Source organism: Euphorbia lathyris, chromosome 10 (genome assembly GCF_963576675.1).
Source record: "Euphorbia lathyris chromosome 10, ddEupLath1.1, whole genome shotgun sequence".
In the NCBI taxonomy this organism is placed as follows: Eukaryota; Viridiplantae; Streptophyta; class Magnoliopsida; order Malpighiales; family Euphorbiaceae; genus Euphorbia; species Euphorbia lathyris.
In genome coordinates, this window is record NC_088919.1 from 5,188,526 (window position 1) to 5,260,182 (window position 71,657).

The 71,657-nt window shown below is 37.6% G+C and overlaps 4 protein-coding genes across 9 annotated transcripts; 3 read left to right on the top strand and 1 right to left on the bottom strand.

Annotated features, from left to right (window-relative positions):
* Positions 1–13,423: 13,423 nt before the first annotated feature.
* Positions 13,424–19,274, top strand: LOC136208497 (phospholipase D delta). The gene is made up of 10 exons (XM_065999407.1): positions 13,424–14,742; positions 14,854–14,970; positions 15,350–15,544; positions 15,679–15,972; positions 16,057–16,125; positions 16,243–16,390; positions 17,190–17,338; positions 17,702–17,851; positions 18,156–18,356; positions 18,445–19,274. The coding sequence occupies exons 1-10, from the start codon at positions 13,783–13,785 to the stop codon at positions 18,742–18,744; spliced, it is 2,583 nt and encodes an 860-aa protein (XP_065855479.1). The 5' UTR covers positions 13,424–13,782; the 3' UTR covers positions 18,745–19,274.
* A 1,737-nt stretch (positions 19,275–21,011) lies between these two features.
* LOC136208499 (serine/arginine-rich splicing factor SR45a) lies at positions 21,012–24,575 on the top strand. The gene is made up of 8 exons (XM_065999410.1): positions 21,012–21,149; positions 21,259–21,278; positions 22,564–22,695; positions 22,812–22,835; positions 22,963–23,065; positions 23,187–23,336; positions 23,970–24,039; positions 24,127–24,575. The coding sequence occupies exons 1-8, from the start codon at positions 21,147–21,149 to the stop codon at positions 24,378–24,380; spliced, it is 756 nt and encodes a 251-aa protein (XP_065855482.1). The 5' UTR covers positions 21,012–21,146; the 3' UTR covers positions 24,381–24,575.
* A 7,263-nt stretch (positions 24,576–31,838) lies between these two features.
* On the top strand, positions 31,839–36,577 carry LOC136208498 (ankyrin repeat domain-containing protein, chloroplastic). Its single transcript, XM_065999408.1, has 7 exons — positions 31,839–32,712; positions 33,963–34,039; positions 35,110–35,208; positions 35,369–35,467; positions 35,667–35,765; positions 35,854–35,952; positions 36,051–36,577. The coding sequence occupies exons 1-7, from the start codon at positions 31,896–31,898 to the stop codon at positions 36,180–36,182; spliced, it is 1,422 nt and encodes a 473-aa protein (XP_065855480.1). The 5' UTR covers positions 31,839–31,895; the 3' UTR covers positions 36,183–36,577.
* Positions 36,578–66,655: 30,078 nt separating this feature from the next.
* Positions 66,656–70,980, bottom strand: LOC136209808 (uncharacterized). 6 transcript variants are annotated; one of them, XM_066001398.1, is made up of 9 exons: positions 70,624–70,980; positions 70,302–70,513; positions 69,882–70,183; positions 69,453–69,743; positions 69,243–69,348; positions 68,489–68,598; positions 68,286–68,337; positions 68,073–68,123; positions 66,656–66,914 (listed from the first exon to the last, which is right to left on the bottom strand). In XM_066001398.1, the coding sequence occupies exons 4-9, from the start codon at positions 69,513–69,515 to the stop codon at positions 66,838–66,840; spliced, it is 459 nt and encodes a 152-aa protein (XP_065857470.1). In that variant the 5' UTR covers positions 69,516–69,743; positions 69,882–70,183; positions 70,302–70,513; positions 70,624–70,980; the 3' UTR covers positions 66,656–66,837. The 6 variants fall into 6 exon arrangements, 4 of the variants coding, with proteins under 4 accessions (XP_065857470.1, XP_065857471.1, XP_065857472.1 ...); XM_066001399.1 differs by having other exon boundaries at positions 69,453–69,597; positions 69,673–69,743; positions 70,302–70,980; XM_066001400.1 differs by having other exon boundaries at positions 69,243–69,342; positions 70,302–70,980.
* Positions 70,981–71,657: the final 677 nt, after the last annotated feature.

Consider the following 71,657-nt stretch of genomic DNA (forward strand, 5'->3'; position numbering starts at 1 on the left):
GAAGAGATGATGAAGAAGGAGGAAGAAGAAGAAGGAGGAGGAGGAGAGAGAAGAGGGGAAAAAAATAAAAAAAATTCAATTTTCCCGTTTTACCCCTGTGCCACGTCATCACTTTAACGGTGTTAAGCCATTTTTCGTTTTTTGGGTAACGGCGCAAAATACAGTCCTTTTTTTTGTAATAACAAACCACAAGGGTTTTTTTGGAACAACATCAAACCACATGGGTTTTTTTTGGAATTTACCCTATAATTTACTAAAAACTATGAAACAATGTTTTTAAGGCCTTAAGTAATATAATTTACTAAAAACTATGAAACAATGTTTGTAAGGCCTTAAACTATATCATGAAAACAAGTAGATGACATGATTAAACAAAAGTGTCCAAAAATAATAAACACAATTCACTAACAATCCTTAAACTATATCATGAAAACAAGTAGATGACATGATTAAACAAAAGTGTCCAAAAATAATAAACACAATTCACTAACAATCGTGCAACCTCAAAAGTGACTTATATATAAAGCAATAATAATAATAATAATAATAATAATAATAAAAAAGCAAAGGAAAAACCACTATGTTTTTACTTTTTGTTAAACTGGTATCTGAAAAAAGAAAGTTTTTAAACGGAACTGAGGTTCTCTTTTGTGACTAGGAGATGATGGAGGTTTCTCATCTTACTAAAAACAAGAACCTAAAATTAAAATGAGCATTGACGATCTTAAAATTGAAAAATTCAAAGGTTTGATGATATTTTAAGCAAGTTTAATTCTTTAACTTTTTATTTTTGAGGTCATATAGGATTTGTTTCGTAAGTAGAGGGGAAATAAATGTTTTAGAGAGAGAAAGTTCTAAAAACGACGATTTTGAAAAATAACAAATTTGCATCTATAGTAAATGTGGTACTAAACAACTTTAATTTTTGAAAATTTCCATTTTGAGGTCGTTCACAGTCATTTTCATAGTGTCAAACTAAACGATCCTCGTTTTTAGCAAAATGAAAACCTCGGTCCCTATTTGGACAAAAAAAATCAGTTACCACTTTGACAAAAAGTGAAAGCACATGCATTTTTTTTTTGGACTTTACCATAATAATAATAATAATGGTAAATAATTTATTAGTCTCTGTGTTTGTACATATTACACTAGTTAGTTCATCTGTTATTTCAAAATACACTATAACATCCCTGAGTTTTGACAAAACTAACTACTTAGTCCCTCCATTCATAAATTTTATAGAAAATAACAAATTTTCCCTTCTACCACTAATTAACTTTCTTATATGTTTAATTAAGTTTTATCTAATTTTGTTTATTATATTAATTCAAGAATAAAAGGTAATATTAGTAATAAAATTATATTATAGTGTATTTTTAATTGAAAATACATAATTAATTTTATAATAATTTAGTATTATAATTTAAATATATTGTTTATATAATATCTATTTTATGTGGTAATTGTTATACATGCATTATTGAGTTTCTAATTTATTAAATAATAATTGGTTAAATGAAATATAAGTTAAATAGTTATTAATGTTTTTTAACCTAATGAGTAAAATTAAAATTTATGAAAAATTTCTTTTTAATTTTATTACGCCACTATTTTAGTACAAAAATATTTTTTATATAATTTATCTGATTGCTCGGTTCAAGATTCGTTAGAAACCCTTTAGGAGGATTCTCTTGCAATTAATTTTTTTCACGTATACTAAGACTCGAACTCAAGATCTTTAGGGACTTGAGGTCTTTTACAAATCAACTCAATATTAATTGGTTTAGAAAAAAATAGTTAAATACTACATTGATTTTTTAATATATTGATTTATCAAATATTATGAAACACTAAACTAATTTATGGTAGATTGGTAAATTTATCATTTTATTTATAATTATTTATTAAAATAATTTTAATTATTGATATAAATAAGATTTGATACAATTTAATTTTTTTTGAATCATAGTTGGGACGCGAAGGCAGGCCGGACATCCCAGCTAGGCTGGCACCCCCGGCACAACCAACCGATACAACTTAATTAAATATAGATGAAAGTTAATTAGTGTTAGAAGGGCAAACTTGTCATTTTTTTATATAATTTATGAATGAAGGACTAAGTAGTTAGTTTCGTCTAAACTTAGGGATGTTATAGTGTGTTTTTAAAAACAAAATGACTAACTAGTATAATATGCACAAACTCAGAGACTAATAAATTTTTACCCTAATAATAATAACATTTTATGTTCCAATCACTGCTTAGGCGCTGCCTAATCGCGGTCGAGACGGCCAAAAACGTTTAAGATGCCAAAAAAAAAAAACGCTTGAAGTATCAAAAGAAAAAAAAGTTGGAACGGATTGTCGAGTTTGAATGGATAGAAATTGAAGTGACTGTTTTCTTGAACACGGTTAAAAACTCTATACGAAATTACCCTAACACTAATGCTATCCTTGTCTTCTTCTTCTTCCAAAGTGTACTTTTCTGAGCTATACTAAACTTCATAAAACGTTATCCATGTTTTGATTGCTTGCAGTAACAAACTTTTTTTATCGGACTCCATCCATGTGCTCTTTGCTAAACAAGTGTAGTGACAAAATGAGCCATTTACTGGTATCTCATCAGATAGCATAGCAGTAACATGTTGTAAGCTTATTAAATCCAAGTAGTCCCACCACCATTAATCCACGTGAAACACAAACAGTACCTTCCTCTATAATTTACATGAAATCAGCCCCACTTAATAATGAAACTCTTGCACCAATAATTCCACTCTTGCAACCACTAAAATGCATAAAATGAACACATATAGAATCAATCCATCATGTGAAACACATAAAATACATGGTTACTCGTGCTCACACATACAAATTGAAATAGGAGCCTGCGTCCGACGAGCTCGTTCCGATACTTAAATTAACAAAGGTTGAAAAAAGGTTAAAGACAATAAGAATATCGGTGACCGTTACATATTTTTTGTGGATTACTCACCTTATCTATGTATAGTAGCTACTAGAGGCAACTATCGTAATCGTGAGAATGTAATCTAATGACTTACTAGACACGTGTTGGTCACTAGACATGTGATGTAGGGTGAAATCGACTGAGGATTTTAATCTTAAATCCACAAAGAATGCAATCTTCTCAAGCTATACTTGAAGGTTGAGTTAACCCAAAGGATAGAAATCCAAGCTCTCAAGGAGGCTATAAGTTTTAATTCTTCAAAGTTGAGAACATTACAAAATATGGGAGTTTAAATACTCTCCCTCAAATCAAAGAGAAAGACCCAAAAGCCTATGAATAGGGTTTTGGTTAACACTTGGCTAGGAGGGTAAAATAGGGAAAATGGTAGTTTAGTAAATAAGTCACAATGGCAATACAGTAAATAGGGTGTCACAGAAATGGTCCCCCCAAGGTGAGAGCTTGGAGGAGAAGTAGTCTCCAGGTCATGATACGCCCCGCGTGAAAATGCTCCTGGACCTTCGGAGGTCTCTCCAGGCCACGACACGCCCCGCGTCTCTGAGTTTACGCCCTGCGTGAAAATGCTCCTGGACTTGATGAGGTTGGCTCGAGTTCAGTACGCGAGGCGTCCTGCGGAATACGCCCCGCGTTATGTAGCTCCGGACCTGGTGGATCGACGTCACGCGAGACGTCCTGTGGACCACGTCCCGCGTCTTGAGGCTCCTGGAAGTGGAAGATCTGCGGAGTGGAATCTACGCGGGGCGCCCAAAGGTTGCGCCCTGCGTGTTTACTCTCCTGGAAGTTTTCTTGCTTGATGTGACCAATCACGCCCCGCGTGGTAAGGGATGCGCCCCGCGTCACCAACTGACATGGCTTTTCATCCAAGACCACCATTCCCACGCCTTGCGTTAGGTTGGGCACGCCCCGCGTGTTCTCTGCTTTGGGTCGTTCCTTGCTCTCTTTGAGTGGGTTCTCCCGGGTGGCTACTCGTAGTTCCGGACTCGGGCTTAGGGATAAGATGCCCTCATCATTCTCCCCTTCTTCGAAAGAGTCGGGCCCCGCCTCGGTGACCTTGGTCGGCAACGTTCCCTCCGGCTTCCACAAGCTGAGGTCCTGCACATTAAAAGAAGAAGACATCTTCCCAAGCCAGTTGGGAAGGGTTAGTTGGTAGGCATTGGCACTCATCCTCTTGGTGATTCGGAACGGACCGTACTTCCTCGGTCTCAATTTACTACTAGGGGCGTGCATGAGTCGCTCCTTACCCAAATACACCATTACTTCATCCCCCACTTTAAATTGCACATCCCTTCGGTGCTCGTCAACTTTGGCCTTGTTCTTACTATTCTTCTTCTCGATACTATTCCGCACTTCTTGGTGCATTAGGTGGTAGTCATTGGCCAAATTCCGGGCTGCCACACTCTTCTCTTCTACCTTCGGAATCTCCCCCAAATCAAGCGAATGGTTAGGGGCCTTAGTGTACACCACTTCGAAGGGTGACTTCCCGGTGGTTGAACTTACGGCTGAGTTATAGGCGAACTCGGCTTGGGCGATCATATAATCCCACATCTTGGGCCTATCTCGGCACTTGCTCCGCAATAGATTTCCCAAAGTCCGATTCACCACTTCGGTTTGTCCATCCGTTTGGGGTGAGCTGTGGTGCTAAACTTCAGGGTAGTTCCTAAAATAGCCCAAAGAGTTCGCCAAAAGTGGCTAACAAACTTCGTGTCCCGATCCGACACTATACTCTTTGGAACCCCATGTAATCTCACTACCTCACGGAAGAAGAGCTTAGCAATGGCGGTGGCGTCATTAGTCTTTCGACATGGGATGAAATGAGCCATCTTTGAAAACCTATCCACCACCACGAAGATCGAATCCATCCCCCGTTGGGTCCTTGGCAGTCCTAACACGAAATCCATCGAGAGATCCTCCTAAATAGTTTCCGGAATTGGCAAGTGTATACGTAATCCGGCATTGGTGGCATGCCCCTTGGATCCTTGACAATTCTCACATCGCTCAACGATATATGCCACATCTTTCCTCATCTTGGGCCAAAAGTACCGGGAACTAACCGCTTCCAAGGTTTTGTCCCTACCAAAATGACCGCCCAACACTCCACTATGTAGCTCTCGGATTACCCTTTCTCGTATAGACGTGTGTGGGAGGCACAGCTGGCTACCCTTCATGAGAAATCTGTCCACAAGCTGATATCCACCCTCTTCGGTGCCCCTTCTACACTTCTCCCATTCAATACTAAAATCGGTGTCATCCTCGTATTCTCCCTTGATGTGCTCAAAATCTGTCAACTCCAATGCCACTTTTTTCATAAGCGCAACCCTCCGGCTCAAAGCATCCGCCACCTTATTCTGTTGACCCGATTTGTGCAGAAGTCGATAAGGAAACTTATCCACAAATGCGGACCACCTAGCATGCATGGAGCTTCGGATTTGCTTTTGACTCCCCAAGTACTTAAGGGCTTGGTGATCGGTGTACAGCATGAATTCTTTCCCAATAAGGTAGTGCTCCCACGTTTTGAGAGCCCTCACTACCGCATAGAACTCCTTATCATAAGTGGCCCATTTCTGCCTTGAGTCACACAATTTCTCGCTGAAATACGCTATGGGCCTCTTCTCTTGCATTAACACTCCCCCAACTCCAACGCCACTAGCGTCACATTCCACCTCAAAGAGTTTCTCGAAGTCCGGAAAAGCTAACACCGGAGCGGTGCTTAACTTCTCCTTAATCAAGGTAAAACTATTCTCTTGCTCATCTTCCCACTTGAAACCTCTACCCTTCTTCAAGCATTCGGTCATAGGGGCCACGATAGCGCTGAAATTTCGGATGAACCGCCTATAGAACGTAGCCAACCCGTGGAAACTCCTAATATCCCCAACTGTCTTCGGAGTCGGCCATTCCCGGATAGCTCTCACTTTCTCTTCATCCACTCGAATCCCACTCCCACTGACCACATACCCAAGGAACACCAAACTTTCCATCACAAAGTCACACTTCTTAGTGTTGGCAAATAGTTGGTTTTCCCGGAGCAAGGTTAAGACAGTCCTCAAGTGCTCAACATGCTCTTCTAGGGTCTTACTATGGATGAGGATATCATCAAAGTAGACCACCACAAACTTCCCAATCACCGGATGCAACACTTGGTTCATCAATCTCATGAAAGTACTCGGTGCATTGGTCAACCCGAATGGCATCACTAGCCACTCATATAGCCCATCCCGTGTCTTAAACGCTGTCTTCCATTCATCTCCCGCCTTGATTCGGATTTGATGATACCCACTCCTCAAGTCGATCTTCGAAAAGACCTTGGACTCACTCAACTGATCGAGCATATCATCAAGTCGGGGAATCGGGAACTTGTACCGAATTGTAATCTTGTTGATGGCTCGGCTATCCACACACATCCTCCACGATCCATCCTTTTTGGGTGTCAACAAAGTCGGCACTGCACATGGGCTCATACTTTCCCTCACATACCCCATTTTAATCAACTCATCCACCTTCTCCTTCATTATCTCACTCTCCTTGGGACTCATCCGGTAGTGGGGAAGACTAGGCAAGCTAGCTCCCAGCACTAGATCAATGTGGTGTTGGATGTCCCGTAGGGGTGGTAATCCATCCGGTAGTTCTTCCGGGAAGACATCTCGGAATTTATTGAGTAATCTCCCCACTTCCTCCGGAACCTCTTCAGTTTCACTCCCCACACTTCCCGTCGGTGTGCTCGCCTTCACCATCACTACATAAACCGTTTGACTTTCCTCACACTCGTTAATAAACGCCTTGTGAGTTGGGCAAATGATCAATGTAGATTTCCCTTTGTCTTTGGACTCCCCCGATAAAGGGGTTAGAACATATCTGATACCGTCCTTCATAAAACGATAAGTGTTCTTTCTTCCGGCATGGGTGGCGTCTCTATCAAATTGCCACGGACGTCCCAACAGTAAATGACAAGCATCCATCTCCACCACATCACAATAAACCTCATCCTGGTACTCTCCTATCTCAAGAGGGACCTTACATCTTTGAGTGACCTTCATTGCTCCGACATCCTTGATCCACCCCACACTATACGGACTAGGGTGCGCCTCAAACTCCAACCCAAACCTCTTGGCAGCGGTATCACTAATAATGTTCTCTTGGCTCCCACTATCAATGATCACATTGCACTTCACCCCTTGCACTAGACATCGGGTTCGGAACAATTGGTGTCGTTGATCTGAAGCTATTTGACTTGAGACTAGGAGCCTCCTCACTACGTGTATGGCGTGGTCCCCATCATACTCTTCCCCATACTCATCCTCAACGGGATCACAACAAACATCCTCCTCGTCATCATAGTCCTCGTCATCCTCATACCGCTCAATCACATTGGCACTTCTTCTCTTGGGACACTCGTTGGAACGGTGGCCCGGCTCGTTACATCGGAAACACTTGAATGGAGCCGGTTTAGCATAAGGGTTGTTGCCCCTAGGGGGTTGTGTCGCCTTAAAAGGCCTCACATCTCCGCTAGATGCCTTTCCCGTATTTGGCGCCTTGGAATCACTTGAACTGGCGACTCCCTTACCCTTATCGATCCCCTTGGGAGCTCCTCTCCCTCCATAGGTACTCTCGGCCCCAGCCCTTCTATAACCTTCTCGACCCCTCAAACTCAGTTGTGCTTCGGCCTTCAATGCCAAGTTACGAGCATCTTGTACCCGAATGACCATTTGCGTCCCAATCCGATCTTGGATGTTGTACCTCAATCCTTCAAGATACCTTGAAGTCTTTTGGCTTTCGGTTTCCGACAGGTTAGCCCTTGTCGAATGCCGCAAGAACTCCGAGGTGTACTCGTGCACACTTCTAGCGCCTTGAGAACAATTCCGATAGGAACTGTAGATGTATTGTTCATAATCGGGTGGTAGAAACCGTTCCCGCAACATCGACTTCATCCTCAACCAAGACCTAATCGGTTCCCTTCCTCCTCTTCTTCTCCCTTCCTTAACATTATCCCACCAAACTGACGCTCCTCCTTTCAATCGGTAAGCAACTAGACGAACCTTCCTATCTTCCGGTATTCCCGAATAATCAAAGAACCGCTCTACTTCTAGCAGCCAATCAAGGAAGCCCTCTATATCAAGTTCTCCCCCAAATGAAGGTAAGTCCACTTTCAGTTTAAAAGCGTCATCCCGCTCAAAGTTACCACCATACTCCCTTCTCATATTCGGCTCTCTAACATATCCGCCTCTCTCATTACCTCGGCCTTCATACGGATCATTCAAACCTACATTTCCCCTCTCGTAACCACCTACAACATCATTATGCACATTATCCATATTCCCGGCACGCACATGCGCGGGACCAACAACATCATTCACATGCACATCATGTCTAGGCCTACCATTCATGGCATTATCATCAATTCTAATCCCCATATTCCTAGCAATCCTAGGCATGTCATAATCATCAAAGAATTCCCCATCACTATCACTATCCACATTTCTAATGGTTATGGGATTAGTCTGCCTTACCTCTTGAACCCGAGGGTCCATTGCTTGGGGTGCATAGGTTATCCGTGGTGGTGGTGTTGGTTGCCTTTCAAGTAGACGGTGGGTTTGCTCCTCTTGTCTCCGGTGAGGTTCTCCGGCGGGTTGGATGTGACTATTCCGAAACTCAAGAATAAGTCTCTCCATATCAAGACGCCTTTCTCTTCGTTCCGTTTCTTGCCTCTCTTCCAACTCACTCATCTTGTCATTTATGGCTTTCAAGCTTGATTCTAGAGCTTCAAGCCTTTGTTCTTGAGTTCAAATGGTGTCGGTGATGATACGTGGTTGAACCATCTCCGAGAAGAAGTCTCCGATCAAGGAAAACGACTCGGCTCTGATACCAACTGATGTAGGGTGAAATCGACTGAGGATTTTAATCTTAAATCCACAAAGAATGCAATCTTCTCAAGCTATACTTGAAGGTTGAGTTAACCCAAAGGATAGAAATTCAAGCTCTCAAGGAGGCTATAAGTTTTAATTCTTCAAAGTTGAGAACATTACAAAATATGGGAGTTTAAATACTCTCCCTCAAATCAAAGAGAAAGACCCAAAAGCCTATGAATAGGGTTTTGGTTAACACTTGGCTAGGAGGGTAAAATAGGGAAAATGGTAGTTTAGTAAATAAGTCACAATGGCAATACAGTAAATAGGGTGTCACAGAAATGGTCCCCCCAAGGTGAGAGCTTGGAGGAGAAGTAGTCTCCAGGTCATGATACGCCCCGCGTCTCGGATTTTACGCCCCGCGTGAAAATGCTCCTGGACCTTCGGAGGTCTTTCCAGGCCACGACACGCCCCGCGTCTCTGAGTTTACGCCCTGCGTGAAAATGCTCCTGGACTTGATGAGGTTGGCTCGAGTTCAGTACGCGAGGCGTCCTGCGGAATACGCCCTACGTTATGTAGCTCCGGACCTGGTGGATCGACGTCACGCGAGACGTCCTATGGACCACGTCCCGCGTCTTGAGGCTCCTGGAAGTGAAAGATCTGCGGAGTGGAATCTACGTGGGGCGCCCAAAGGTTGCGCCCTGCGTGTTTACTCTCCTGGAAGTTTTCTTGCTTGATGTGACCAATCACGCCCCGCGTGGTAAGGGATGCACCCCGCGTCACCAACTGACATGGCTTTTCATCCAAGACCACCATTCCCACGCCTTGCGTTAGGTTGGGCACGCCCCGCGTGTTCTCTGCTTTGGGTCGTTCCTTGCTCTCTTTGAGTGGGTTCTCCCGGGTGGCTACTCGTAGTTCCGGACTCGGGCTTAGGGATAAGATGCCCTCATCAACATGTGAGGGGGTGGCCGCCATGGAGGTGTCGTCGGATTAGGAGGGTCTTCACCGCACCGGCTTCCGTTGAAATGTCGCCCAATCTCGGTAGCCATCTATGCACCGTTTCCAACTCCGCTCAGTCGGCCACCAATCTTCCTACTACACCACCCTGTTCCGGTGGTCCCATATGGTCTGCAACCCACAACACAACCGAACTGCTGCGTCAGATGATACAGAGTCCAGCTCCCGCAACAGCCACGTACTAAAGCTAAGCTCGCCTGGTTGGGGTGGTATTAGACCTGCAATTGGCCACACTGTACCTACAAAACAACAGCTAGTAAACAAATGTCTCTTTGTTTCATCCCGGTCTACACAATATCGGGCATTCCAAAGGTACCGGAAATCTCTTTTGGATCAACCTAGATCAAATTGGAAGACAACCCGCATAGACTCGCCAAATAAACATCTTCAATTTAGGTGGTAGCTCCAATCTCCATATCTTTCTCCACCCGTTGTTTACCGTTTCACCTTCACCAAATCCCAACCCCACATGGTATCCTGACTTCACACTATATATCCCATCTTTTGACCATTGCCAGATCCATTCATTCTCACAAATCCTGAAGGGTAAAATTATATCACTAATTGTATGCACTTCCATTTCACTAAAACATCCCTGGATTTTATTCATATCCCACCCTCTCCGATTTTCAAGTAAAAGATTAGCAACTGTTACTTTTTCCATTCCAATGACTAAAAATGAATTTATACAAAACCATTCAGCTTTGGTGCCACGGATCCTTCCAGACTCTAATTGACTTCTCGTCTCTTACCTTCCACCTAACACCCAATCTTAAAATATCTAGGCTGCTCCAAATATTTTTCCAAATCATACTAGGACTATTACCTAATAAATAATTAAATAAAAGTTAGTCCATATGTATTTATAGATTAATATATATTAATGTTCTTTTTAACCTTTTGGTGATGCTTTATTTTGATGTTAAAGATTGTATCTTTATGGAGGAAAATGAAAAACTATTTTTTTGCAACAACAATCTTGTTGCAAAAAAATAACAAGTTTTTGCAATAATTATTATTTCAGAATATAAAATATAAATTTTAACTAAATAGTATTTATAATTAATATTTATATCATATGTATTAAATATATTTATAAATAATATTTACTAAAAATGTAGAATTAAATATATTTTTATGCTTATATTTTTGTGATTAAATATTAAATGAAATTTAGTCTAATTAATGTATTCATATGATTAATATATTATTATTATTAACTTTTGGTACGTAACGATTTATTTTGAAGTCAAATATTTTATTTTTAAAGTGAGAAATAATATTTATAATTAATATTTATATCATATGTATTAAATATATTTATAATTATTTACTAAAAAAATGTAGTTTTAAATATTTCATTTATTCTACCATATGTTTTGCATTTATATTTTTATAATAAATTATCTAATGAAAGTTAGTCTAATAATTTATTTATTTATATTATTGAATGAAAATTAGTTGAATAAATAATTTATTTATTTTTAACTATTTTATTCAACAATACCGTTGTTGTAAAAAATAATGATTTTCTGCAACAAAATTGTTGTTTAAAAAATGATTATTTTTTTTAGTATAAAATATAACGACCACTTTAGCAACAATTATAATTGTAGCTATCTATATTAATTTACTTTTGTATTTCAATTAGTTTAATAAGTTTCTTTCCAACGACTTTTTTTATAGCTAAAATATTTTATTTTCACGCAACAACTTTATGTTGTTGCTATAAATGCTTTCATTTACAGTAACAACAGTAAAAAGTATGAAGGTGATAGGATCGATAAGGAGACACGAGCTGTTTTCCTGTCTATCTTGGAAAGTTTCAGCATGGTCGAGGTTATAATCAGAATGAACATAAAAGACATCTCCATATTTAGAAACATTATACTACGCTCTGATCATAAGCTTTTCAAAGTTTGATGAATTGTTTCTTGAAACCTCCTCCATAGTACTAATGTTGTGATGAAAAAGCTCCATCTCAAATGGAAAGATAACGAAAAAAGTTTGAAATGAAAACAACTTACCTGTTAAATAAATCTCTTGAGAAATGAGACGATTTATAGATTTGAAAATGTAACTCATGTCTAAGAAAGCTATTATTATAAAGGTAAAGGACATGACATTTCGGTTTTCTAAGTACCTGAATCAGCCATGCATGGATACTACAGGTAGAACCTTCGTAAAATAATGTACCTTTTGGGAAACAAAAAGTTTGTGAATTCTTGCCACATACGAGATAAGACGGTTGTAAGGAAGTGACACATCCCTCTAGGGATATTGTCTATGTTCGTCTACTTACTCTAACCTAAAGACTATATTTCACTTATGGGGGGCTTTTGATAAAATAAGTGGAAAAGAACCTTGCTTCCTTTATGAACTAGCTCTTTAGGATCATGCCTCTATTTTGAGACGAACTCCTTTCCTATTATGGACTAGACATAGAGAACGATCTTTGGAATCTTGAAATTCTATTTAGTCGGTTAAGCTCTTTCTTACTGTTTAGTAGAACCAAACAGACACATAAACCGTACCCTAATTGGGGAAACTCGATCTATAATCCTTTCTTAAGGGTTAATTACAAGTAGATGTTTTGTGGTTATACGGATTTGCAGATGGGTATCTGTGATATTTTTCTTTATAAACGCAACCATATGGTTTTCACAATTTTGCATTTTTTATTTTACCAAATTTGACCGATAACGACCCCAAAATGAAAATTTTCAAGAATTAAAGTTGTTTAGTATCATATTTACTATGGAACCATATTTTTATTTTTCAAAATCATCATTTTTGGAGTTTTCTCTCTCTAAACATTAACTTTCTCTCTCATAAAAAAACACTTAAATGACCTCAGACCTAAAAAGTTGAAGAATTAAAATTGCTTAAAATATCATTTAACTCTTAGAAAATTTTCATTTCGAGATCGTTATTAGTTAAATTCTGACAAAGTGAACCCAAATGCAAAATTTTACAAACCATTGGATTGCGTTTGCAAAAAAAAAAGGTGAAATACATGAATATCATAATTAAGTACAAAATTACAACTAAGTCATATCATCAAACTTAATTCTTAAAATATCATTATTCTCTATATATTATGATTTTACACCATAATTTAAAAATTCTAGACTCCAATTCATAAATCATAAACCCTAGAGAATATATTATAGACTTGTAATTTATAAATTTTGATCCTTAAAATATATTAAAAGTACCGATTTTATTAGTGTGATATAATCTAAAATTACGACTTGATATTGTTGTAAATAGTTTTTAAAAGATGAATTTCTGTGTAATTTTCCCAAAAAAAAAAACTACACATACCCATCTACAAATTCACGAAACCATAGACCATCTATTTGTAATTAACCATTTTCTTAATTATTTCATAGAATATGAATCCCACTTTCATTCCTTCAAAAGGTAAATAATATTGAAAAAATGATAATGACATTTTTATTTATTTATTGGATGTATATGTAAAAGTTCCCCTAAACTATGCAAGTAAGTTACTCTTATCTAAAACAGCAGTTACTACAAAAATAAATAAAACAGAACCCCAAACACTTCACTTTAACAGTTTAATGTAACTGTCACTCCTGATTTCTCAATGTAATGATTCTTGTAATTCATCGCCACTTCATTACGTCTTCTTCTTCTTTCCCCTTTTGTCTCCATCATAATCCATTCCTCCCAACCACCATGAATTCAAATCCCCAATGTCCTTTTCCACTCCCCCATTTTGTTCTTACCCCTTAATTCAAACTCAATTTCACTAATTTAATCCCTCAATTTCACTAAGTTGTCTTCTACAAGCAAAGCACACTGTTCCTTTCTTTCCTTCCTTGATTTTTCCAATTTTCCCCTATTTTAATTCATACCCACATTGCCAATTTCCTCTACTTTCACTCCGTTTTCTGCAATTTTCAACTTATTTAGGTTTCAATGGCGGAGATCTCTGCTGCTGCTGGTGCCGACGGGTCTATGATTCTTTATGGCGACCTTGACTTGCATATAATTGAAGCAAGAAGGTTGCCTAATATGGATATCATCTCCACTCGTCTTCGCGGTTGTTTCTCTGTTTGTACTCTTCAGTCTAATAACGACGCCGCATCCGCCGCCTCGGTTGATGAAGACGGCGGTGACGATGACCACGGAAGTCATCGTCCCCGTAATATTGTTACCAGTGATCCATATGTCACGGTGGTTGTTCCTCAGGCGACTTTGGCTCGTACTCGCGTACTGAAGAACGCGAAAAGCCCTAGATGGAATCAGAAGTTTTTAATTGAATTGGCTCATCCGGTAAAAGACCTTGAGTTTCACGTCAAGGATAACGATCTATTCGGATCGGAGATTATCGGGGTTGTGAAAATTTCGGCTCAAAAAGTTGCGTCCGGGGAGTTAATTAGCGGGTGGTTTCCTATAATTGGGGGTTCCGGGAAACCCCCAAAGCCGGATAGTGCGCTTCATCTGAGGATGAAGTTTACGCCGTGTGAGAAGAACCCTTTGTACCGCCATGGAATCGCCGGAGATCCAGACCATCTAGGAGTGAGGAATACTTATTTTCCGTTGAGGAAAGGAAGCAGATTGACGACTTATCAAGATGCTCATGTGGTTGATGGTATGTTGCCTAAGATTGAACTTGATGATGGAAAGGCTTATGTGCAACAGAAATGTTGGGAGGATATTTGCTCTGCCATATCAGAAGCTCATCATATGATTTACATTGTGGGTTGGTCTGTTTTCTATAAGATTAAATTGATTAGAGAACCCACCAAACCATTGCCGAGGGGTGGAGATTTAACTCTTGGTGAATTGCTCAAGTATAAATCTGAAGAAGGAGTCAGAGTTTTGTTGCTGATTTGGGATGATAAGACTTCACATGATAAATTTGGTATTAAAACGGTGAGAATTCTGTTTAATTGAACATAATTTCTATTGATTACCTAGTTTTGAATAGTATGGTTTGATCTGTAGCAAGGTTTATGATGTTTACTGTAATGTTATTGGGTGCAGCAAGGATTGATGGCGACACATGATGAAGAAACCAAGAAATTTTTCAAGCATTCTTCGGTAAATTGTGTATTGTCAGCTCGCTATGCCAGCAGCAAGATTGGTTTTCTGAAACAACGGGCAAGTTATAACTGAGTATATGATTAAGATACTTGATTTTTGAGGATTGAGGATTGATTTTTGGGACAAGGTACCAAAATAGGCCTATACTTTTTGGGAAAGTATCATAATAGGAATGACATGTCCAATCTGTTCTCGATGCCTAAATTGATACATTTTTTAACCGCACCTACTATTTTGTAGGTGGAGCCTAAATTGATACTTCGCCATTCGCCAAAAACCATAGACCTATTTTGGTACCTTATCCCTTGATTTTTCATTACAAATAGTAATATTGGGATTAGTTTTTGGATAATCATATTACTTTTCCTGCTTTGATTTGAGAAGTTATTTGCTGTTGCACTGATTGATGATTTTGGTTAAATGTGCTGCTACTCAGATTGTTGGAACTGCGTTTACGCACCATCAGAAATGTGTTCTGGTGGACACACAGGCATCTGGCAATAACAGGAAGTTAACTGCATTTATAGGAGGTATTGATCTTTGTGATGGGCGATATGATACTCCTGAGCATAGACTATTTCGTGACCTCGATACTACATTCAAGGGTGATTTCCATAATCCAACATTTCCTGTAAGTGGCTGCCCTGCAAATCATTTGTTTCTCAATCTAGATATAGTTCGAAAGTGGTCAATTAATGAGAATATGTATCGCTTTCTTTTGTTCTGATACTGAATGTTAAAGTCATTGTTTGTTATGTTTATTAGGCCGCGATGAAAGCACCACGGCAGCCATGGCATGACTTGCATTGCAGAATTGACGGCCCTGCTGCATATGATGTTCTTATAAACTTTGAGCAAAGATGGAGGAAAGCAACAAGGTGGAAAGAGTTTCTAAAAAAGGAAAGCCATTGGAGCGATGATGCAATGATAAAAATAGAACGAATTTCATGGATATTAAGTCCTCCCTTAGCCACAAAAGGTGGTGTCACAGTAGTTCCGCAAGATTGTCCTTTGGTTCATGTTTCTAGTGAAGATGACCCCGAAAATTGGCATGTCCAGGTCGAGAATACTGTTGGAATTTTTTAATTTTTTTTTTTATAAGTTGGACGTTATTTTTCATTTGTATTTATTTTTCTTCTGCAGATTTTTCGTTCAATTGACAGGGCATCATTGAAAGGATTTCCCAAAAAGCTGACTCAATGTCAGGATCAGGTTTGTACAATTTGTTCTCAATTCCCCCTTTTTGCTTCTGATATACACATATAATTTTTAGGGTACATTTACGTTTTGCAGTTTTAACTTACTCTCAATGAAACTCTTCTATTGTAGAACCTCATCTGTGCAAAAGGTCAGGTGATAGACAGGAGCATACAAACTGCTTATATCCAAGCAATCAGATCTGCTCAGAATTACATATACATTGAAAATCAATATTTCCTTGGATCCTCGTATGCATGGCCATCATATGAGAATGCAGGTTAAGATTCATATATTTTGCTATATATGTGTGAATCATTTCGGGACTAAGGCTTTGTTGTTGTTGTTGTTGTGATGTGTGAATCTTAGGATTTATTTTTACATTTGGTAACCCGAGTCTTAACCAATTCATTACCATCTTCATTTGTTTCCTTCTTTAATGGTTTTACTTCTATTGTATAAGATGATTGTGTTGGTATTCTATCAATCCTCAATCGTGGAATCAGGCCTTCATTTCTGTCGGGGAAGATATATTTCAGGAAAACAATTTTTTTTTTCCCAATATTGTAGGAATTTATGAAGACCGAGTAGCTGAAAATAGTATCCTATTTAAAAGGAAATTTCAGTTTCCGGGAAAATGAATTCATGATTTTAGCTTATCTAGAGTCCACGGGTTCGAGTCTTAGGAGCGGCCTCTTGCCAAATAAATTGGCAGGGGAAGGCTTGCCCCCAGTACACCCTTGTGGTGGGACCCCTCCCCGGACCCTCGCTCAGCGGGGACGTGTAGTGCGACCGGGCCGCCCCCTTTTTTTTTTAGAGTCCACCACGAATTTGTAAACACGGAAAATATATTTTAGGAAAACTTCCTTTTCATTTTCTTATCATGTTGTTTTAGTTCAGTTTATTTAGTTCTGCTCAGTTTGCGTGGCTTATTTGTTCACTATTTTGGACGGAATTGACTTAATGCTAACCCATCATTAATAAGTAGTATTTTTTTTTTTCAAATACGGGTTTTTGTATAACTCTGGCCTAGGGCATATATTGTGGACTAAAACCATGTAAATATATATGATGTGCAGGAGCTGATAATCTGATCCCAATGGAGTTGGCGTTGAAGATTGCCAGTAAAATTAGAGCCAATGAGAGGTTTGCGGTGTATGTTGTGCTGCCAATGTGGCCAGAAGGAGACCCGAAGACTGAAACTGTGCAAGAAATTCTCTTTTGGCAGGTAATGTTCTAAACTTTAATAATTTATTTGAAACATCTCTATGTTTCCATGAACAAGACTAGTGCATTTTCTTCTTCTTGTACCGTAAGCTGCATTTTCCTAATTTCCTCAGACTTCTACTCTTAATGGACGGAGTTAGGTTCGTCTTAGAAGCGTGAGGATGGAAATTTTTTCTATTCTCTGAAGTTTGAGAATTAGATTCATGATTATATGGCATGGAATAGTTCATTTCTTATGGTTTTAGAAATGTAACATGAGATCCTAGGACAGCAGTTGCAAGTTTGATTATCTAAGAGTTTGTTATTTCTTTTGAGCTAGTGGAACATTGTCTTATCTGTATCTTTCATTGTTTCCATTTTGCAGAGCCAAACAATGCAAGCAATGTATACTATAATTGCACAAGAAATTAAGTCAATGAAACTTGATTCGCATCCTCGAGATTACCTCAATTTCTATTGCCTTGGCAATCGAGAAGCACTTTCGGAGGAGCTCTCAGTAACTAATGGTGAAGCGGTAATTATAGATAATATATTCCCCTTTTCATTGTCAAACTTCTTTCTATGTCAAACTTCTAATTCGCGGCACTTTCCACAAGATGGTTCTATCGTGTTATATGCCTTAACAGTGTCATGAAATTTTCAATTAAACTTTTAGGTCCTTACTGTTGGTATTTAATACGTATAATCCAATTGTGTTTTTGACAATTATGGATGCTTCATTAAGCAGCTGCAGAGTCAAATTTCTTTGAAGAGAAACGCATTCTCTTACTATTTGCAAGAAAATCGGCTAACGTCCACAATTGCAATATTTTCAATAGGTCTCCGATGCTTATAAATCTCAGCGGTTCATGATTTATGTACATGCAAAGGGAATGATTGTGGATGATGAGTATTGCATTATTGGATCTGCAAATATCAACCAGAGATCCATGGCTGGTTCAAAGGACACCGAGATAGCTATGGGTGCATATCAGCCCCATTACACATGGGCAGCAAAGAAGAAACATCCGCGCGGGGAGGTTCGTTTGATAGTTTTTAGATATAACACCTATTTTTATGCAGCTTTTCGCAGGAAAATTTTATTTACTTCTCTCATCCACTACGCAGATATACGGATATAGAATGTCTCTGTGGGCTGAGCATCTTGGTGAGATTGACAAAAAATTATTCACGGAGCCAGAGAGTTTGGAATGCGTAAAGAGAGTAAACCACATTGCCGAAGACAACTGGAAGAGATATACTGAACCGAATTTCACAGAATTGCAGGGCCATCTTCTGAGATACCCACTGGATGTAGATGCTGAGGGAAAGGTTGCACCACTACCGGGTTCCGAAACTTTCCCAGATGCTGGTGGGAAGGTGATTGGAGCTTCGTCCATCAAAGTTCCAGATATTTTAACAACGTGATTGCTCGTGTTAATGCCGAATTGTGAAGTAAAATGTATGGTAAGTTGGTGGATTCCCAGTGTTGTGGTGTAGATTGATAGTTTTAGTCTTTTAACAAGTGTGAAATTTGTTGTACTTTTATGATGCTGCTCTATTGTTGTGCAAAGTGCAATAAGGATGGTATGTGAATATTATCTGTCACCGTTCTTGTGCGTGTGAACCGTGACAAGGACCGGAACGGATAGGATCGACGGGTTGTAAATATTGGAGTGAGTTGAATGAGAAGTTTGTAGATTCAAAAACAAAAATCAGAAGATTACAAGCTGTAGCATGTCCACACAAACTTACCTTAATATATAGTGTTGCCATTTTTAGAGGTCAATCGGTTGATGAGAAAATGAAAGTTGCAGCGTGTCTATGCGATTTCCTTTGTCCGGGACTGTTTACCTTTGTTTCTCTTTCATCTTCATCTCCCTGTATCTTCATCTTTTTCGCAATGTAACTTCATCTTCTTCGTTCTAATCAGAATCTCTAATCTTTTTTGTTTGTTATGGTATCAGATTTTTAAACGTGGGTAACAAGTTAAAAGAATCACTTTAAAATGATAAAAACGTGAAAACAGTAAAAAAAACGAAGAAAAAAAACACGACATATGAAAAAATGAAAAACGGCGAAAAACTAAAAAACAAACAAAAACAATGAAAAAAAGATGAATTATTTGTTCATTTCTATTGTTTTCGCATTTTTTCTTGTTGTTCATAATTGTGACGTTTTCTTTATCGTTTTTCTGTTTGTTTAAAAAAAAAATTCGTTTTCCTTTTTTCGTTTGTCACGTTTTTCTTTCCATTTTTCCCTTTTTCATTTTTTCTAATTTTCTCGTGTAATGAGATTATGAAATTTCAACTAATGAAGATCCTAATTCTAATGTGTTGGATTTTATTTTTTTAATTTATCTAGATTTAATTAATCGTGTTAAACAAGTCAACCCGTGCAACTCATTTAATAAATGAATAATGTCATGTCTATTGAATGTACCATGTCATTTCGTTTATTAAATGAGTCGCATCATGTCAACTCATTTATTAAATGGACCTTATCAATCCATTTACCTATTTTGATATCCTTAGTTTTAAAATTACCAATATTATATTTAAAGACATATTTATATATGAATATTTAAATTTCGTCTATATTTTGTTATTGATAAATTGTATATATTGTTATTATAATATAAATTTCGGTGAAAAATAAAAATCATAATTAAATATTTTCTAATTTTTTAACTAAACACTAAAAATTATTTTATTTTTCAATAATTTTTTTTGTATTTGTGTAATAATTTTTTAATATTTTTCTATAAATAAACAAAATATAAATTTTGAATTCGAGCTTTTTTTTTTAAGAAAATTCGAGATTTTTAGGTTAAGCAATGTGAAGTCTCAATCACTCCAGCGAATCATAATTGGTTATAGCTAGGGCTGTAAATGAGTCGAGACGCTCATGAGCGGTTTGGTGGTCGGCTCGATAAAAGTTCTGCTTGATTCGGCTTGATTTGTAAACGCACCGTTCGTGAGCACGATTTACTAGCTCGGTTTGTAAACGAGTCGAGCTTAAGCAGGTCAAAGCTCGGCTCGAAAGCTCACGAGCAGGCTCGATTGGAACATTTATGAACAAATTTTAATTTTGTATAAAACTATACGGTTTTGTGTTAGTTCACAAATATCTAAACTTAAATATTTATGTTAGTTTACAAATATCTAAACTTCATATTATTTCATTTGCTATTAGATGGGTCCGCTCACAAACATAATAAATGAGTAATATACGAACTATTTGTAAGCATCTTGTTTGTTTATGAGCTTGTTTATGCACATAATTAAAGAGCTATTTGTGAGCAAACTTCAAAAATATAATTAACGTTTTACTCACAAACAATTCATGGTTAGATAAATTTTTTAATGAACCAAGTTCAAAGAGGATTTGGGCTCGAAACTCGGTTCGAGCTCATTTATTTTCTAATGAGTTGAGCTGAGTTTGAACAAGCCAAAGCTCGGCTCAGACTCGAACTCGTTAATTTTATAACGAGTCGAGCTTGAACAGGCCAAAGCTCGGCTCGGCTCAATTACCGGCCTAGTTATATAGCTTGTACAAAGTTAGAGAGAGAGATGCTTGTTTTTGGACAAAATATTGGTTTGTTTCTATGAATTTGCTCCATTCGTAAAGTTTGGTTTTAGGCACGACATGTCGTTTTGCTTTCATTTAGGAGATATTTTCGCTGAAGTGCCACGTAAAAATTCGGCTCCCATCCTTTGAAAGCAAATTCACTTTATATAAACAGGGCAAATTCCCGATCTCCAGGCTTCGCATTTCAAAAAGCCCTAAAACTCAATCTCGCCTCTCATCTCCTTCTCTTCGCTTCAATTATGGTGAGTTAAAATTCCTTTCCTCCCTTGTTTCCGTCGTTGTTTATATATTTCTGAGTTCTACTTGAAACTTGTATTTCAAATAATGACGTTTGGCTTGGTTGTTTCGCAGGCGGATTCTCCCGGAAAAAGGTAAAACCTACCTCCTTGGTTCAGTTTTCTATTATTGCAGCTCATTTTTGCTTGGTGGTTCGTGTTTTTCATTTTCGATTCAACCTCGGTTGTCCATTTGCGATTTTTGTAAAATTAGGGTTTCTAAAATTTTGACGCATCTGCGCTTGATTTTTCGGGTTTGTGATCATTATAGGTTTATAGTTTGTTTTGTATTAATTCGTGTAGTGACATACTCAATTATTGATGGGTTAGTGGTGTAAAATTAGATTGTTGAGCACATTCAATGTCCTAGATCTTTATGTTTGAGGGGATATAAAATTTTCTCTTGCTGTGAGGAAGGGGAGGTTTTATGTGCTAAGTCTGTTCAGTAGTCATTTTTCATGTGGAGAAACTGTCCGTTATTCTAGACTCTTGAAATCTACCTTGAATTTATAGTTATAGAGGCCTAAGGCGCACTACGTACAAGGGGGTCCTGGAGCCTTGGCGGCAGGGTGTGCCTGAGCAACACAAGGCATATTAAAAGAATATAATTATATAGTACCAGCATAAATGATAACATTTAAAATATAAGGAATTGTAATAAAAATCAGAATGCAAAAAATGAAGATATCATGTAAATGTTCTTAATAATAAATTTTAACATGCAATAAACCCTATATTCTAATGTTAACTTATTCAACTAAATGGTAAATACCAAGTTGACTAATAGCTACTTATTATCAAAAGTCTCCAACTTCAAGTTATGCCCTTTTTTGCTTCTTTCTTTCTGGCATATACTTTCGTTGTGTGCTTCTTCTTTCCCTTTGTTTCACATTATCCATCCTTCTCTCTCTGTTTTTTTTTCTATGATTATTCAGTTTGAAAGTCTGTCTCCTTTCCTTTTGTTTTCCTTTATTTTTGGACACTAAATGTGTGTAATCCAACAGTGGAGACTGGACATGTGTGTCAATAATATAGAATCCTAAAAAAATAACTTGAGACACAAAAGGGGGGCCTCTGATAACCATGTCCAGGCACCATGGCATTGCCAGAGCAACATCGTCCGCTTTAGGTGGTGCTCAGGCGCACGGCCTTGAGCCTTGTGCCATTGTGTTGCCATTAATAACTATGCTTGTGGTGATTATCAGGTAGTTGTTTCCTGTTTCTTATGCTTAGTTTCTTCATGTGCTTTTGTGGTGCTGGAGGAGATAGTGGAGATCATTGCTTGAGCATTAGTGCATTATAACTGCATCTTCTTTTTCTTAAAATGTGCTTCTTTGAGTATTTCTTAATCTTTCTTTCGGGTATGCATTGGTTTCATCAGGATCTCACAACCTCTTTCCCCTTGGAGGGAGCAGTCAAGGTCTAGGTCAAGATCCCCCCGCTCTAGGTCCAGGTCAAGGTCTAGATCCTTATCCCGGCCAAGGCATAGATCAAGGTCAAGAAGTCGTGGCAGGTAATGTAAATTTGGCTTCCATTTGTTTGTGGTTCATATTTATATTATTGTTCTTGTCCATTCACTCAACACTTTGCTTCTGGCTGTTTAACATTGATGGTGGTGTTCATCTGCAGATCCAGGTCCAGAAGTCGCGGAAGGTTAGTTACATTATTAGTACTTTTTTTTGGTTTGTTCTTTGTAGTTCGCCACTACTAACAGTGTTGTCTAGTTGCTTAATATTCTCTAATTTTCTTCACTCTCTTTGCTATTGGAAATTATATGCAGGGGGGGTGAAACTGTAAATCCTGGAAATACACTTTATGTCACTGGGCTGTCCACAAGAGTCACAGAAAGGGAACTGGAAGAACATTTCTCCAAGGAGGGAAAGGTTGGGTTTGATAAATTCTAAATTGCCAGATCTCAACTGCTATTTTGGCCTTTTCCTACCTCTCCTACTAAGAATTGATATAATCTGGCTAGTCTCAATAATGAGTACTTTCAATTGTTAGGTTGCTTCGTGCTTCCTTGTTGTGGAGCCCCGAACACGCATCTCTCGTGGTTTTGCATTTGTTACAATGGACAATGTTGATGATGCCAACCGCTGTGTTAAGTATCTCAACCAGTCAGTTCTGGAGGGCCGATACATAACAGTGGAGAAGGTAATTGATTACATCATTGGTGTTAAACATGAGTCAGTTTTGATTAGATAGTTGTTCTTAACTTAGAGGTTTTCTGGTTATATTCAGAAGACATTGTGTCAGCTATGTTGGCAGCAATCAAAGAATGATCAGTTCATCCGTGTCAACTTAATTGAAACAGCTTGATCCATGGCCAGTTTTAACAGCTTTTCAAATGCTTGTGATCAACTAGACCTAGCAACTATATTGTTCAACAACTATACAATCTCAGCATTCAATTTCAACTCAACTAATCAATGGACATTACCAACAGCATTCAATTTCAACTCAACTAATCAACGGACATTACCAACATCTTTCTTATCAGCCTTATGGTATTTCCATAAATACCTAGCATTAGTTAAAGAATAGCAGTCATGTTTGCCTAGGCTTCTCCATTTTTCTTGGTAGCTTATTTGTTCTCCTCCAGTCAGACATTTCCCAATCACAATTAGCTCTTAGTACACAATTTGTGTGGATGTCTCCTTTTATATGCTGGAACTCTTAGTTTGCATGTTTTCTTCTCAGATCAATGCTTGCTGCTTTTGCTCAGCGTTTACTTTTTTTTTATCTCCTCATGATTATAGAACTAAAGCGACTTGTTTTATTTTTCAGTCACGAAGGAAAAGGGCAAGAACTCCAACGCCAGGACATTATCTTGGGCTGAAGAGTAACAGGGACTATGGTAAGTTTGCCTTGAGCATCTCTTATAAATCTGTTGCTCTGTTGATCTTCCTAAACTTAATTTCAATTTATTCTTGCTATCTGGAAGGCTATCGTGGTGATCGCGGTGGGGGTGGTGGTGGTGATCGTGGTGGGGGTGGTGGTGGTGATCGTGGTGGGGGTGGTGGTCGGTATCGTGGCCGTGAGGAGTATTACAGGTCTCCAAGGCGCTCACCACCATATCGTGGGGGTCGTGATTATTCTCCTCCTCCTCCAAGGCATGCTTCTCCCTATGGTGGAAGGTCTAGGAGGGAGAGGTCTAGGTCGCCTTATTCTCCTCCTCCTTATCGTGGCTCTAGGTGAGGTTGTTTAGTCAACTATTCTGCTGAGGAAAACCATGGGAATGTAATGTAATCATGGAATTTGTCAAACTGCAAGGATTGAAATGACTCTCTCATCTGTTTTTTTTTCCTGTTCAGGTTATGTAGTTTTGTGTTTTCAAGTGTGCTCAAACAGTTATATATTAATTAGTATAAAACTTGGTTTGTTGTTGTGGTGTCTTCCTTCCCAATGTCTCTTTGCATAAGATCCCTAGAATGATTAGTATAGAATATTAGTTTTTCATTGACTGCAATTTGACTTGTCAAAGACATTTGGATGTAAACTATTGTCTTAAGTTTAGGGATTTTAATTTAATCAAAAGAAGTGAAAATCACTATGAATGTGATGTTTCGTGCATAATTATGAATTTGCGAATTGTAATTTCCTTTGGTACGTTTGCGCCAAAACATGCTTAATTGAACTTTTATATGACTTGTACTTATTGAAGAATTTAGAAGAACTATAGAAGGATTGCCAACTTTTTGTTTTGGCTTATATTATTAGTACAATTAATACATGTGCTAGTAAAACAAAAGTTGAGTGATAAAAAAAATATTCACAATTTGGCATCATCAGTTAGGCCATCCGAATTTAATAATGTTACATAAAATTTTGAGAATTCACAAGGATATCTGTTGAGGAACCAGAAGATTTTTCAATTTATAGAATCTCACATGCTACTTGTTTTTAAGATAATGTTCTTAGAATGTATTCAAAGTGCTATTTGTAGGCCTATTCATCACCATATGTACCATTTAAGTATTCCCAGTATTGATTGATGCATCTATTATATGGTCACATGTGTGTTTATTATTGTCAGCTATCATTATTGTCAGCTATTAATATGAGGTGAACCTTTAACTATTAGCTCAAGCTTTTGGTTCAGTTCTATGACATGGTATCAGATTTCTGGCAGTCCAGTTTGTTGAGTTATTCGCAGGATATGATAATATGGGTCTGTGTTGTCACGCTTCAAGTCTAAGTGTGCTTTCGCGTGTGGGGGTGTGTCAGCTATTAATATGAAGGGGACTTTTAACTATCAGCTCGAGCTCTTGGTTCAATCGCTTCCATGACAATCATCAAACTATAACTTGACATTTGTAAGAAAAATTTGTCTTGATAATGCTGACTAATTTCTATCTTAAGCTTTTAAAAATTATTGCATGTCAATTGGAATGACAACTGAAGTGCTTGTTGTACATGTTTATAGACAAAATGGTTTTGCAACTGAACACTTTCAGATAATAGTATCATTACGTAGACCATTTCTAATAGTGTTACTTTGTTGTTACTTTGGAGGGAGAAGTTGTAATAAACCACTAAAGTGGTTGTTACTAAATATAGTTTGTTACAAATAGTAGTAACAAACTCCTCTTTCTTCAAAAGTTTGTTTATGGTATAAAATATATTTAATAAGTGGGGTCTATCAATATATTGTATGTTAATTGAGTAAATATAGAGTATTTTTATGATAAGTGGGACCTACCAAATTTTGAAGTAACAATTATCTCTAATGGTGTGTGATTATAGGATGTTACTTGTGATGATGTGGAAGTAGTAAGTAACAAAGTTTCTTACTTACCGCTAGACATGCTCTTATGAGAACAAAACTCCATATTTTATGCATGACCGCATGTCATTTCACATGCAGAAGAATTTGTCTGGATTAGGTCAATAAGTTAACATAAAATATACGTGCCAATTGCCTCATTGTACAAAGATGGGTCCTCAAAATAGGTTAGAAATATATGTAGGGGTATGAATCTACTTCAATAAACCACTAACCAGTGATTTATTTACGGTAAGATTCACTAATTATCATTTTAATGAAATAATTTTTCTAACACTAGGGGGTGGGAGAGAATGAGAAGAAATAAGGCATTTGGAATGCAGTATCACGATCTTATTTACATCTTTGAACAAAACAATGTGAACTAAAATCTTAAAAGATACTACATTTATAAAATATTGCAAATTGACATATGCATTCCCATATTTAGGAAAAGTTACTCCTATTCAAATTGATACCAAAAAACAACAACAAAAAAAAAAAAAATTGATGCCCACACAGGACAATCTAATATTGCAAACACTAGAAACCCACACTTGAAGGGTGGTAGACTAGTTGGTTCCGACGATAAAATTATAGAAAAAGGAAAAGATGAAATAACCAAGATGGTCATATTATGGAGGCGGGTATTAATTCTTTCGGGGTGTTTGGTATTCTATTGGGATAGGGATAAAGATAAAGGTTGGATAATGATAAGGATAAATGATTGGGAAAAGGATAAAAATATGATAGTCAAGAATTATTATTCAATGTTTGGTATGTGGGATAGAGATATGGATAAAATAATACATTTTACTATCCATCCTATTAAAATCGCATGAGCTTATCCCACATCCTTATACCACCCCGCTCTTGGGTATAGGATTTGAGGGATAAGATCTGTCTCACTCTTCTATCTCCCAAACAAATACGATATAACTTATCTCGTGTTTTTTACTACTTTATATGATTATTTAAAAAAAAAAAACTAAAACAGCCAGATCTGACCCTTTAGCTGTACGAAGCTAAGAGCAATACGATGATGATAAAATGTCGGCCCCCGGTTCTATTTTCGACTATTAGCAAGATGACATTTTAGTCGTTGGCCATTATTATGGTTATACGACCTTTTTTAAGAAATTCTTTAGTTGTGGAACATAAAAATGTAGTTTCTTTATTTTTACTATTCTATATATTATTTTCATTACGCATTCTTTTATTCATTTACATACTAAGGCTTTGTTCTTTTTTACTGAAATGAACTGAACTGAATGCTACTATACTGAACTAAACTGAATTCTACTGAAACTGAAATAATAATATAATCTTTTAAAAATAGCAACAATTAAAATAAAAAGCTTATAAAGATAATAAATAATAATAATAAATAATTATAATTATAATAAGTAATGATAAATTGCTAAACTGAACTGAATGCTACTGAGCTGAACTTATTGATATTGAAATTAAGTAACAAAGGACATGCCTAATACATATTTTCTCTTATACACTTGCCTTTGTGAAATATGTATTCCTTCCTCATTTGGAAAATTGTAATAATTTAACTTCTTACCTTTCTGTATTTATGCATTATTTTGTGTTATATTAGCATTTTCACTAATAAAATAACGAAAGCTAATAATGTTTCTGCTATTTCTAATTCGTTGAATTTTGTCGAGATATTTTCTTTGATTTCTTCCACCCTTAAAATGATGATGTTATTTCTGAAGATGCTAATAAAATAATAGGGAGTGTTCTTGAATATTTGAAGTTCGATATTCATGGAAAAGATGATCAGAATTCAAAACAAGATGAGTAAGAATTGGTAATTTTTGTTGTTATATGTTTTGACAGGCATTTTCACATGCACCTTAATAAGCAAGTGAATTTGCTCATTCACGGTTAGATATAGGCTTATTAAATCTAGGCCTCAGAATGTTTTGAATCTCCACCTTAGGATTCTAATAAGCCTAGATTAAACGGTGAATGAGCAAATTCTACATGCTCATTAAGGTACATGTGATCAAAACTGTTTGTTTTGAATAACAATGATGTTTTTTTTTTCTTTTGTAGTTATAAAAATTGGTATAATCTAAAACATGATAAACTTAAGGATCCGTTTGATTTGGGCATTGAATAAGTTTATACAAAGTTATTTTTTTAAAAGAATTGTACATAATGCATATTCAAATGATTGATACTGTATTTTTTAGTAGATTTTAATTAGTTACACATTACTTTCATTCAGTTTTACCGCATTTCATTGATATTGCTCGAAATTGAGTGTAACTGCATTTTAACTTTTCTTAACTCAATTTTTATTTTATGAAATATTGTTTTTAATATGTTAGATCAGTTTGATTTAGTTATACATAAGTTTCGGCACTTTGAATCAATTTCATTCCCTTTTAGTTTGGGTGTAAGTGAAATTCGTGTAAAACTGAAATATCGTAACACTTTTTTATTTATTCATTTTTGTTTTTTCAGCACAGTTTTGTTTTTTTTATCATTTGAGGAAGAGAGGAAAGTACAATGATTCTATTAAATTTCACAACAAGTGATATGCGTCTTTATCAAGATTTTAAAAAAAAAAAATGGCTAATGATTTTCCTATTGATAAATTCCAAATTGTGGATTTAGTGTCGTAATACTTGCACGATACTGCTTAAAGGTGTCTTACAGGTGTCCCAAAAAGTGGTAAAAAGTTGATGAAGTATCGATTCTTGTTCATGCAGAAAATGTCATTGGATTTTGAGCAAGTTTGTCATTGCAGAGAGAACGATTTATATATACAATTCTATAGATGCAACAATAATGAATATGCATGCTTCAAAATCTGTGAGAGGTATATCTTAATAGCCATCCAAATAATATAAGTTCTTTTTTATAAGTTTTCATAAAGTTCAACATTTTTTTTTGAATATTTTAATATGTGTTTATTTTCTTTTTTAGCGTGTGTGAAGTTTTTGTGATGACATTTGCTGAATATCTTGTTGAGCAAAGAGATAATCTAAAGTCCATTGATTCAAAAATACATAGGACAAAACTTGCAACTTTGTTTTACCATTATGAGAATGTCAAATGTGTTAAAATGTATGAGACCGATGATGAATATGTTGCATCCTATTTTAATCCCGATTTGATAAAGGAATATTGTTTATATGTATTTTTCGGTACAAATTAATGATATATAGTTTGAGAATAACATTAGCATTGTAATTTTGTTGTAAATAAAGGTATATTAATCCATATATTTGACTTAAACTAAATATAAACTTGTTTTAAGTTACTTTGAGTGAATTCCATTTAATTTCAATCAATTTCATTAACCTTTTCAATTGCATTGAAAGTGAGTTGACCATTTTATATACTTGTTTTTATTAGTTTTGGGCAATTTTAATTATTTTTCATGATCTGAAAGTTTTTAAATGTTATGTTTAAGTTAGTTTTACTTTGTTTTGTTTTTTTTAAGTGTATTAGATGTTGTTTTTATGTGTTATTAATTGTTCAAATGCTTTGAAATTGAGTTGTATGCGGATTTCAAATCACTTTTATTGGATTTTATCGACTTACATTGGTTTTATATAATTTTGATATGGAATGGAAGTTGATGAAATTTCATGTTTATTTATTTGATTATTAGAATTATTTTGTTTCTAATTATTTTAAAATTTGTTGTCATGGTCAGTGGCGGATCCAGGATTTCCGGATAGGGGGCTAATTTTAGCCCAAGGTTAAAAAAAATAAATCTGACATATATAAAAAAGTAAAATCAAATTATACAAAATTTTAATTGTATTGATAAATAAATGCTAAAAAATACTTGTTACATATACTATATTACTGGAAAATGTACCTATTTTTTGACAATGGACACGCTCTCGATAGTGGCAAATCTATTCTTCGAGATCCCGAATTTTGAAAATATTGTAAAATGACTTCATCTTCAACACTTTAAAACAAATATTCTCAATGTAGCACAACAAGCAATGTGTGAGAAGTCCATCTCCCATCCGGATTACTACCCGAGGATGATTAATTTGGATTTCTCTTTAATCTGATAACAAATTTGTCCATCCTTTTGTAGTTCTACATCAAACAAAAAAAAATATATGGCACTAAATTAAAGAATCTAAATTAATTCTACAAATTAAAAACACTAAATCAATAATCCAAAATCAAAACCTCTAAGTTAAAGAAGAACCTAAAATAAGTTAAGTAACCTAAATTAATAAGTTTAGATCACTAAATTAATTCAACAAATTATAAATTAAAAACTCTAAATTAAAAATCCTAAATTAAAAACCCTAAATGAAAATAAATCTAATTTCATAGAAGAAATTACATATCTATGATGGTGAATCGACTAGCCGGAGTAATTAGAAGAAGAAAATAGAGGAAAATGAAAAGAAAAGGGTGATATTGAAATTTGGGGGAGGAAAGGGGGAGGAGAGCAGCAACTTCTTCGTAAGAACAAGCTGCTCTCAAAAGCAAAGTGGCTTTAAAGCCACTTTGCGCAACCAATCCTCCCCTCCCAATCTCCTGTTTTTTTAATTAATTCGGCTCTCCCAAAACGACGTCGTTTTGGATGGGGCCAAATTAAAAAAAATTAAACAGCCCAGTCCAAGTGGGCTGGGCTGTATCTTCGACTCAGAAGGAGATGTAGGGCGGTGGTGTCCTAAATCCAGAGAGGGCGGCGGCGCGGCTGGGGGACTAATATTTAGCCCTCCCTAACTACTCTATGGCAGCGCCGGCGCCGAGGGCTGGAGCTCCCCAGGCGTCGGGCTGCCTCCGCCTCTGGTCATGGTTTTTATAGGATTTTTATATATTTTTTTAGCCGAATGAGATGATATTGTAGTAAATAAGAGTTACAATTTGTTATATTATCTGTTTCTCGCAATATGTCACTATTTTGTATATATTAAAAATAAAGTATGATTTTATACTCTAATTTAAAAATTCTAGAGTCCAGTTTATAAATTCTAAATCCTAAAAAGTATATCTAGATCTTTAATTTATAAATCATAATTATTAAAATATATTAAAAATAATGATTTACTTAGTTTGGCGTAATTCAAATTATTACTCAACATAATTATAAATAATTTTTGAGGTAAAGGTTTTTGGAGAAGTATCAATTTAGGCTCTACGTACAAAATAGCACAAATGTAGGTTTAATGTTTAAAAAATAATACCAATTTAGGTCTCGATAACGAAATGTGACACGTCATTTATATAAATCCGTTAAGTTCTGATTTCTCTCTCCATGTACAATTGATAGAACTTAACGGAGTAATATGAATGACGTTCCGTTATCGAGCCCTAAATTAGTACTCTTTTTTAAACGTTAAATCTGATGCTATTTTATGCGTGGAGCTTAAATTGATACTTCCATAAAAATCTTCTGCTTGTTTTGCTACCTTTATCCCATAATTTTTTAAAAATGAATTTTCAATGTAAATTTCTTGTTTATACTACGGGTAAATTTCTTGTCTATACTACGGGTCAATTACATGAATATCATAATTAAGTACAAAATTACAATTAAATCATATCATCAAACTTAATTCTTAATATGTCCTTATTTTCTATATATTATGATTTTACGCCATAATTTAAAATTTCTACACTTCAATTCATATATCATAAACCCTAAAAAATATATCATAGACTTTTAATTTATAAATTTTAATCCTTAAACTGTATTAAAAAATACTGATTTTACTAGTTTAATCTAATCTAAAATTATGACGTGATATAGTTATAAATAGTTTTTAAAAGATGAATTTATGTGAAATTTTCCCTTATACATACTAATAAAACGAGCCCATGAATTTTGGGGCCTAATCCAACTTTTACGAACAAAATCTATGAAAAAAGCACCAAAATGAGAAAATAAAATTATTATCTTCGCCCCTCCATTTTCAGACCTTCAAAGCTGAGAAAAAATGTCACTCCCCTCTCTGCTCAATCCACAAGCCCCTAAAATACTACTGCCTTTTCACCTCTCTTCATCTCCTAAGCTTCAATTACTTCAAAATCTAAGATATCCAAAGAGGCTCTCCTCTTTTTCACCTGCACTTCACTCCTCTTTCCCTATCCAGGATGACGATTTTGAAGAACCTGTCATTGGCGATTGTCTTGTCTTCGAAGAAGGCGCATTTGAGGATCCATATCTGAATACCAGCTCGGATAATGAGGATTCCGATTCAAAGATTTCTAAGCAAAAGCCTAAACAAAAGAGCAAGAGCAAGGCGAAAATTGAGCTAGTTGTTGCGACGGAGAATTTGGTTCCGGATAAATGGAGAGAAGTGCAAGCGGAGATTAACATTTCTAAGAAAGAACGGCGTAAAATTGCTCAAGAAATGGAGTTTAATAGCAGAGTTGAGAAGAAGAAGAAAGGATTGCTTCCTATTAGGAGTCTCAATTTGGAGGAGTATAAAACGTATAGAGAGGCTAAATTGGCTCAATTGAAGCCGCTTGTTCTTGATAATCCTTCCAATTATCGGGTGAAGGAGGAAGAAGAAGAGGAGGAGGAGGAGGAGGAGGAGGAGGAGGAGGAGGAGGAGGAAGAGGAGGAGGAGGAGGAAGAGGATGAGGAACAAGAAGAGGAAGAAGAAGTTGAAATGAGAAACGGTTCTAGTTCTAGTTCTAGCCAGCGAGTGACACCTAAGAACCCTAGATGGGCTGTTTACGGGAAAGGATTTGATGATGTTACAGACTTCTTTAATAGGCATTATGAGCGTGGTGCTCAGAAACCTCAAGGTATTGAGTTTGAAACTTGTTATCAATGGTTATTTCTGATTTGCCTTATGAATGTTGTTAATTTGCTGGGGTTTAAGGAACCAATTGAAATGGTTGTCACTGTCAAATGCTATTGCTGTTAACAAATATCTGATAATGGATGCTAATTGAGTTTATGTTGAATGCTACAACTTATATCATCATTTTTAACTTGTAGAGTTAGCTTTCTTGTTGCTGTATATATGTGAGGCACTCTGTATATGTTTGGTGGTATTGATAATGATTCCTTTCTTGTTGAAGTTAAGGATCAAAATGACCCTTAAAGCTGTCAACCAAGATCAGTCTAACCGAAATCAAAGTTTAGGTATCAACTCAACTGTTAAGTTGGCAATTTTTGACTAATTAGCCCAAACACAATCGGTTTTAATACCTAAAATTTGTAAAATTTGTGCTAATTTGTCAAAATTTGCCAACTTATCAGTTGAGTTGACACGTAAAGTTCAATTCGGGCTAAATTGATCCTGGCTGCGATCTTTAGGGGGGGCATTTTGACCATTAATCATAGTTGTCAAATCGAGATTCAACTCTTTAATAGAAATCCTCATTTTGTCAGTAGTGACTCGTGAATCGAATCAAATAGTAAGATTCGCGGTTCAAATTCATAATGTTATACAAAAAATAAAATATTTAACATAGTGAGCTCAAAATATTATCAAATACTAGTCTAGAAATGCAATTTTAATGTCAAAAAAGAAATCATATAAACCAAATACTTAAAATCCAAATCTAATGCAAATGCAATCCTAATAAAACTAATTCACAAATCAGACTTTGTTTAGTAGCTTAGTAGAGATGACGAGTTTGAGTTTCTGAGTTTGTTTTTTTTTTTTTTGTTGTCAACTTGATAATGGTGGAATGGAACTAGTTTGAGTTGATAACTTGATAAATAACAATCGGACTACAGGAGAGTGAGTTTAGTAGTAAGTGTTGTTGAAGTTCTTGATGAACGATGATGAAGATCCGGCTCGAAATAGAGCTGAATCAAATCCAATGGTATGATTCCAAACGTGAATTGTAAGATTCTGTTGTAATTTAGATTCACCCTATAGATCCCACTCGAAATAGAGCTGAATCATATCAAATCGTACGATTGGAATCGCAAATCTTAAGATTCTCATAACAGTGCCTGTAATTCTTTCTTGTTGTATCATTCTCGTATACCTCGTGTTGTTAATTATATCTCTTTTTTACTGTTTTGGTTGATTGAATAGGTCCTCGAAAGTTGTTCAGCATAGAGGAAAAGGCTTTGCTAAACAGGAAGAAACCTGATCTAACTGTCATAACTTCTGTGAGTTTACTCTATATCATATGGTTACTGCTTGTTTCTGTCTTATTTTTGATGTCTTGTTCATGCTTTTATAGGCTTTGAAAAATGAATTAGTAGCAATTAAGTATCCCATCATCATCCCATGGTGGAAACTAGAAAGCTATAAAACCACTTAGTAAATCATCCGTTTCCATGTACATTTCGAAATGGAGTTAAGTACCTTTACATGGTATCAATATTTACTTCACGCTGGGAGAGGGGTTCAGGAAGATTGTAATGGAAATTGACTCTAGAGTTGTCCTTCAATTCTTAAGTGGTTATGTGGAAACTCATCATTCCTTCTCATGGCTGATTCTACGTTGTTGTCGAGAAGTTAGAGATAGATATTGGTCTACCATTTTTGTTCATACATACGGATAAGGTAACCGTGCTACTGACTGGTTGACGAACTTCGCAGGTTCTTGCTCTTTGGGCCACCATGAGTTTGGTCTGCCTCCTGCAGGCCTCCAGGACACCCTCTCAGATGATTGACGAGGATCGGTGTTTAGTAAAGTAGTCCGTTCTTAATTTTCGTTTCTCCGGGCCTTGAGCTTTCTGTGTGTACCAAAAAAAAAAACATTTACTTCACGCTCCGTGGGAGAGAGATGGGTGTGTTAAGTAGCCCTTATTGGAATTATTGGCGAGCCACTATGTTGCACGGAAACTCTTCTTCATTAGCATTTCCGTGTTTCGTATCTGTTTCCGCTTCAGCTTCTTTTTCGCTTCCATTACTGTTTCCTAGCTATATTTTTTTAGAAATAACATATCCTAGTGTCCATTTCCGTGCAACATAGGTGAGCCATAAAGCGGGATATATATTTGAGGCAATTCTTCCGAGTTATGTCTTAGTATCTTTACAATCTTCCCTTCTTACTCTTGTTTTTCTCCATTTATTGTGTATTTCATGTTTTCTCTGATTAACAGTACGTTACACTTGCTAAACTGTGTTGCATAAAGTGGTCTTTGCTGTATTTATCCTGTCAAAAACATGCTGTTAGATGAGGTTAAAACTTCTAACAATTCAGGTGTTTGTTTGGTAAAATCCGTTGCAGAAAAAATGGCTACCTCTGCAATCGCTTGCTGCTGCCGGAGAATTCTACCTCGTAGATGCCTTGTTGAAACACAATGTCGATATCAATGCTGTGAATTTGGTATGTAAAATTTTGTTTTAACAACTAAAATGCGTGAAATCTTCAGACGACGCATCACATGTTTTGCCTTTCCTTCATGTCAAATGAAAATGAACACGAAAAGATACTCTATTCACTGTTTCCTTCATTCGTTTTGAGCTTTAACAATTATTTACTTCAGGATGGTATGACCGCGCTTAGCAAAGCAATACTATGCAAAAAGCAAGCCATTACAAACTATCTTTTGAGAGAATCAGCTAGTCCTTTTGTTCAAGATGAAGTGAGTACTTCCTTTTCGACTATATCCAAAATCGATGTCTATTTTATGCTAATTCGTCATGTGTTCCGACTTCCTTATTTTGAACTTACTTTTGATATTTGTTACCCTTCCCATCTTTGTTTGCAAACTAGTTCATCTTCATCGTTGCTGAACTGCATTTTTCGGTGATTATTTACTTCTTTTTTCATGTGGACGACAGGATGGAGCTACATTGATGCATTATGCGGTCCAAACTGCAAATATTCCGGCTATTAAGATACTTCTGTTGTATAATGTTGACATAAATCTTCAAGACAGTGTAAGATTGATGTTCTCTATATCTATTTCTACTTTAATTTCTTTTCGATCCAAAGATGAACACGAACACGCTCATTCGAACCTTTCAGGACGGATGGACACCATTGCATGTTGCGGTGCAAGCTCGAAGAACAGATGTTATAAAACTTCTATTAATTAAAGGCGCGGATAGGACATTAAAAAATAAGGTAAACAAACTTGTATTCTCATTTTGATGTTCGGTCCCCGAGCTTTAATTTGGTAACATTTAGTCCTTGTAATTTTATTTTATTTTTTGTTCCGTTAGGATGGTTTAACCCCAGTTGATCTATGCCTCTACTCTGGTAGAAGTAGAAGCACCTATGAACTTATCAAGCTACTGAAGCAATTTCCCAAGAAATTAATGAAGGCGGCCATCCGACGAATTGGTTATTCCTAAACGAGTCATGAAGGGTATAACAAACATACCTTGTCTCCACGTTGGATCGAGAACGGGGTCAGAGGGATAAAAAAAAATGCTAATTCATATAGAGCCATCGAACCGGTCCAACCAGCAATCAACGCTGTATGTATGCATTATATGGACAGACAGCAAACGACCGAGATCATTCAATACGACGGTATGAACACAATACCGAGGCAAACCCATGAAAATACCCCTTTATTCACGAAAAATAAACACTATGTAATTTTATTGCATCGGAAAAACTATGTTATGGATCTCTATCTCTTGATCTTTGAGTATAATTAGGATGTAATTTTGTAATTATCATGTAAAAAACTTAGAACAATTATTTGTTATTTTTAATGAAATATCAGATAATGAAAAAGTAAGGTCAAAGGGTAAGGATGAATGATTAGTTATTATTATTTTAGGTTAATTATATATAGATGTCATGTGGTTCACCGATTTGCAAATAGGTACTTGTGGTATTTTGTTTTTCAACGTAACTCTGTGGTTTGTAAAATTTTACATTTGAGTTCACTTTGTTAGAATTTGGCCGATAACGATCTCGAAATGAAAATTTTCAGAGTTAAATGATATTTTAAGCAATTTTAATTTTTCAACTTTTTAGGTTTGAGGTGGTTTAGGTGTTATTTTATATGAAAGAGAAAGTTAATGTTTTCAAAGAGAAAATTTTGAAAAATAAAAAATATAGTTCCATAATAAATATGATACTAGACAATTTTTATTTTTAAAAATTTTCATTTTGATGTTGTTATCAACCAAATTTGGTAAAGTAAAAAAATGCAAAATTTTGCAAACCATATGGTTGCGTTTGTAAAGAAAAATATCAACTGATATCTATCTACAAATCCGTGTAACCACAGAGCATCTACTTGTAATTAACTTTTTTTTTTTTTTTTTTGTTACACAAGAAAGGCAAGAGACGTCCAGTGATGTTATGGATGTTTACAGAAAGCACATTACACGTGCTGACCTAACGGAAGACTTTTTTTTCCTTGAAATTCGCAATCTAATTTTGATCAATTTGAATGATTAGTAATTAGATTAGAAGTATGACATAGATATCTAATTTATTTATGCTAATTTTGATCAATTTGAATTATATTATCAATTTCACATTGACTTAATTTTTCTCTTATTTATGAGAGTTGAAATGGCTCTTCTGTATTGTTGGAGCTCATATTCCGTAACTTTTGGTCTTATTTATATATTAAAAATATTGTTTACAAGAGTTGCAACAAGGGAGGAATTGAACTAGGGATGTAAACGGGGCGGAGAATGCATTTTCCATTCTTATCCCCACGAATTAAATGGGGACAGATTTGTTTCCATCCTTATCCCGTGAGGAATCCTCGTCCCCACGGGGATCCCCATTTCCCGTTTATAGGAAGTTCTAAAAAATATCTCCCCATTTTCCATTTCCGGCATGGAATCGTTGTTCATGTTTAGAAAAAATAATAATGCCTGAAACTTTCAAGAATAAGTAGCTAATAGTATCAAACATCAACAATCATTCACAAATTTTCTAACCACCAAAATTTAAAAATTGAAAACAATCAATCACCTAATTAAAATATACTTAAATCATCCAAAAAAGCAATTATTACATGGAAAGGTCGGCGATCCTCATCTAGAATTAACAGGACGGGGATACCTTTCCTCATCCCCACTACAGGGAAAAAAAACTATCCTAATCTCTGTCCCATGGGGATTCCCCATCTCCATTGGTGCGGATCATGGTCACCAACTGATGTGATATCAAAAGCACAAGAGCATGGAACAAATGAGCTTGGAGTTAAGGAGCCCAGTAGAAGCATGAGGGATCCATTGGAGCTGTCAATTGGACCTATGACGAAGAATCGTGCAAAGAAAGACCAACAAATACTTAATGGACTCATCTTGAGCTTCTTTAAGCAAGGAATGGATTCTAGCGAAGTCATTAAAGATTGTGTGTTTTTGTGTAGTATCCAAACCCAAGCCCATAATAGTGATATGTAAAAAGGTTGATCATGTTTTAAGAGAAGCTTTGGACTTACATGTGTTTGGCATGTGCAAAACCCATTGAGACTCATTAAAATTAATGTTATAACCTTATAGGTTTGATTGGGCTTATTTCTAGCTAATTAAAAGGCCCAAATAATGTTAATTAGTGGGCTGAAATTGGGCTCTAAAGGACAAAAACGAATTTAATGTTTTTCCTTGTCTAATTAGGATTTCTTTTACCTTGGTGCACTAGGATTCAACTTTCTTTTTAGTTTAGGTTTAGGTTTCTTTTGTAGCCTATATAAAGGCGTGTATTCTTTATTGTGAGCTTGAGAGACCGGGTCATCATTCTTGCAATATTATCTTGATCGTGAACAAGTATTTTGGTAAGGTACTTGTGAATCGCCAAACACTCAGGTTCCAATTTAATTATTCGAAGGTGTAAGGTTAGATCTCCTTTCATTGTCTTTAATTCTTTGGGATTGGTTTGTTATCACCAATTTATGCTTTTTATTTGATGGTGTTAATTCTTTAAGATAGATCGGGAAAACTTGTTGATTTTGTTATTATTTCTCTTTCATAACTAATATCACATCAATTGGTACCAGAGCTTTGGCTCTTAAGGAATTTGTTGTTTTTATTTTGTTTGTCGAAATAAAAAAAATTAACCCAATCTAGAGTCTTTAATTATTGATCGAGTTCCAAATACTTTTGCATCTAGTTATTTAGGTTCTTAGTTGTTGCGAATTGATTTTTGGATTCTATTCTTACTAGCCAAACCTATTTATGTGTGTGAATTTATTCAAATTTTTGCATGCTAAATCATTAGTGCAAGTTTAATTTGTTAATCAATTTCAGCCTAGTTAAGAAAAAAAAGCAAAAAAAAGGAAAGAGTTGGTTCATTATTTGTACTAAAGTTACAAGTTTTCTAGAATTTGCATGCTAAACACACATTCTTAAATTTTCTTTCAAACCTTTGTCTCTTCTTCGAAAATCGTCTTTTATTCTATTCTTAGTGTGCTAAACGTTGGTTATCGTTACACTATTAGTCTTCTTTGCTTCTAGTTTCTGCCCTACTTTATTTTGTCATTCTTTTGCTTCATTGGCATTTATATTACCCGAGATAATCCTTGTGATCTATCAAGATAATATAAAAGAGTGATTGAACCGGTTGTGAGGTACTTCTTTTACTTTCTTTTTCTTCTTTTCTTGCTTTAAACTAGATTTCACTTCTCTTTCATTCTTTATATATTTTGTCATGTCTAACGGCCCTAAAGAGGACAACGCTAACAACGTTGATTCTAAAGAATGGCAACAAGCTATTGTAGGTGAGATGAAGAGGTTAGGGGCTATTGTGGCTGATTTGGTTTCAAACCAAAAGAAATCAAGCCAAAAGAAAGGAGGACGGGGGAGATTGAATTTTGGTGATGAACTATCCGAGTCTGAAGAGGAGGAGCAGTTTGGATACCGAAAAAGGGGTAACGATCGAAAAGATAGTAATCTTAATGCTATCAAACTTAAAATGCCTACTTTTCAAGGAGCTAGTGACCCAGAGGCGTATCTTGATTGGGTACGAAAGGTTGAAACAATCTTTGACATACATGAGTATTCTGAGGAGAAGAAGGTGAAACTTGTAGTATCCGAACTAACTGAATATGCGGCTGTTTGGTGGGACCAATTAAAGCGCACAAGAAAAAGAGATGGTGATGAACCCATAAGAACATGGGGTGAATTGAAGAAGGTCATGAATGTTGGTCCCTTATAACGTTACAAGTATAGTTCCAAGGGGGGTTAGGAACTATTTAAACTTTTTAAAGATTTAGGGCAGACTTCTTTTCTCAAGAGAAAAGGTTTAACAGCGGCACTGAGTAATCAGTAAGATACTGGCTTAGTCAACTAGTGACTAGGTCAGTTTCTTGACTTGAGTCAGGAGATAGCACTTAAAGTCTATTCCTGAGCTCAGATGTTCGATGCGCACAACTCAGCTTGACCTCTTTACTTGGTCAGTTTTTGGTTATTTAAGCAAGCAATATATATAAGGAGTTTAAGGTAAGAAATACGTTACTCAGCAGATTTATCCAGGTTCGGCTTCTTCTAAGCCTACGTCCTGTCCCCGGAACATGTTCCGATATTTCGAATCCTCTACTGAGCTCTTTAAAGGTAGAGCCTCAAACCTTTTACAATCTTAGCAACTGAGTATAACAAGAGTACCTTCCTCTATACCTCTACTCAATCCTAATCTCTCGCTGAGTACTATAACCGAGTACTCAGCCTCTCTTTTCTAATCTCTAGAAATGATAAGTGTTTGTCCTAAACAATGATTGCTAAGACACCTTAGATGATTGAATAATCACTCTAGACTTTTACACAAATATATGAAATGTAGTGTAAGATTTGCTTTGCTTCTTGCTTGTAGAACTTGAGTAGAAATTTGGTCAGTGTAATGGCTTGATCAAGTTCTGTGTGGAATGAAGCTTCTGATGGCACTATTTATAGAGACGTCTTGAGGCATCGGTCATTTCGAATTTCGAAATAACCGTTGGAGGGAAACGGCTTCTTGTCGTTGTCATCCTGACCTGCTCAGAGCTCTCGGCCAATCAGATTTATGTATCTTCTGTCCTCGGTCAGCTTTTGGTCAGCTCGGCAGAGTGTCTCACTATTTATGGTAAAGTCAACTGGACAGCATACTGTGTCGTCTGAACTTTACCCAAAGTGGAAATACTTTGTCTGGAAGTTTTCCTTAGCCAGCTGCTGTCTTGTACGCTTTGTCGAATCAACTCAGCAGATTCGTTCCGAAGTTGTTCCCTGAAGGTCTTCTAGATCCTTCTCTTGCTGAGTTGCGTTTTGTACACAGTGACATCGTTTTGATAAACGCGGGCCGAGTTGTCTTGAGTTGTTTGACTTGGGCTTTGACTTTCGTATTGGGCTTGGGCCTTTTAATTCTTGTGTCTTATAAACAATTTAACTCAACATTGAACAAACACATTAGTAGAATAAATCAAAGCATTTAAACTTAGTGTGTTTAGAATATGTTTTTCAATTATACTTAAACAATTTTGTCAAATCAAAATTATGTGGAAAGGTGTTTCAACAAACTCCCCCATTTTGATGTTGGCAAAACTATTCAGCGAGGAACTCAGTATTGAGCTCCCCCATGATAGTTGACCTAACTTAGCAAACTCCCCCGTATGGGTTGAGCTGCTGACTTAGTTTTACTCTAAACATTTAAAGGTTTAATCGAGTAAGTCTAAGGTCAGTTTTTCAGATAGGTCAGCTTATGTAACATATTCTATTTTACTCAGTGTTTAAGCGGAAGGTTTTATCATTCAGAGGGCGCTGAGTAAATTGTTGTTCAATGAGTTTTATAAGACAATGTTATATAAGCATATAAGTCAATGTCAAACATGTTATCAGTATTGGGTTCAATCAATAAGTTTTACAAGTGTTAGACATAGCTGATTCAATTTGAAGATACATAATAACTCAGTACACAGCAACATATATCATAACTCAGGAATAGAATAAAAGATGCATGTATGATATATTGATATCGGTAGTCAGTGTTTAAAACTTAAAGACAAGGCATATAGATTACATCATACTTAGTCTATACTGAACTAGCCTATATCTATTTCTTTTTCTTTTGTTGGGATTGACTAGATCCATGCTGTGTTCTTTGTTGTGTTCTCGCTTGTTCTTTCTCCCCCGTTTTGTCAGCATCGGGAGGAGGAATCCTAAAGCTGTCGGTTAAGACAGCCCTGGTTAGTTCGTTGGACAGCACTTTAAGTCGGTCAGCACTTTCATTGACACCATCAAAAATGGCAACTCCCTGATTTGAGACTTCATTAGGTATATTGAGTGCAGCAGCGCTGATCATACTGACGATGAAAGCTTCAGACTTACCAATCCATATAAGCGCGTCAGTCAGTCCAGCAATGACTTGATGAAAGGTTTTGAGTAAGTAGGTGTCAAAGTACTGACGCTGAACATTGCTGTGACGAATATGATTGAAGATTTGTCTGGTGATGGACAACATCTCGTTTTGTTTCATTGCGTCAGTGTCCATCTCCTGCTTGTTCAGATTCAGCAATCGAACATCTTCACCAATTTGCTCTACTGAGCACTGAGAGTAAGAAACCATTTGCTCATTGGTCTTGAGTTGCTCGGTATGAAGCTGAGCAAAGAGCATCTTTACTTCATCAGAAGTTGCATATCCAGGGTTCACAGCTGACAAGTTCTGTACTTGTTGTTGTAGAGCGTTTAAGTGTTGCACCGTTGTCAGCTGGATCTCGGCCAGCTTGGCGATGGAATCCTGCTTAGCTTGCTGTGTGATGGGTGCCGAATCCACCAAAAATAATCCCGACTTTCCTAAACAAATAATCTGTAATAGAGCAAGTAGAGGTCGAACCCAAGGGAATAATAATGATTTAAAACTTCTAGTGGTCTAACAAAATAATTAAATGGGGGTTGAAAATTGTGAAGCTTATTAAATTAAATGTAGCAAGTGAAAGATATGGCAGAAAATAAAACTAAGATTAAAGATGGTTTGTGAATAATATTTGGGAAAGTTCAGTTAAGGGGAATCGCGGGATGATTCATTCGTTAACGATCATTGACAGATAAGGTTATATTCTCATGTTTCTGTCGGGTCAGTTTGAATGTTCTTCCTTAATAATGAACTAGCTAAGCACGGCAAATAACTTGTTCCTAATCAGAAAACAATCCTATCTCAGCGCCTAAGATTTAATTTACTGACAGCTTTAAGAAATAGAAGAACCTGATCTTAGTTAATCGTCTCTCAGCGCCGGCGATTATAAACTAACTTATCCGTTCATTTGACTTAGACAAACCTAGCTTGGATCGTGTTAATGTCACGCGGAATACGAACTCAGGTTTGTCAGACTTGGATTCGTTTTTCCAAACACGAAACTGGTTTGGTTCAACCAGTCAATGGCTACTTAGTTCGGTCATCTTAGGTGAAACTCTAATAGACCGAATCAGCTTTATGATTATTCAATTCGACAAACAACCTGCAATAATCATTCATGAAATAAATAATCAATTGAGGATAATTCCTTGAACACAATGAACAAATAAACGACTTAATAAATAGAGAAAAGTGAAATACAGCGATCTCACGATAACGGAGAAAAATCCCTTGAATTATCCCTTAACCAAGATTAAAGAAATTAGCTATCAATAGCCATGGAACATATGTGTTTTTCTGCTGGAAAAATAAATGTAAAAACTGATGATCTCCCCTGGAAAATCTGACGTTCTTATGTATATTACGGCTCCTCAAAATGGGGACTAAAAAAATCCCTTTCAATTTGCTTCAGAATCTTCTTTTAAATTTGAAATTAATTGCCTCCTCATTTGTCTCCTACAATTTCGTGCTTCTGGTGAAAATCTTGTTCTCAATTTGTTCAATCCGGATCAGGAAAGCAATCCTATTCGAACTAGGAAACTGTCAGCCCGTAACTGCCTTAGTCTTGTGCAAGACTAACTCTAACTCAAACCAATATCTGCCCAATCATCTCTGGATCACGACCCGACATCAGCTCGGCCCAAATTAAGCCCAATTTATCTCCCTTTAGTCATCATTGGCCTGTAGAGATGAAAATACCAAAAACAAACAATAAAACCCGTAAAAATAACAAAACACGACAATAATAAAGCACAAAAGCGGGGTTATTTATTGTTGAATTATGCACTTATCAAACACCTCACACTTGCCCAATGCTTGCCCTCAAGCATACCAGATCATGGCATTCACTTCGCATACTCTTAGGTTGTCTTGTCATTCGTTCCTAATTCCCCTAAGCGTTATAAAGACATTGACTACCAATCATCCAAGTCAAGAATCTTTCGAATTTTAGAATACTTCTAACTCCCAAAAATGTCTCAACAACACCGCACGTAATGTGTAAAACAAGAAACTAGAAGCAACAACACCCTCACGTGATCACTCTATGCACTCTTGTGTTTAGGCTTATAATTCATTTTAGAGGATTCACTCAAGTCACAATCATAGAATGTAGTTACCATAAGCTTGCCAATCAATCGAACCTCCACCACATAGTATGAATTCAAACAGAAAATCAAAGGGACTTAACAGGGGTGTAACGTAGGTTAGGCTCATGGGTTGGATAAGAGAGAGGGGAAGGAAACTTTAGGGGATCCGAGAGTAGTAAAATAGTACAAACTACTCCAAACTAGGCCAAAACGAAAGTAAAACTGCATATTTACAAGTACGAGGTTAATACATAAGACGACAAACTCATAATCTCACATGAATATCTAGAAAACAATCCGAGATATTCATGAAAACTAATGAGAAAAAGAAACTAAAAAAGTAAACGAACTAGGATAGGCAAATGTTTGTAACCTATTTATTATTATTTTTTTCTTTTTTTTTGAGGCTTTTTCTTTTTTTTTTCTCTGCCTCTATTTTTTTTCTTTTTTTTTTCTTTGAACAAATAACCACAATAAGTATTAATAGAGCACAACAGTTTCGTTGTCTCTTCTTTAAAGGACATGTGGTTCAAAATATGACATGAAACACAAAAGCGAACGACCAAACACTTTGTACAAACTTCAATTAGACTCTGAAGGCTTAAAACTTATCCTTGGCCAAAGGAATAAACAAGGTATCAAAAATGGGGAAAAAGGCTCAAACTGGCAATCTAAAGGCTGGTTAAATTTTTGGTGAATTTTTTCTTTTTCAGGGTTCAAAAGTGTGGAAAGGTTAACAGCAAAAGAAACCTAATGCCCTTATCATTTTAACAGTTCGAATTCATCAATCGGGTCTTGAAACGTATGTCATGGCAAGTTCTAGAACTAACATACTATGCAGACGCACTTAGAAAAGAAAAATAGAGCAAATGCGTAATGTGTTTGCTCTTTCCATTAGGCTCAAATGCTTACCAGAAATGGGGTGTAAAGTGGCGTTGCTGCTTCTAAGTCAACTTATTAAAACGATTTTTCATGCAATGTTGGAAACAATTCAGATCGTCAGCGTGTAAGCAAAACATTTACTTGACTCCGACTATTCAGAAAGGTGATCGCAAGACTCGATAACACTTTAGGGGACTCAGTACTATAACAACAAGCAACTTTATCAAGCATTTGAAAGATAATGAGCTAGCAATGGTAGAATCTCAAAGGGACAATGCAAAGGGCAGCCACCTCACACTGTCCTAGACTTATACCAACAGTTGCACAAATTTTCAGCTTAAAGAATATGTTAATCATGCGCAAAACTACTAACAAAATAGACATGGACAGCAAAACATCTATAGAAAACAACAAAAAGCAACAAAAACAACCATATTCACATGTAAGCACTTCTAGAATATCATCCCTCCCCCTCTTTTCTCCTCGCACCGTCCTCGGTGCGGAATTCAATCAAATAGGGGCAAGGGCAGCAATCTCAACAACCAACTAAATGAAAAGGTAAAATATTAACGAGTGATTGAGAAGCTTACTGCCCTTTTTAGGGGAGGGGACCCCGAGCCTCAATCTTTCCGAGGGAAAGGTGGGTCAAAATTGACGGTCTTGAAATAAGCCTCTTGGTTGGCACACATTTCTTGGATTTCTTGCAGTATACGCTCTTGGGTGCGTTGAGATGCTTCCACGGCAGTTGTAGAATCTTGAACGAGTCCTCCTAAGGATTGTAATTGCCTTTGCAGAAACTGAAGTTCCGGAGGGGGCAACTCAGTTGTGGCTTTCCTTACTGCCGTTGCCTTGGTGAAACGAGGACGTTGGCTTGCTGTCCCGTTAGTACCATCATCTGGCAGTAGCTCCTTATCTGTTGCCAATTTCCCTGCATCCACAAACACAAAATTTTGCCCTTCTCGGCGTAATAATTGCATGTTCTGTAGGACTTTCAAGTTAAGAGGTGGTGTAGAGCATGCAATGTGTTTGTCAGTGTGTGCAACATCAAATCCACATAGGTGTACAGCCAGCGATGTTATCAAATGTCCTAAATAGATGCACTTGGGTTTTTGGACTAGCCTTTGGAATTTGTCGGCTAGCCAATAACCCAAGTTCACCTTTCGACTTGCAACCATACACCATAAGAAAAACAATTCAGCTCTTGAGACTTTGGTTGAATCCCTATTCCTGGCCGAGTAATTAACCGCAAAAAACCTATGCATAACCCTAACAACAGGGTTGCGAAAGTAGTGGGCCGAAGTTTTAGACGGGACAAATTCTGGAGCAGACTCAATCGTGTATTCATTATAAATATGTGTGTCATCAAAGTTGGAGGGATAGTCACATAGCAGGTCAATGTAATCGTCAGAGGCAGCATAGGTGGCATTCATTAGTCCTAATGCAACATTGAACTTAGTTATAGATAAATGATGATCTTTATCTAACAACCTAAAACGAGTGCATTTAGAGTGTATATCTAACTTCCTCGTATCACAATGAAATGCATATGTACTATAGAACTCATGGACCAAATCGACAAACACAGGAAATTTCATGGCAAATAATTCCCTCCAACCAATCCCATCTACTAATCCATAAAAATTAGCATGCATTTTCAAATGAGTCAAAGCATCCTCATCAACACTGTATGCATGGACAATTCGTAGGGGTTTTAGAAATTTATACCTCACTGTGTGTTCAGGGTTGGAGAATTTTAGGTCACTTACATATGGAGTGGTAAGTGAACCGTATTTGCTCTTCCCGTGCCCGAGCCGAGCACGTTTCTTTGATGGAGCTTTTGGTTCTGGACTTGAGTTGTCTGAACTGTCAGGCTTGTCTGAACCGACTGAACTATCTGAACTGTCTGAACAGTCTGAACCGTCTGAACTAATCGAAACTTTTGCGGTTTCATCGTCTGAACTCGGAATAGGGGCTGAAATTTTCGCTTTTGGTGGCTTTGGCTGGTGTGTGGTCGTCTCTTTGCCAGAGTGAGACCGAGTAGACCTCCTAGTTGTTGTGGAGGGGGCAGGTTTCGGCTTCTGCCGTCTTGAGGTTGCCGTGGTTCGAGCAGGAGGTTTTATTTGTGTTTTTTCCTTCTCTGTGGTTGTCGCGACTTTAGCAGGAGGCTTTCTTTGCACTTTAGCCTTCTCTGTTTGAGTTGGTAAAGTGGTCGGCAACGGAGAAGGATTCGGTTTCCGCTTCTTCGAGGTTGTTGCGGCTTTGGCAGGGGGCTTCCTTTGCATCTCGGCCTTCTCTGTTTGAGTTGGTAAATCGGTTGGTACTGGAGAAGCGGTCGGAGCAGGTTCGCTATAAGCTACCATGCTCAAGTTCACCGGCGGTAAGTCTTCAAGAGATGGTGGCACTATTGACAGAGGCGGCGGCTGGTCCTCCATTTGAGCATCGACGGTGGTGATTTGGTGGTTGAGGCGGTGAATGGATGAAATAAAAGAAAAGGGAGAAGTGGCGACGGTGATGATTTGAGGAGTGAATGGCGGTGGTCTTGATAATGGAGATATGGAGGAAATCGGCGGTAGTAATTGATGAAAGGGGATGGCGTGAATTTCGAATGGAAGATGAGGGGATTTAAGGGGGGTTCTTTTTTTTTATTTGGTTTGGTCATAAAGGTTAAGTGAGCCATTGACCCTTTTAGCCCTTATTTTCTCAATGTTGGGCCCCTTTGTGCTTTATTAAATTTCAAACCATCTCTTAGCCCATATGTTTAAACCACCGTTTTTTTCATCTGTAAAAAGAAATTATCAAAAGAAAGACGGAGCCCACTGAAGAAGAAGATGTCAGTTAAGTTAGTTAGTCCAAAATAAAAAAAAATAAAAATAAATAAATAACAAAAGGGACAAGAACAAAGGATACGTGTTAGTCTTGAGCAAGACTAACTCTGGGCTGCCTCCCAGTAGCGCCTTTAGTTAACGTCTTCGGCTAGACACATCCGAGCACTAAGGCTCATCTCCTGGGTCAAGGTACTGCACTGTTTCAGGGGTTTCAACAGCGAGGTTCTCATAAAATAACTTGAGTCGTTGACCGTTTACTTTCTGCACTTTACCATTCTCCAAACTCTGAATTTCCACAGCTCCATGTGAATAAACTTGGACAACTATGAAAGGCCCTATCCATTTTGATTTTAATTTTCCGGGAAATAGTCTCAATCGAGAATGGTATAGTAATACCTTCTGTCCTACCTGAAACTATTTTCGAACAATCATGTCGTCATGGAACTTTTTAGTCTTTGTCTTGTATATCCTTGAGCTCTCATAAGCATCATTCCTCAGCTCCTCGAGCTCTTGAATCTGAAGTTTTCGGGCTTCCCTCGCTTCATCAAGGTTCATATTACAGCGCTTGATTGCCCAGAATGCTTTGTGTTCAAGCTCAACTGGGAGATGACAGGCCTTCCCGTATACTAGTCGAAATGGAGTGGTTCCGATGGGCGTTTTGTATGCTGTCCGGTAAGCCCATAAAGCTGCTTCTAGTCTGGTACTCCAATCCTTCCTGGTGAAATTCACTGTCTTTTCTAGGATGGATTTCAATTCTCTGTTTGACACTTCCGCTTGGCCATTTGCTTGGGGGTGGTAAGCTGTTGATGTCCTGTGTTGTACGCCATATTTCTTCAAAAGGGCTGTCATAATCCGGTTACAGAAATGAGTTCCTCTGTCGCTTATGAGTACTCGAGGTGTACCAAACCTGCAAAAAATGTTAGCTTGAACGAACTGAATCACTGTTTGAGCATCATCGGCTCTGGTGGCTTTGGCTTCAACCCACTTAGACACGTAATCCACAGCAAGCAATATGTAAAGATTCCCAAACGAAATGGGGAATGGACCCATGAAGTCTATTCCCCAAACGTCGAAAATTTCACAAGAGTAAATCGGTGTAAGTGGCATTTGATCCCGCTGTCCTATATTTCCTGTTTTTTGACAACGAAAACAAGATTTGCAAAATATGTAAGCATCGCGGAATAAATTAGGCCAAAACAAACCACTATCCAGTACTTTGCGAGCTGTTCTCTTTGGGCCAAAATGGCCTCCACAAGCCTCCGTATGACAGAATTTTAACACTGACTCCACCTCGCTTTTAGGAATGCACCGTCTTAACAACTGATCCGAGCAGTGTTTCCACAGGTATGGGTCATCCCAAATGTAATATTTGGCTTCAGCTCTGAGTTTATCTTTTGCGTGTCTACTGAGATCGTTTGGAACAGCACCTGTGGCCAAATAATTCACTAAATCAGCATACCATGGGGTTATTTCACTTACGCTAAATAAATTCTCATCCGAAAATTCTTCACTCATCGGCGGTGCTTCTTCGTTGTTGGGTAAGCGACTTAGGTGGTCCGCCACAAGATTCTCGGACCCCTTTTTGTCTCTAATTTCGACATCGAATTCCTGGAGGAGTAAAATCCATCGTATTAGCCGAGGTTTGGACTCTTTTTTCTGCATTAGGTACCTAAGTGCTGCATGATCAGAATAAATTATGACTTTAGTACCCAATAGATATAAACGAAATTTTTCTAAAGCAAAAACCACGGCTAAGAGTTCGTTCTCTGTTGTTGAATAATTGCATTGAGCATGATCCAAGGTTCTCGAAGCATAGTAAATCACGTGTGGACTCTTGTCGATTCGCTGTCCTAGCACGGCTCCTACCGCGTAATTACTCGCGTCGCACATGATCTCAAAAGGACGATTCCAGTCGGGTGGTTGGATAATTGGTGCTGAAACTAACTTGTCTTTCAACAGATCAAAAGAATCCTTACATTCCTGGTTGAAACCGAATGGTACGTCGTTTTGAAGCAACTTACACATCGGTTGAGTGATCTTCGAGAAGTCTTTTATAAACCGCCGGTAAAAACCTGCATGGCCAAGAAAAGAACGAACTTCCCGAACACTAACGGGGTAAGGTAAAGTTTGGATAACATCTATCTTTGCCTTGTCTACCTCAATCCCTCTTTTTGAAACAATGTGGCCTAAAATTATTCCCTGATCAACCATAAAATGGCATTTCTCATAGTTCAAAACCAGATTAGACTCCAGACATCGTTTTAAAATTTTAACGAGGTTAGACAAACAGTGATTAAACGAGTCTCCATATACCGTGAAATCGTCCATGAACACTTCAATTATTTGTTCAACATACTCAGAGAAAATACTTACCATACATCGCTGAAACGTCGCTGGTGCATTGCAAAGTCCGAACGGCATTCTCCGATACGCGAAAGTGCCAACGGGACAGGTAAAAGTGGTTTTTTCTTGATCTTCCGGTGCTACTGGAATCTGATAAAAACCCGAATAACCGTCAAGACAACAATAAAAACATTTTCCAGCTAAACGTTCTAACATTTGGTCGATAAATGGAATCGGAAAATGGTCTTTTCTAGTTGAAGTATTCAACTTCCTATAATCGATACAAACCCTCCACCCATTCTGAACTCGGGTGGGAACCAATTCTCCTTTTTCATTAGCAACCACAGTGATTCCGGTCTTCTTTGGCACGACATGTACTGGGCTTACCCACTTACTGTCGGATATCGGAAAAATTACACCGGCGTCGTACATCTTCTGAACTTCCTTCCTAACAACTTCCATCATAGGCGGATTCAATCTTCTTTGTGCTTCCCGTTTAGGCTTTGCATCGTCTTCGATGTGAATTTTGTGCATGCACGTAGCGGGGCTGATTCCTTTAATATCCGCTATGGTCCACCATATAGCCTCCTTGTACACTTTCAAAACTTCAATCAGCCTCTCCTCTTCGCTTGGCTCTAGTTTGTTCGAGATGATTATTGGAAGAGTGTTCTCGCTGCCCAAAAATGCGTATTTTAGATGGCTAGGCAGCAGCTTTAATTCTAGCTTTGGCGCCTGCAAAATAGAGGGTAAAGGTTTTTCGTTAGAGGCTGTTAATTTATTAACTTCACAAATTTTACCATCTTGTTTCAAGGCTGCCAATTCATGCACAACATCGCATATATCTTCTCCCATCTCAAAGTCGATTTCGCCTTCGATTCCAATGCTCTCTTCGATGACCACCTGCAACTCATCTTTACTAAAAACCTCAAAAGCTCGTTGGGTTATTGGTTCGACGATATCTATTCCACAAACTGAAGATACTTCATTATGAAATCTCATGGCATCATAAACGTTAAATTGAACCATTTTACCATCGAATTCCATAGTCAGCGTCCCTTGTTTGACGTCAATCTTCGTGTTGGATGTTTGCAAGAACGGTCTTCCCAATAGGATTTCCGATGACTCCGACGAACAGCCGTCATCTTCCATATCGAGAACAAAGAAGTCAGCTGGGAAAATTATCCCGTTAACCTGCACCAAAACATCCTCTAACAGCCCCTCAGGGTAAACAACAGATCTGTTAGCAAGTTGAATAACGACTCCAGTTTTTTCAAGGGGGCCAACATTTAAAGAAGAATAAACAGACTTAGGCATGACATTTATAGACGCTCCTAAGTCGCACATTGCCCGTTTAATGCTAGTATTCCCAATCTAACATGGAACAGCAAACATACCTCTATCCTTACTTTTTGGGGGCATTTTTCTTTGAAGTACAACTGATACATTAGCACCCATGGTAATCTTTTCATACCCAACCCTTTTAGTTTTATTAATGCACAAATCTTTAAGGAACTTAGCATATCGAGGGACTTGTTTGACAATATCAGTTAACGGAATGTTTACCTCGACCTTGCGAAATACCTCAAAGATGTCCTTCTCTTCCTTTTCCTTCTTTGATTTGTCGAACCGATTTGGGAAAGGTGTTGGAGTAACTAAAGGGGGGACTTTATCTCGCTTTTGCGCTTCTTCTTCAAGAGTTTTATCTTCCTCGACGATGTTCTTCTTGCTGGCCGGTTTGTTTAAAACGGGCTGCTCTATTTTTCTTCCGTTACGAAGGGTGATTGCGCTCACGTTTGGGTTTGGCTTTGGATTGTCTACCGGTTGAGAGGGCATCTTACCTTGAGACTGAATTTCACTTAGAGCAGTAGCTATTTTAGTCATTTGTTTCTGAAGTTCCTGCACGTTAGTTGCGAGATTATGGACAACATCAGTTAAAGGCATACCTGAGTTTTGGGTGGATTGGTGAGGTCGCGGCTGATAGTTCTGCTGTGGTTGATAATTTTGCTGTCTTGGTCCGTAGTTGAGGTTTGGATTGTCACGCCATCCTGGGTTGTACGTATTGGAGTATGGATCGTACTTCCTTTGATTCTGCCCTTGGTACCCATTAAGTGCATTGGCTTGTTCAGCATTGTCTTCATACAAAATAGGGCATTCATCAGTGGCATGTTCAGTGGCAGTATAGATCCCACACTTTTTCACCTGGGCCGCCTTTCCCATAGCTAAGTTCTGCACAAGACTAGTCAACTTATTCAACTTTTCTTCGATGTTAGAGATGCTTGCCTCATACGCCCTTTTGGGACCTTCCTGAGATTTCCCAAACTGTTGAGATGTTGCTGCAATCACTCTGATCAATTCCTTAGCCGCGGTCGGCATTTTATCGAGGAAACATCCCCCACTTGCCGCGTCCACCATTTTTCTTTCCATGCAAAGCATCCCTTCATAGAAATACTGGATTAGGGAATTTTCAGCTGTGTTGAAGGCAATTTTCACATAGCTTCTTGAATCTCTCCCAATACTCATGAAGCGACTCCACATCTTTTTGCTTGATTCCACTGATTTCTCTCCGAATTAACGCTGCTCGGGAGGCTGGAAAATATTTATCCAGGAATGATTGTACCATCTGATTCCAGGTAGTAATGGTTCCTGATGGAAAATTTAAAAGCCAATTCTTGGCCGCGTCTTTTAACGAGAATGGGAACGCTCTCAACTTTACTTGTTCTTCCGTTACTCCTTGCGGTCTCATGCTGGAGCACACCATATGGAATTGCTTGAGATGCTTATGAGGACTTTCACTCTCCATGCCGTGAAACTTGGGCAATAAGTGGATCAACCCGGATTTCAGCTCAAACGACACATCCAAGTTGGGATATGTGATGTAGAGGGGCTGATTATTGACTTCCTGCGCTTGAAGCTGTCTTAGAGTTCTGTCTGCCATTGTCTCTTCTTCGGACTGTTCACTTTTGTCACTGGAGATTTTTCTTCTTCACTAGAACTCGAATTCCTGGCACTTTGTAACTTCTGTAACCTTACTTCTTTGCGGAACTTCCGAGCTAGTAATTCAATTTCTGATTCAAAGAGCAATTGTTCTGAATTGTTGGACCTGGTCATAAAAGAAATCAAATCAAATTAGATTATTCCCCCGCAACGGCGCCAAAATTTGATGGGTGCCGAATCCACCAAAAATAATCGCGACTTTCCTAAACAAATAATATGTAATAGAGCAAGTAGAGGTCGAACCCAAGGGAATAATAATGATTTAAAACTTCTAGTGGTCTAACAAAATAATTAAGGGGTTGAAAATTGTGAAGCTTATTAAATTAAATGTAGCAAGTGAAAGATATGGCAGAAAATAAAACTAAGATTAAAGATGGTTTGTGAATAATATTTGGGAAAGTTCAGTTAAGGGGAATCGCGGGATGATTCATTCGTTAACGATCATTGACAGATAAGGTTATATTCTCATGTTTCTGTTGGGTCAGTTTGAATGTTCTTCCTTAATAATGAACTAGCTAAGCACGACAAATAACTTGTTCCTAATCAGTAAACAATCCTATCTCAGCGCCTAAGATTTAATTTACTGACAGCTTTAAGAAATAGAAGAACCTGATCTTAGTTAATCGTCTCTCAGCGCCGGCGATTATAAACTAACTTATCCGTTCATTTGACTTAGACAAACCTAGCTTGGATCGTGTTAATGTCACACGGAATACGAACTCAGGTTTGTCAGACTTGGATTCGTTTTTCCAAACACGAAACTGGTTTGGTTCAACCAGTCAATGGCTACTTAGTTCGGTCGTCTTAGGTGAAACTCTAATAGACCGAATCAGCTTTATGATTATTCAATTCGACAAACAACCTGCAGTAATCATTCATGAAATAAATAATCAATTGAGGATAATTCCTTGAACGCAATGAACAAATAACGACTTAATAAATAGAGAAAAGTGAAATACAGCGATCTCACGATAACGGAGAAAAATCCCTTGAATTATCCCTTAACCAAAATTAAAGAAATTAACTATCAATAGCCATGGAACGTATGTGTTTTTCTGCTGGAAAAATAAATGTAAAAACTGATGATCTCCCCTGGAAAATCTGCCGTTCTTATGTATATTACGGCTCCTCAAAATGGGGACTAAAAAAATCCCTTTCCATTTGCTTCAGAATCTTCTTTTAAATTTGAAATTAATTGCCTCCTCATTTGTCTCCTACAATTTCGTGCTTCTGGTGAAAATCTTGTTCTCAATTTGTTCAATCCGGATCAGGAAAGCAATCCTATTCGAACTAGGAAACTGTTAGCCTGTAACTACCTTAGTCTTGTGCAAGACTAACTCTGACTCAAACCAATATCTGCCTAATCAGCTCTGGATCACGACCCGACATCAGCTCGGCCCAAATTAAGCCCAATTTATCTCCCTTTAGTCATCATTGGCCTGTAGAGATGAAAATACCAAAAACAAACAATAAAACCCGCAAAAATAACAAAACACGACAATAATAAAGCACAAAAGCGGGGTTATTTATTGTTGAATTATGCACTTATTACTGTGTTTGATAGGAGATGATGATACTCAGCAAGTCCTTAAATCCCTTAACTTCGTTCAGAAGCTGAGTTACTTGGGAAAGCTGAGTAGTCTCCACATTAGAAGACCCAGCAGCAGGAGTAGACGATTGTTGAAGGTCTTTGATCAAGGTTTGTACTGAGTCGATGATGCGTTTGCCAGACTCAGTGACATTCATGTAGCTTAAAGAACCTTCATTCAATTGTCCAGATGCATCAGTATGACCGGTGGAAGGAGGAGTCAAATGAATGACATGGTCAGTGACTGGAAGTGTTGTTCCAATCTGCACTTGAGGTTCTGGTAGGGTTGATTGATCGGCAGAGATGTTAATTGGAGAAGTAGAAATTCGAATACTGTCGGTGCTGATGGGTGCAGATACATTTGGAGTCAGCACAATGCTTGGATGGACAGCATTGACAGTAATCGCCTTAACCTGACTTGTTGAGGTGGCGGAAGCACTTAAGTCGGCATGTTCCTGTTGAGAAGAAACAGAGGCTTGCTTTTCTATAGATGCCGATGTAGTAGAAGGTTGTTGTCGTTTGAAAATTTTTAGCTTCAGAGCAGAAGGGTCCTGGGTTGGCTTTTGAATAACGAAGTCAGGAAGACTTGGTGGTTGTATAGGAGGCTCACTGACTGTCTTCTCACATGCCTTAACCAACCTTCTTTTTCTAGGAGGATTGTCAGCCTGTATAGACTCTCCTGAGTGAGATGGAGAAGATTCTTGTTGCTCATTATTAAGCTGGTCAGCTTGTACTTGGACTTGATCAACATTGTGTTGGTCAAGTTCTTGGTCTTCTCCAGCAGCCAACACAGTATGGGCTTGCTCAGCTGCAACCTCACTGGTTGTTTCCTCATCATCCTCAGCGTCATCCTGACCGCTGGCTTCTTCTTCTTTATCATCTTCTGAACTATCACCATCTAGTTCTTCTTCAACTTGTGCAATAAACTGGTCGTCCAGATGCACCTCTTCTTCTTGTTCCTCAGACACAGTTCATAAACACTGTGTGTAGTGAGAGTCACCAGGCACAATAATGTTAGTAGGGATAGCATCGAGGGGAGTCAGTGTAGAAGACTTGTGCTTTTTCTGAGGTTGCACATCAGCATCAGTTCTGACCTCAGTTTCAGGCTCATCTTGCCTGCTTCGTTTATCAGCTGACTTAGGTCTCTCCTGACCCTTAGTACCAGCTGACTTTTGCCTCTTAGCTGGAGACTCAGTATCATGTGAAGGAGTCTCAACAGCTTTCCTCTTACAAGAAGCGGGGGCCTTAGTTCTTTTCCCTTTCTGCGGAACAACTGTTTCCTTAGCTTGTCCAGCAGCAGCAGCAGCAGCTTTTCCTTTCTTTAGAGGCTGACCGAACTTCAACGCTCTCAGTGAAGCTGCTGTGATCTCAGATCCTTTAGCTGTTTCTTCATCAGTCAGGTCTATCTGATGATCAATGAGGATCCTGGTGATGAGTGATCCTAGCCTTAGAGTTCTGATACTCCTTAGAAAGCCAGCAATGAGGAATACTGGCATGTTGATCGGCTTGTACGTCAGCATATGCCAGATGATGCATTGCTCGAAGTTTGTTGCTGAGGTGGTGCAGTTAATCTTGGGATAGATAAAGTAACTCAGCAGATAATGAGCCATCTTCTGGTGCTGACCCATAGAGGAACTGTATACTTCTCCTGAGTGGCCTGCAGGTTTACAGAAGTTGACCTCGTACCCAGTACCATCCTGATCTCCATATCTCCTTAGCCTTGTTCCCTCAGTTTTTAACTTGAGCAGATTCCCTAGGTAGAGAGGGTTGATGAAGATGGTTTTCTCTTTCACCACAGTTACCAAGTAGTCCTGGTTATCATCGGCAACGCGAAGGTTGTGGTAAAACTCCTTTACAAGGTCAGGATAGGTGGGATCCCTAATTGAAAACAGCTCAGTCCATCCATTCTGTGAAATCCACTCACAAAAGGGTTGTTCGGATTGTACGAAGGCTTTAGATACCCATCTTGAGGGCTCAACCTTCCATTCTTGGACATTTTCGAAGACCTTTGAATAGGTCCTGACTTTTTCAGGCTTTCCCTTACCAGAGGAGGTTTGGCCAGTTTTTCCTTTGCTCGCCGAGGTGACCTTGATAGATTCCGGCACAGAGGTTTGCCTGGAAGTTTCATCGGAGCTGGGCTTAGGGTGGACGGCACCGGAAATGTTGAATGAAACTTTAGTCATAGTTGAAGAATGCATTTGGGAAGCTTTGAGAGTTTTTAGAGAGAAAGCTTTCTTTGCCTTAGAATTCGGTAGTCGTAAAGAGAAAACAATGGGAATTTACCCATTATTTATAGCGGTGAAGTGTGGATCTTAACGAATCCATGTGTCAGTTTTGCCTCAGGATTGTGAACCGACAACGATCCTGGCATTTATGACACATTCGGCGCGTACGTCATCCTAGGTGGCTATACGCGTGCTTTTGCATTTATTCTAACGGATCTAACACTCAGGGTTTAGAATACTAAGCGTTTCATATTCTGAGTGGTCAGTATTGCATAAAGGGATTATTTCTAAGTTTAAATTAACTTACTCAGTGTGCAAATTTACTCAGTATTTGCTGTTCAATTAATTTCAACGAGTACTCAGCAAAAACAATCATTCAGCATAGTAATTCACTCAGCATGCATACTCATTTAGTTCAGGAATTTACTGAAGAGGATTAAACATACCAATAGCTTCTCTCAATATGCTGAACTGCTCACGGGCCAGTGGCTTCGTGAAGATATCCGCAAGCTGCTCGTCCGTTGGGACAAAGGTTAGCTTGATCTCACCCTTGAGTACATGATCTCTAATGAAGTGATGTCTGATGCTGACATGCTTCATTCTGCTGTGTTGAATTGGGTTCTTTGAAAGATCAATTGCACTTTTGTTGTCACATTTGACTTCAATTATCTTTGTTTGAACACCATAGTCTTTAAGTTGTTGCTTAATCCATAGGACTTGAGCAACACAATGACCAGCAGCAATGTACTCAGCTTCAGTGGTAGACAAGGCTACTGACGCCTGCTTTTTGCTGAACCAGGATACAAGACAGCTTCCTAAGAAGTGACATCCTCCAGAGGTGCTTTTACGTTCCAGCTTATCCCGTCCATAGTCAGCGTCAGTGTATCCGATGAGTGTGAAATCATGAGTATTGGGATACCATAAACCTGCGTTCACTAAGCTTTGCAAATATCTAAGGATTCTTTTTACAGCAATGTAATGAGATTCCTTAGGGTTAGATTGATATCTAGCACAGTAGCATACTGAAAAATGAATATCCGGTCTGCTTGTTGTTAAGTAAAGTAGAGAGCCTATCATACCTCGATATAATTTGCTGTCTACCGACTTACCATTCTCGTCAGCGCATAGGACAGTGTCAGTGCCCATAGGAGTGGATATTGGCTTGCAATTTTCCAAATCATATTTCTTTAATATCTCCTTGGCATATTTGACTTGACTGATGAAGATGCCATTCTTTCCTTGTTTAATTTGAAGACCGAGGAAGAAGTTGAGTTCTCCCATCATGGACATTTCAAACTCAGTCTGCATTTGTTTGCTAAACTCCTTGCACATTGATTCGTTAGTTGCACCAAATATTATATCATCAACATAAATTTGGGCCAGCAGGGTATCTTTACCCTTTTTCTTAATGAATAATGTTGTATCAGCTTTGCCTCTGACGTAATTTCTAGTCAGCAGAAAACTGGTCAGCCTCTCATACCAAGCACGTGGTGCTTGCTTGAGGCCGTACAGAGCCTTTTTGAGTTTATAAACGTGGTTTGGGAATTTAGGATCCTCAAAACCTGGAGGTTGATTAACATAAACCTCCTCGTTTATAACTCCATTAAGAAATGCACTTTTGACATCCATTTGGAATAATTTAAAGTTCATGTAAGATGCATATGCACATAGAATTCTAATTGCCTCTAGCCTTGCCACTGGGGCAAAGGTCTCACCATAGTCAATACCTTCTTGCTGACTGTAGCCCTGAGCTACAAGTCTTGCTTTGTTTCTGACCACGTTTCCTTGTTCATCCATCTTATTTCTGAAGACCCGTCTTGTTCCAATGGTCTTCTGACTCTTTGGATGAGGCACTAGCTCCCATACATCATTTCTTCTGAATTGATCGAGCTCCTCTTGCATTGCGATCATCCAGAATTCATCGTACTCAGCTTCAGCGAAATTCTTCGGTTCTTGAACTGAGACGAAGGCTACATTGCTGAGGTACTTCCTGAGTTGATTCCTCGTCATCAGGGTATTCCCAGCAGAATCAGGATTGCACTCTCTGAGTGCCCTCTTGGAATCCTTATCTCTTTAGGTAGATTTATGTCTTGTGCTGTCTGTGTTTCAACAATCTCTGCAGAAGTAGATGGGTCAGTGAAAGTAATCTTAGGTTCACTCTTACTCTTGGTCAGCCTTTTAGTGAATGACTCAGTAGCTGGTTCTTGGTCAGCGGTTACCTAGAAAGATAGCCTCATCAGCTTTTGAATCAAACTTTGCTAAGCTATCTTTGGTATTTAAAATAAAACATTTACAGCCAAAGGCACGAAAGTATCCAATATTGGGCTTTCGTCCTTTCCAAAGTTCATAGGGGGTTTTCTTTAATATAGGTCTAACTAGAGCCCTATTAAGAATATAGCACGCTGTGTTGACAACCTCTCCCCAAAAATACTTTAGAAGCCTATGCTCATCCAGCATTGTCCTGGCTATTTCAACCAGAGTTCTGTTCTTCCTTTCAACAACCCCATTTTGTTGAGGTGTTCTAGGAGCAGAAAAATTGTGGTCAATGCCACTGGCTTCACAGAATTCAACAAACTTTTGGTTTTTGAATTCTCCACCATTATTGCTACGGATGTGAGCTAATTTTAGGTCTTTATCATTTTCAATTTTTCTAACCAAATTTGAAAATGTCTCAAAGGTTTCATCCTTGCTACTCAGCAAGATGACCCAAGTGTACCGAGAGAAGTCATCTACAATGACCAAGGAAAATCTTCTTCCACCCAGACTCAACGGCTGGACTGGACCGAAGAGATCCAAGTGTAGTAACTCTAACGGACGCTTAGTTGAGACAATATTTTTGCTGTGAAAAGATTGTTTGGTTTGTTTTCCAGCTTGGCAAGCGTGGCATAATTGATCTTTTTCAAATTTAAGTTCAGGCAGTCCCTCAACCAATTGCTTTCTTGCTAATTTGGCCAGGAGGTCCATGCTTACATGACCAAGTCTCCTGTGCCATAGCCAGGAATTTTCTTCCTTTGATACTAAGCATACAGTTTTTGAAAACTTTTTCTCTAAGTCTAGCATAAAGACATTATCTATGCGAGGGGCAGTTAGAATTAACTCATTTGATTCACCCTCGTATATTTTACATCCAGTAGCATCAAATATAACTTTTCTCCCATTGTCACATAGCTGAGCTACGCTGAGTAAGTTATATTTGAGTCCGCTGACTAGGGAGACAGATTCAATAGTAGGATTACCTCCAATGGTTCCTGACCCTACTATCTTGCCCTTCTTGTTGTCTCCAAAACTTACACTTCCTCCTCGTTTACGCTCAAATGTGATGAACTGAGTTTCATCACCAGTCATATGCCTCGAGCATACGCTGTCAATATACCACATCTTTGACTTCTCGGCACATCTCAGGCTTACCTGCATTGTAACTAGTTACTTTTAGGTACCCAATTCTTTTTGGGTCCTTGCTTGTTAGGTGCAACAGGTAAAGCATCATATTTTATTTTATGGCGACATACTTGGACAGTATGGCCATTCTTTCCACAGAAGTCACAGCTGACCTTCTGTTTAGGATGTTTCACTAACTTGTCAGCACCCCAGTGCTGAGCGTGCCAGCACACCTTAGTGGTGTGTCCTTTCTTCCCAAAAAAGTCACACTGGACTTTTCGCTGGGGATTCCATCTCTGCTGAGTACCTTGGAACCTTTAATTGATTCTGGATAGTTGTGACGTCCTTTCTCAGTTTCTTTGAAACTGATTGGACTTCAGAGACAAACTCGTGTATGATCTTCATGTTATCATGCAGAGTTGAATTGTCCTGAAGAAGGAATATGAGGTCACTCAGCTTGACCTCTTCCACTTCGTCACAGCGCCTGCTGAGTGCTCTAACTTTCTTATTACACTTCTTGACAAGTGTGTAGAGATCACTCAGGGCATTAACCATATCGTTTCTGAGCTGGGGAAGATTAATTACCTCATTTGATTGCTCCTCGTCATCTGATGCGACGGATGGGTCGGTATGCTCAGAGACGCACGGCTCAGCAAGTTCGTCAGCCATGAAGCATATCTTTGCTGACTAGGTGGCCTCAGCTTCTGTAGATGAAGACTCATCACTGTCGCTCCATGTAGCCACCATTGCCTTCTTGCCGCTCTTCTTGTCTTTCCTCAGTGTGGGGAAGCTTGACTTAATATGGCCAGTTTGATGGCACTCAAAGCATGTAATGGGCTTTGAGCTGTCCTTTTTGTATTTGCTGTCGCTTGAGTCAGCTCTATACTTATCAAACTTTCTGTAAGGCTTCTTAGAATATTTGTCATTCTTCCTGAATAGCCTTTTCATCTTCCTTGTGAACATAGCCATCTCCTCGTCATCAGTTGAGCTCCCGTCAGTGGAGTCAGCTTTCATGACAAGAGACTTCTGCTTCTTGTCTTCAGATTTTTCCTTCACCTCGAAGTTTTTCATAGATATCTCATGGGTCAGCAACGAGCCGATGAGTTCGTCATATTTGTAGGTGGTTAAATCCTGAGCTTCCTCAACAGCGGTCTTCTTTGCTTGCCAGTCTATAGGAAGACTCCTGAGTATCTTTTTGACTTGTTCTTCCTCAGTGAAGATTTTCCCAAGTCTCTTGAGCTCATTAATGATGTTGGTAAACCTTGCATTCATGTCTGAAATGCCCTCATCATTGTTCATCTCGAACACCTCGTACAGTCTCATCTGCTGATTCACCTTGGACTCCTTTACTTTATTGGTTGTAGGTGACTTCCAGCTTTTTCCAGATCTCTTGCGCCGACTCACAACCTGATATTTTATTATATTCTGCAGCATCGAGCACACAATGAAGCATATTGATAGCCGAAGCGTGATTTTGAAGCTTCTTAAGATCATCCTTTGTCCATTTGGCCTCAGCTTTTACAACTGTTTGGCCAGCCACAACTTCGACAGGTACAAACGGGCCTTGAACTATAGATAGCCAGGCACTCATATTTGTAGCCTGAATGAAATTTTTCATCCTATTCTTCCAGAAGGTATAGTTAGACCCGAAGAATAGGGGAGGCCGAGTGATGGACAGCCCCTCAGGCAGTATCTGAGTTGTTTGGTTTCCTGGGAGAAACCGAGTACTGTTTTCGCCCATGGTAGGGATCAGCTCAAGGTTGTTAGACCTTTTACAGTGAGCTTTTAAGCTCTGATACCACTTGTTGGTCCCTTATAACGTTACAAGTATAGTTCCAAAGGGGGGGGGGTTAGGAACTATTTAAACTTTTTAAAGATTTAGGGCAGACTTCTTTTCTCAAGAGAAAAGGTTTAACAGCGGCGCTGAGTAATTAGTAAGATACTGGCTTAGTCAACTGGTGACTAGGTCAGTTTCTTGACTTGAGTCAGGAGATAGCACTTAAAGTCTATTCCTGAGCTCAGATGTTCGATGCGCACAACTCAGCTTGACCTCTTTACTTGGTCAGTTTTTGGTTATTTAAGCAAGCAATATATATAAGGAGTTTAAGGTAAGAAATACGTCACTCAGCAGATTTATCCAGGTTCGGCTTCTTCTAAGCCTACGTCCTGTCCCCGGAACACGTTCCGAGATTTCGAATCCTCTACTGAGCTCTTTAAAGGTAGAGCCTCAAACCTTTTACAATCTTAGCAACTGAGTATAACAAGAGTACCTTCCTCTATACCTCTACTCAATCCTAATCTCTCGCTGAGTACTATAACCGAGTACTCAGCCTCTCCTTTCTAATCTCTAGAAATGATAAGTATTTGTCCTAAACAATGATTGCTAAGACACCTTAGATGATTGAATAATCACTCTAGACTTTTACACAAATATATGAAATGTAGTGTAAAATTTGCTTTTCTTCTTGCTTGCAGAACTTGCGTAGAAATTTGGTCAGCGTAATGGCTTGATCAAGTTCTGTGTGGAATGAAGCTTCTGATGGCACTATTTATAGAGACGTCTTGAGGCATCGGTCATTTCGAATTTCGAAATAACCGTTGGAGGGAAACGGCTTCCTGTCGTTGTCATCCTGACCTGCTCAGAGCTCTCGGCCAATCAGATTTGTGTATCTTCTGTCCTCGGTCAGCTTTTGGTCAGCTCGGCAGAGTGTCTCACTATTTATGGTAAAGTCAACTGGACAGCATACTGTGTCGTCTGAACTTTACCCGAAGTGGAAATACTTTGTCTGGAAGTTTTCCTTAGCCAGCTGCTGTCTTGTACGCTTTGTCGAATCAACTCAGCAGCTTCGTTCCGAAGTTGTTCCCTGAAGGTCTTCTAGATCCTTCTCTTGCTGAGTTGCGTTTTGTACACAGCGACATCGTTTTGATAAACGCGGGCCGAGTTGTCTTGAGTTGTTTAACTTGGGCTTTGACTTTCGTATTGGGCTTGGGCCTTTTAATTCTTGTGTCTTATAAACAATTTAACTCAACATTGAACAAACACATTAGTAGAATAAATCAAAGCATTTAAACTTAGTGTGTTTAGAATATGTTTTTCAATTATACTTAAACAATTTTGTCAAATCAAGATTATGTGGAAAGGTGTTTCAACAGTGAAAAAGAGATTTGTGCCGACTCACTATTATAAGGAGCTGTTGAAAGAACTCCAATCCATGTCTCAAGGTAACCAATCTGTTGAAGATTATCACAAACAATTGGAGATGGCACTAATCCAAGCTGATATACAAGAAGATGAGGAAGCTACCATGGTTAGATTTCTCATGGGAATGAAGAGGGAGATTCGCAACCCTCTTGAGCTACAAACTTATTTCCACATGGACGAGATGCTCCATAAAGCGATAAAAATTGAGAGACAACTTCAAGAGGTTGAGAAAGGGACATCAAAGTTCAAAGGCACTACTTCCACTCCATGGAAGTCAGATCCAAGAGGTAATTTCAAAACTAAATCTGAATTTAGCTCTAAAAGTGACCAAAAGCCTCAGGTTGATTCAAAAGCATTTGAGAAGTTGAAAATTGGTGGAACTACTCCAAAATACAAAACTACTGAAAAACCCACAAGAACTCGTGAAATTGTGTGTTTTAAGTGCCAATGGAGAGGGCACTATGCAAGAGAGTGTTCGAATCAAAAGGCGATGGTTATGAAGCATGGTGAGTTAATATCCGAAAGTGAGTCCGAACATGAATCAGATGATATGCCCACCTTAGAAGATTGTAGTGATATAGAAGAGGTGGATAGTAAAGGAGAACATGGAGTTAACTTAGTCACTCGTAGACCATTGAAGATAGGAGTGAGTGGTGACATTGAGCAACGAGAGCACATCTTTCATGCTCATTGCAACGTACTTGGAAAAACATGCTTACTAATTATTGATGGAGGAAGTTGTTGCAACGTGGTGAGCAATGTGTTAGCAAGCCGATTAGGGATATCAACAATTCCACATCTCAATCCTTATCGATTACAATGGTTGAATGATAGTAACGAACTTAAAGTTACTAAACAGGTGCTTCTGAACTTTTCTATTGGTTCTTTTTCTAATGAGGTATTATGTGATGTAGTACCTATGCAAGCATGTCATGTGTTATTGGGGAGGCCTTGGCAATTCGATCGATCAGCACTACATCATGGTCGAACAAATAAATTTACTATTGCTAAGGATGGGAAGAAGTATATTTTGCCACCTTTGTCACCTGCTGAAGTGTTTGAAGATCAGCTCTACATGCAAAGAATGTTACAAGAACAATCTGTGAGAAGGGAAAATGTTAAGGCGAGAGAAAATAAGAGTGATAAAATCAGTGAGGGTGTGAAGAGAGAAGAGGTGAGTGAAAAGTCATTAGTGAGGTCGAGAAATGAGGGTGAGAGGAGAGAAAAAGAGAGGAGCATTAACAAAAGCCAAAATCTATCTTTATATGCTAAATTGAGGGATGTAAAGCAAGCTGATTTTGAAAACAAAAATTTATTATTATTTTATTGTAAGAGTTTTTGTTTATCTTCTGTAAGTCAGTCTAACCTTCCTTCTAGTATTTCCTCTCTTTTGCAGGAGTTCAAGGATTTATTCCCCGAAGAGATGCCTAACAAGTTGCCCCCGATTCGAGGAATTGAACATCAAATTGACTTTGTTCCTGGAGCACAAATTCCAAATCGACCAGCCTATAGAAGTAACCCTGAGGAGACAAAAGAACTTCAAAGGCAAGTGGAGGAGCTAATGACAAAAGGGTTGATTCGTGAATCTATGAGTCCATGTGATGTACCAGTCATCCTTGTACCAAAGAAAGATGGAACTTGGCGGATGTGCATCGATTGTAGAGCCGTCAATAAAATCACGGTAAAGTATCGTCATCCTATCCCTAGGTTAGATTATATGTTGGATGAACTAAATGAGGCTGTTATTTTCACTAAAATAGATCTTAAGAGTGGTTACCATCAGATTCGCATGTCATTAGGAGATGAATGGAAAACGACTTTTAAGACTAAGCATGGTTTATATGAGTGGTTAGTTATGCCTTTTGGTTTAACAAATGCACCTAGTACTCATGTTTTGAGAGAGTTTATAGGTAAATTTGTTGTTGTTTATTTCGATGACATTCTTATCTATTCTAAATCTGAGGCAGAACACATAGAACATGTTAAGGCTGTATTAAATGTTTTGAGAGAACAAAAATTATACGCTAACCTTTCTAAGTGCTCATTTTGCATGGAGAAAGTTGTGTTTTTGGGTTTTATTGTTTCAGCACAAGGAGTTTTTGTTGATGTTGAAAAGGTGAAAGCTATTCAAGAGTGGCCAACGCCAAATTCAGTTACCGAGGTGAGGAGCTTTCATGGCTTGGCGAGTTTCTATAGGAGGTTTGTGAAGAACTTCAGTACCATTGCCGCACCACTAACCGAGGTAATAAAAAAGAATGTTGGGTTTGATAAATCTCATGAGATGCTTAAAGCAAGACTAACTTCTGCCCCCGTTTTAGCACTTCCAAACTTTGATAAATCGTTTGAAATTGAGTGTGATGCATCGGGAGTAGGGATTGGTGCTGTTTTAATGCAAGAGGGCCGACCTATAGCCTTCTTTAGTGAAAAACTTAGAGGTGCGACCTTAAAATATCCCACTTATGATAAAGAACTCTATGCATTAGCTAGGGCTTTGCAAATGTAACTACAAGAAATTTGGTCTATAACGAGAGTTAATCCTGTCGTTAATTATAAAAATACTGTCGTTATAAAGTTAATAACGATCGTATATACCGTCGTCTACCCTCGTTAAAACCTTTGAGGTTAAAGGTATTAGCGACGGTATATGATGTCTCGTCGTTACAACTGAACAATGACCGCACCTAGCCTGTCGTTATTAAGACATTTTAAGGAGTGAATAAACGATCATTATTTACATAATTTACCGTCGTTATTATGACATTTTAATGAGAGAATAAACGGTCGTTATTTCCATAAATCACCATCATTATTATTACATTTTAATGAGTGAATAGACGATTGTTATTTCCATATGGTACCATTATTAGAAATGATATTTACAATTATAATCCGATCATTAGAAATGATATTTACAATTATAATCCGATCGTTATTTCACGAATGTACTGACACTAAAAATTATTTAAATATTCAATACAATAAAAAAAATTCAATAATTGAAACATATATATAATCAATTCAATAAAATATAAACCAATTTGTATTTTTAACAAATTTGAGAACAAAAGTACATAGCTGTAAATCGAAATATTGGTTCATGTTCTTTTTACAATAACAAAAGAATTCAACTTGTTTCTACATAACATGATAAAAATCGAAGGCATAGTCAATCTCCATGACGTCTGTAAAGCTACTTCAACAAAATTATTTCAAAGCTCATCTCATAAGCACAATCCTGCTGAGCAGAACAATTTCCATTTTCTTTCACTGTTACAAATGCAAACATAAAATAATTAGGACAATGATATAAGAGAAAAGAAGAAAGACTTGTATATGTACAAACTAATTATTAATGGTTAAATATTCATATTGTTTTGGATGAGTTTTTTTGTGATGATCACATATAATCATACAAGAAACAAAAAGGCCAAGACTAGATACATGTGGCAAGAATTGGCCAAAAATCTGTATATTATTACAAACAGGCCAAAAATCTGTGCATTATTTTGACAAGCAACAAAGGGAGATAAAAGTGTATAAGAAATAAATTTGAGTGCAACACATGAAGTCGCAATACAAAGCACAGTAAATCATACAAAAAATTACATGGCAGTGAATTAAGCAATTTGCAGAATACAATACAATTGGTATTGACAGAGTTTCAGTGACTTGGAAAACCATTGAGAGCTTAGTATATTAGACATCTTTCAATCATCAATTTTAATTACATGATATATCAAATGTCCAAAACCTTGTAACCTTAATTACTTAAAGTATCCCAAATGAAATATATCCATCCCTTTTCTATAAATAATATTTTAGCTAAGAATTACAACGAAACATAAGACTGATATGATCTTTGAAGTTGTTCATGTAGTGATTAGTGTTAATTATTTGGCGTAATTTGGTTAATAATTACGAAATACAACTGACAACTAGATTTGTGTATTGTGAAGGCTAGTGGAAGCTCTCCACTGGTTCTGCTAGTGAAGCATGTTACTGAAAAAAGATTCACCGAATCAGATCAGTGTTTTTTGAAGCCTAGTACTAGTAGAAGCTCTTAACTAATTGTGGCTCGAAGTGGCTGTTTATAGCTAAATGGAATTCATAACTAAAAATAATGTTCTCTCACTAAAAAGAACTAAAGCAAGAAGCTACTTTGAGAGCCAATATTTAATTTTTTTCCCGAAACAGAGCACATATGACTTAAAATGTATATTGAAATTGTGTCAGAGTTATAATAATAATAAACGACGGGGGTTAAGATGGTCATGTCCTCCCTTTGGTTGAAAGTCTCATGATGCCATTAGGTAAGCTCATCTCATTATAGATTTACATGCTCAATTTTCTGAATCATGAGGCCAATGTGCTATAGATAAATTTAATATGTTTTTTAATAGTAGTAGCAATGTGTCCAAAACTTACCTGTAAGGTGTGATGCAGAGTTACATGATAATATGCAGCAAGAGGTCCAACCTTGGCAACAATAAAAATAGACAAAAAAAAAGTTAGGCATATAGGGTCATAAAACTGATGTTCAGAAGTCCTATGTTAGTGAGAGAAAGTTGAGAAACACTTATATCAGCAGACATTTTTGTTTAATTTTTATCGGCTTAACATGTAATGTAAAGTGAAAACCTGATCCTTTTTCTCTACTTCTTGCAAAACATTGGTTATTGTGGCCTGGCTCCTAAACCATTTTTAATATGTCAGTTACTTGAAGATGGAATTCTCTTTGCTTCACAGTACGCAAATTCTTATAGAGTATAGAAATTTGTAACGAATTGAAATAGCAATTAGCTAAAAGAAAGTGAGTAAACCTAACAAGTAAACCATATTACCTGAGTGATACTGAAACTGGCAGTAGGAATTGATCCTTTCTTCATTACAAGAGTGCTTTGGAATCTAGGACTTTTTAAGCTATACTCCCGAAAAGAGTATGGTTGAAGTCCTGTACAGAGCTAATAGCTTATAAGTAACATATAAGTAAAAACTGATACCTTATAATATAAGTTAAATCCAAATGCCTCTACTAGAGTTGTTTATAAGCCAGAACCATCTTATATATCTTTCTATCTATGGGTCTTAACTTTCGCAACCTCTGCCAGCAAGGCAGTTAATATCTCAAACACGTATAGTCCTCTTTATGACACACTTAAATCATGCCCACTTGTAAACTCTACAGTAGTCCATCATATTATAAGTTCTAGGCGGTAGTTTATGTTATGATTCTTGATAATTGTGGACCGATAACTTCTATAAAATATCTAGAAGTGCAGATTTAGAAAGTTCTATAGTTTTGCTATCTTTCATGTCAAAAACCTCAATCCAAGAGGTAAAAGGATGAGGTAAAGCATCCTTCTTAAGAATATTATTAGTCTTGTCTTGTGGAACTCTTTTGAGAGAAAAATAATGTGAAAGATAAATCAGACCCCAAAAGCTGAAAAAATGCATTATTCCTGATGAACTTGAACAGAGGTTTTGGATAGTTTATCAATGAGGATGGTTGAGTGAAATGAAAGTCTTCATGCAAATTGAAGATAAATTTTAGATGCATATAAAGATTAGTAAAATAAGGAACAATTTAGATATTACCGAAAGAAATCTGACTAGCAGAGCCTAAACAACTACATGGGTTCAGAATGCCACATGTGTTGTCGCTTTCTATATGCTTGTATGATTCAGGCAATTCACACTGGTACTACACATAAAAAGCAACTACTATTAATCTTATGTAAATAAACATTTACAACAATCAATGAGATATTTACTCTCCAGCCATGAATGGATTAAGAAGCATTATACCTTAACATTAGTTAGGAAGATGAATTTCCAGCCATGAAGATCAGCACGGACAGAAATATCCATGTTCTCAACATCAGTCCTCTCCAGCCACCAGCTGGAGTCCTCAAGAGCCTTTATCCTCCAAACAACAGCCTTCGCATTGAATCTAAAGAAGTTGAGGAAAATACTATTAACTTGCAGCTCTACTTTGAAACGAAATGCTAAGTTAATATTCCGCAACCTCGTTAACAAGTTCTCATCTTTGTTTACAAAAGACCATCTTGCTTGAACTAACCCCAATTCTTCATTATCCTATGATTCCAAAATAAAGAAATGCCAAATTAAAATCCAACACTTGAAATTTAATCCACTAAGCGCTCAAATTCAATTTTCTTATTCAGTATGAGAAAATAAAATCTGGATAATGACAACAAGACTAAATTCAAATACCTTAAAGTGGGGACTGTCTTTTTCAGAATTTCAGGCATGGGCTGCAAGTTAGCATAAAAAATAGCAACAAATTCATAGTCTTTGATATAACCTAGCAGACTTGATATTACCAGCTTTATACCCCTCTGTTATCACACGATGCCTATAAAACAATGTGGGCACCCTGTTGCTGCCATATATTCACCCCTTCTTTAATCAACAATTGAGCAGTTAGATCATCAGAATCAACTAGAACTTGACTCAAAATTTTCAATTTAGGCACAGTCCTAATTGGAAATGGCAGTAATTGATTGCTGATAAACCTAAAAAGATATTTAAAATATGAAAGTCTCACATTAAATTCCATTTGACTATAGATAACTAAGAACTTCAACTTTCAATTGAAAATAAATAACTCAAAGTTAGAATGTGAATTTACACCTTTCTCGTTGCACATGATGATCTGGACAATAAGCTAAAGAAAGAAGCCATCTTCATCGGATTCAAGATCGGCAATTGTGTCTTGTTTGGGAATATGTTTTATCTTCTTAATTCGGATCTAGAAGCAGCCCAAGAAGAGAAGAAGCCTATACAAAATCCGGATAAGGAAATATACAGGAGCAGCGAGACACTCCACGCGAATTAAGACCCACCTGGAATACAAAGAATCGAAAATATCCTTAAATCCAAACGATGTAGCCAATAGGTACTGCAATTGGAGATGGGGAGCAGCAAAATGCCAACCCTTGAAATACGCCACTACCTCGAACCCTAAAAGTAACACCGATAGCAGAGAAGAAGACGCTTAATAGCAGAGGCAATGGAGGCAAAACAATCGTTGGCCTTGTGAGCTTTGAGAAGAAAAACCCTAGTAAGCTGCTTGACGGTTTTTATCACGGGACTTATCTCAAGTACCACGACCCAGTCAACAATGGGAAAATATTCCTCGGAAGGACCCTCCAGCTCCACCATTACCACGTCTAGTGAAAATTGGGAGAAGCGAACAGAATTGGGGGGAAAGATAACGGAATGAATGAAAAAAGATGAATTATCGGGAGAAACCAAAAAAATTGGGGGAAGATGGCGCTCGAATGAGGAATGAAAAAATATGAATGAATATGGGAGGGAAATTATAAGAAAATTGAACAAAAAAATTATTTGATTTATTGATATTAAAAAGATATTGGGAGGGTGGTTTAATAATAGGGCTAATTACAAATCTAGCCCAATTAAAATGGTCCATTTACATATCTAACCCACTTTGCTTTAATATCACCAAATTAGACACTTTCATCCACTTTGGACAAGAATACCCTTATTTCAATTCATATTCTTTCTCAGATTCTGAACGTCTTTCTCGTCATCCCAAACGGGTGAAAAGACGGCAGTTTATAGAGAGAAGAGATTTTGTTTCGTTCAACCTTTGAAGAACTAGTGTCTGCGGAAGAGGATTAGGAAGAAAATCTTAAAAAATAAGAAAGGAAAAAAAATCTAACAATTGAACTGATGTGATGTCGCATTTGTGACGAATTCGTCGTAAATGCGACAAGATTTGTCGCATCTGCGTCAACGGTTGTCGCATTTGCGACGAAATGCGACAGCAAGTTGTCGCATTTGCGACGAAATGCGACAGAAAATGCGACAGCGATTGTTGCATTTGTGAAGTGGTGTCGCATTTGTGACGAAATGCGACAAATTCGTCATAAATGCGACAACAATGGAGGAAATTGACGGAAAATTGTGGAAAATAGAGGAAATTGAAACAATACCATTACAGATGAAGAAAGAGGCAAGACT

Coding starts and splice junctions, on each gene's coding strand:
- LOC136208497 (XM_065999407.1), top strand. CDS start 13,783: ATGGCGGAGATCTCTGCTGCTGCTGGTGCCGACGGGTCTATGATTCTT. Junction 16,126..16,242: donor TGACTCAATGTCAGGATCAG/GTTTGTACAATT, acceptor CTTCTATTGTAG/AACCTCATCTGTGCAAAAGG. Junction 18,357..18,444: donor AGAAACATCCGCGCGGGGAG/GTTCGTTTGATA, acceptor TCCACTACGCAG/ATATACGGATATAGAATGTC.
- LOC136208499 (XM_065999410.1), top strand. Junction 21,279..22,563: donor GCGGATTCTCCCGGAAAAAG/GTAAAACCTACC, acceptor TGGTTTCATCAG/GATCTCACAACCTCTTTCCC. Junction 22,696..22,811: donor AGGTCAAGAAGTCGTGGCAG/GTAATGTAAATT, acceptor GTTCATCTGCAG/ATCCAGGTCCAGAAGTCGCG.
- LOC136208498 (XM_065999408.1), top strand. CDS start 31,896: ATGTCACTCCCCTCTCTGCTCAATCCACAAGCCCCTAAAATACTACTG. Junction 32,713..33,962: donor TGGTGCTCAGAAACCTCAAG/GTATTGAGTTTG, acceptor TTGATTGAATAG/GTCCTCGAAAGTTGTTCAGC. Junction 34,040..35,109: donor ATCTAACTGTCATAACTTCT/GTGAGTTTACTC, acceptor AATCCGTTGCAG/AAAAAATGGCTACCTCTGCA.
- LOC136209808 (XM_066001398.1), bottom strand. CDS start 69,515: ATGGATATTTCTGTCCGTGCTGATCTTCATGGCTGGAAATTCATCTTC. Junction 68,599..69,242: donor TGCTAGTCAGATTTCTTTCG/GTAATATCTAAA, acceptor AGCTCTGTACAG/GACTTCAACCATACTCTTTT. Junction 68,338..68,488: donor CCAGTTTCAGTATCACTCAG/GTAATATGGTTT, acceptor AAAATGGTTTAG/GAGCCAGGCCACAATAACCA.